This window comes from Dama dama, chromosome 13 (assembly GCF_033118175.1).
Source record: "Dama dama isolate Ldn47 chromosome 13, ASM3311817v1, whole genome shotgun sequence".
Lineage (NCBI taxonomy): Eukaryota > Metazoa > Chordata > Mammalia > Artiodactyla > Cervidae > Dama > Dama dama.
The window spans coordinates 71,934,706-72,004,313 of record NC_083693.1 but is presented as its reverse complement, the minus strand read 5'-3'; the positions used below and the strand labels follow the sequence as shown (position 1 = coordinate 72,004,313).

Sequence of the window (69,608 nt, the reverse complement as noted above, 5' to 3'; positions counted from 1 at the left end):
GCCTCAAACCTCACTGCTTCCCTGGGCAGAGCGCCCCCTTCCAGCCCCCCCACCCCACCCTGGTTCCCCCGGGAGCAACAGCCCCCTCTGAGGCCCCACGGTGCCCACTCTGACCTCCGACGGCTCCAGCAACAAAATCCATGGACAGCGCGGGTGGCGGGGAAGGCGCAGGGCTCAGGCTGCCTGAGAGGTCTGTCTGGTGCCACCACCAGGGTGGCGTCCGAAGCTCCCCGCGGGCTCCTCGCAGACCTTAAATACCCGCGGTGGGGGCAGGGGCAGGAAGCGGAGCCTGCTGACCAGTGGCCCCAGAGGCAGAGGCTGTACCAGGCCGCAGGCGGGTCAATGCCCACCTGGACTCCCTCCCACCTACTCCAAAGGACCCCTGTCCCAGTGCCCTCGGGATCCAGGTGTCGGGAAGTGTGTGAGAGGCCACGGGTGACGTCAGATTCAGAAAGCAGGATCACCGTGCCCACCACCTACAGGCCGGGGTTTCAGACCAGCCCCTTGGGAGGCTGTGACGCCCCCCGCATCTCTCCAAACCCAAGCTCAGCCCTTATCCATCCCTGGGCCTCCCTGACTCCCCTGGAGTTGCTCCTGCCTGGGTAACCGTCAATGCTCCCTCACTTATTCATTCAACAAACAATCTCTGAGTTGAGGCTGCGTTCAGGCAGCCCAGTCCCATCCCCAGGGAGCTCCAGCTAGCAGGGAGGGCGTGGGGGCGATGGGCCACCAAGAACAAAGCCTCAGGGAGGCGGGCCAGGGCCTCCTGTGAGCAGCCCAGCCACAGGCCAAGGTCTCCTCCTCGTCCTTCGTACCACCCTGGGCGCCACTCCCTTGCTGCTTCCACATCCGTCTCCATGTGCCCAGGGCTCCAGCCAGATCCAACTCTGAGTCCCCAGCACCCAGCTCGGACCCAGCTCTGACCATGGCTCGCTGAGCGAGGGGACCAGGGGCCAGGGCTCCCGACCTCGCCGCTAACCAAATCAGGGTGCTCCTAAAGGGGAAGTCACTCCAATAAGAGGCTGGTCACTGGGAACCATTGTAAAGGATGGTGACCTCTCCCTGGCCGTGCCCCCCACTTTAGTTAACCAAGCCCTCCTCCTTCACCATCTCAGGGCGTCCTTGTCACAGCCCCAGGAGGAGGCAGGGCTGATGATCCCATTTTACAGATGGAGCCACTGAGGCCCAGAAAAAGGACTCATCCAGGGCCATGCAGGCAGCAGGGCCGGATTTGGTCACCGGATACTTACCCAACCAGTCCCTCTCTGATGCCACGGGCCAGGCCCTGAGACCCATGGGCCCTGCCCTGATGACTCACCCCCCATGTGACACCGGAACGCAGCCCTTCATGGACACTGAAGTCCAGGGAGGCTGTGCACTTGCCCAGGGTCACACACAGTGCGTGTTCTGCCAACCAGGACGCTGGCAGGACTGGGAGAGGTGCTGATCCGGCAGCGCCCGGGCAGCCCCCTCCAGGCAGCCCTGGGGTCGTGTATCCACCTGCTTCCTGGCCCCTGACTGGTGGACCACAGGCTGACCTTGACCAGGTCGCGCTGACAGACGGGGAGCCCCGCCTCCTGCTCAGCTGTTTGTGGGATGGGTGGGGGACACAGGCTGGCAGCGTCCGCTGCCACGACAGAGGACAAAGGGCAAGAGGCAGGCGGTCCAAGGCCAGTCCTGAGGCCCACCTTGACCTTTAGAGAAATGTAGGCCAGCGTCCGGTTAGGAGCCAGGCCGCCCAGCCCCGAGACCTCGGGCAAGCCCTTGACTTTCCTCTACCTCCGTCTCTGCCTCCACGAGAGGAGGACGGCACCTGCGTCGCGTCGGGGACCACTTGGGGCACGCTCCGGGTGTGTCCCTGCGGGAGTGGCCGGCCAAACATGCAGGTTGCCTTAGTAGGAGCGCAGGTTCTGGAAGGAGGGAGGGGACAGGCCTGTACTGAGCAGGCCACGTCCAGCTGGGATGCTACACTGCGGAGGCCAGTCCTTCGGACGGTGAGGGAACTTGAGGCATGCGGTCTAACTGAAGAAATGGAGTGGTCAAGTTCCATGTTTCCTGCAGAGTCGGCCCCGGGCACCCGAGCCAGAGCCAGGAACCACCCTGGATGCCTTTCGCCCTGCACCCCGCATCCTGTGAGGCACCCACTCCTGAGGGCAACCCCGTGACGATCACATTCAGATCCACTCACTCCCTCTACCCATCTGCACAGCCCCCAACCGCTTGATCTCCCAACAGCCCACCCTGCCCATGCCCCCCACCCACGCCCCAAGACATGCCCCCCGCCACGCCCCCAACCATGCCCCCAACCATGCCCCCAGCCACTTGGTCTCCCAACAGCCCACCCTGCCCATGCTCCCCCAACCATCCCCCCAACCATGCTCCCCATCACGCCCCCACTCATGCCCCCAACCATGTTCCCAACCATCCCCCCAACCATGTCCCCAAACATGCCCCCCAACCACACCCCAACCATCCCCCCAACAATGCCCCCAACCATCCCCCCAACCATGTCCCCAAACATGCCCCCCAACCACACCCCAACCATGCCCCCAACCATCCCCCCAACCATCCCCCCAACCATGTCCCCAAACATGCCGCCCAACCACACCCCAACCATCCCCTCAACCATGCCCCCAACCATCCCCCCAACCATGTCCCCAAACATGCCCCCCAACCACACCCCAACCATCCCCCCAACCATGCCCCCAACCATCCCCCCAACCACACCCCAACCATCCCCCAAACCATGCCCCCACCTATGCCCTCCATGCCCCCCAACCATGCCCCCACCCATACCCTCGCCCATACCTCCCACCCACGCAAGAAACACTTTATGCCTACTGCATGCCATGTCCTAGGCACCGGGCCACTTCAATAAACACAGCAGTAAACACAGGCAAAAGTCCCTTCCCTGTGGCTCTTATGATCCAGGGGAGGAGACAGACAACCAATACAAAAAATAATCTAAATAATGAGTCTGCCAGAGAGCAGCCTGTGCCAATGAGAGTCGGAGCAGGGAGGGCTGGGATCGAGGGTGTGGGGGCCGCCCTGGAGGAGGCACTGAGACAAGCGTGTTTTCTCGGTCACTGTCGCCAAGTTTCACGCGCCCTTTGCCTCCTGAACAAACATACCCAGGCTACCCTTTGCCGCAGCAGAAACAGAAAACATGCCGCCTCACTGCGGAGGCTTCCCTATGCAGGTCTGAACATGTCCCCTGCCAGTTCCGAGCTGCTGGCAGGCAGGGCCGTGCTGGATCTGTCTCTGAGCCCACAGTGCCGGCCTGCGGTGGGCACCCTGGGGAGAGTGGATGAATAAATGCCTGAAAAAAGTGAGTCAGTGAGTGGATGGGTGGATGGATGGACAGATGGTCAGAAGGACTGACAGACGGAAGGACAGACAGATGGATGGAAACGTAGGTGGATGGGTGGGTGGGTAGATGCTGGATGACGGTTGGACAGACAGGTGGATGAACCCGGGGCAGAGTCATCTGTTCGCACCTGACCCAGGATACGGCAAGGAAGCCCCCTGATGGCAGGTGGGCAGGGGTTTGGGTTCAGGGGGGGGACTGTGGCTCAGCCCCCTCCAGGTTTGGGGGAGACAATGGCACCCCCCACACGGTTTGGGGGAGACAACGGGCGGCCGTCTCAGCCTGGATTTGGCTCCTGGCTCCACCCCTCCCAGCTGTGTGACCTTGGGTCAGTGGTGCGACCTTTCTGAGTCTTGCTTGCCTGGCAGGAGCCAGAGCCCAGGGCACCCGCTGGGACCACCCCGAAGGGTCACTGTTCCAAGCAGCAAGGTCGGCTTTAGTCTTCCTCCAACAGCAGGGCTTCACCCCGCGCGGCCCCGGGAGGCTCAAGGGAGGAATTCCGAGCCATCCTGTAGGGGGAGACAGACACGGCGCAGACACCAGGGGCCCCAGGACGAGGGGAAGGGGGCTGCAGGCCGAGGTGCCGCGGAGGAACCTGGTATCCTAAAAGGCGTGCTTACACTTTATAACAAGGGGGGAAACTTCAAGTTCCTCACAAGACATCCAGACCAAAGAGACGCAGCGGCATCGAGGCGAAGGCCCCGCCTCCCGGCAGGACGCAGGCAGACACCTCTTTTTTTACTATTTTGCGACTTGCTGCCTTTCCTTTTCAACTCGTCTGGGACGCCGTGCACCTAGGGACTCACTCCTCTGCGTGTCCACAGTGCCCGTGGGGTGGACTGGTAGGCTGAGCCAGGCTGCCTGGGCGCGGCCCTCCCCGAGGGTCTTTCTCTGCAAGGCCCCCCGGGGGCCTCAGCGTCCGTCCTTGTCTGTGAGATGGCAGCTCTGTTGCCGTCTGCCCGGAAGGCTCTGGGAGGATTAAAGGGTCAGTAGGCCCTAGGCTCCTGGAGCCAAACCTGGAGCTCTGAGTATCACCGTTATGGGATTTCCCGGGAGGCCCAGGGGTTAAGACTCCCTCCACAGGGTGGGTTCAATCCCTGCTCGGGAAACGAACATCCCACAAGCTGCATAGCGCAACGGAAATAAAGGAATAAATATCCCTGTTACGATGTAACTTGTGAGTGATGTCAAGGACAGGCAAGTGGAATACGCCTGTACAAAGCAGAAAGTGTTTCAATGGGTACGTTCTCAGAGGGGAGTTCGCTGGGTCAAACACCCCTGAACGACTTACATTTATTTTTTGGGGGGGCGGGGGGCCGGCCGGCTGGCCTGGGTCTTTGCTGTCGAGCCCAGGCTTTCTCTAGTTGCGGCCTGGTGGGGGCTATTCTCTCTGTGGTGTGAAGTCTTCCCATTGCGGTGGCTCCTCTTGTTGCAGGGCACCGGCCGTAGGTGTGGCTCACGGGCTTAGCTGCCCCGCGGCACGTGGGATCTTCCTGGGCCAGGAACCTAACTCATGCCCCCTGCATTGGCAGGCAGACTCTTAACCACTAGACCACCAGGGAAATCCACCTGACCTATTTTTACCTATTTTAACTATTTTTACCTTTGCCATTTTGGCAGAATTTGGAAGGGTAGGGATGGGGGCAGTGGGACTTCCAGGCAATGAGTCCAGAGTGGGCGCTGGGACACTGAGCCAGCTCCAGAGATGGGCATTTCCAGAAAATGGGGCTCCTTGGCAAGACTCAGATGAGTTCAGGAGATTCCAGAGTCTTCCTGGCTCACTCTGTGACACTCTAAGCCTCCGTGTCTTCATCTGTAAAACGGGACAGGAGACGAATTTGTATGCTCAGGGGCTTGGCGCCTCCACGCTCTGCCTGCATCCCACGACGCCCCGCTGGGTGCTGCAGACCACACAGCCACAGGCGGGAGCAGAGGCTCACCCACCTTCGGGTGGGGGAGCATCTCTAGGGGGTGACTGGTTTGCAGGGTGGGTGACCCCCCACCTGAGACCTCCCAGACACCCTGGCCTCCCTCTGACATCCTGAGGGCCCTGGCTCCCAGGGTCTCAAAGCATACGATAGGGCATGCCCAGCCTGTGCCTCCACTGAGGCAACGGGGCCAGCAGGAAGGGCTGCCCCCAGCTCCCCCGCTCCATGCCCCCCAGCAGCGGTGTCTTCACGTCTGAGCTCAGCACAGAGTTCCAGGACCCTGGAGCCACCCCTGTGTTACAGATGAGGACGTTGTGGGCCAGAGAGCAACAGTGACAATTAGGGGAAGACTGGAATTTCAGCCCGCTGCCACGGGGGGCACTGATTAATGTGACCCCGAGACTCAGTTTTCCTATCTGCAAACAAGGACGACAGCCACCTGAGGCAGGGCTAACGCAGGTAAGGACTTTGAAGGCTCCCTGGCTCTGGTCATCAGACGGAGCAGAAGTGACCCTGGGAGTGCCAGCCAGCAGCCTCAGGCCTGGGCCAGCGGTCAGGTGCCTGCAGCCCTGCCCTGTCCCCGCCCACTCCCTGGCCCATCTTTTCAGTTCCCAGATGCCCAAGCCGTAGCCTAAGCCCTTCCGGTCACTTTGGGCAGCCCCTCCTGTTTTCCAGGCTCCTGTGACCCCTTCAGGGATGTACAGGAGGCATCCCTGGGGCCCACTGGCTGGGAGGTTCTCTCCAGGACAAGGTAACCTGACACCACCGAGACCCAAGGCCCCGGAGGGTTGGATTGAGGAATGAGGCTCTCGTCAAGGCAGGGCCTGAGGCCTATCGGATCTGCAGATCTGGGAAGGGAAGCTACTGACAGCTGTCAATAATTCATTCCTTCATTCCAGCGCATACCTTCTCGTGCAAAGCCCACGCTGGGTGCGGGGATCCAACAATGATTCAGAGGCTTGCCCGGCCTCCCTGCAGCCCTGGCCTGGCTGGGGAGTACATTCCTTCTCTGGGACTGCCCAAGAAATTATCCCCATGTGGAGAAGCATCTGACACCAAACATTCATCATCTCACAAGTTCTGCGGGTCAGGAATTGGGACCAGCTTAGACGCGTGGCTCTGGTTCAGGGTCTCTCACACTGTGGCCACCTGAAGCCATCTGGGGGGCTGGAGGAACCCCCCCTCCAGAGTGTCACACTCACAGGGCTGTCAGCCAGAGGCCTCAGTTGCTGGCCTCACGGACCTCCCCACAGGACTGCCTGCATGTCCTCACAAGGGGCCCAATGTCCCCCGAAGTCGGGGGTCCCAGAGAGAGCAAGGGGGAGGCTGCAGGGCCTTTATGCAGCCATGGTGCTCCTGAAGGGGGAGATCCCAATCACAGGCAGGACTGGAGCACTTGCCGGGGGTCAGGGGGGTGCATCCCCAGCGTGGCTGAGACCTGCAGGCAGGCAGTGCCGGGTAAGGCTGAGAAGCAGGTTGTTGTATCTGGGGGAGGCGCCTGGAACACCCTGGCTGGAGCACGTGGACACGGCTCATTGTTGCGGGCACGGCACATCCAGCGGAAGTGGTGGCCTGGTGGGGCAGAGGCTGGGGAAGGACGGGAGGCTGGGACAAAGTGTCATGGAGGAGGAGCTGCCCGAGCCAGCTGGGAAGCAAAGACAGACACTTCCTTTTTTTCTGTTTTTATTTTTTTGCTACACTGTACAGCGTGCAGAATCTTAGTTCCCTGACCAGGGATGGAACCTGGCATACTTTAACAGGAAGTGCCTGAGCACAGGCTCATCAAGGACCACCCCCCCCACACACACACACCCCCAGGCACAACAGATGCTTAAAGGGGTGACAGAGGCCTTTCTGTGACCCTCCCTGTGGGCAGCAAGGCCCTGAAAGGGGTACATCTGGGAGGTGAGCCTGCCCCCCAACACCCGCCAGGGGCAAGGCACAGGAACCAACAGTCAGGCACCCAAGCGGGCCAAGGACAGGGTTTTGGTGGGGGCTCCAGGGGGCAGAGCCTGAAGGAACAGAGCGGGAGGCAGAGGGGAGATCATGGCGTGGGCAGAGGGGTCCATGACCCCTGCTGGGCCGCAGGTGACTTGCCCGAGGCTGGGCCGTCAGGACTGAGGAAGCCCCAGGAGGAAGGAGGAACACAGAGCTAGCAAAGGCCCATCCCACCGGAGAGGTTCTGGAAAGGGAAGCTCAGCCTTGGGTTCCAAGAACCACGGCGGGCTCCTGGGTTCCAGGAGGCCCTTCTCTCAGCCCTTTCTCTGTCCCTTCCAGCGCTCCCCAAGGCACCCGCCTGCTATCCCAACACACATTCCCTGCCTGGAGCATCACCCGGCCCACTCCCGCCCAGCTGTCAACTGCACCCACACCGCCTCATCCTGCCGCCCCAACCCCAGCCCGGGCAGGGGCACACTGCCCTCCTCTGGTCACTGCCCTGGGTGCCCGCTCACACTGCCCGACAGCCCCGGACCATCTGCTGGTCCAGCCATCCCCCCACCATGACAGAGGGTGCCCCCAGAGGGCACTGCCCCAGGCCTGGCCACCCCTTCGCTGACCCAAGGGCCTGACTCCACGAGGCCCGTGGGCAGCAGTCACACCCTGTGTCCGCGCTTGGCCGAGCCCCTGTGCCCTGACCAGTTGACCCAACCCCAGCTGGGGGCCACCCCTGTGGCCTTCTGGGTCTGGGGCATCCCTGGGTGGATCCCTTTAACTCTATTTTTACACCAGAAGCACTGGCCACGTCTATTTATATCACGCCCCTTCTTGAGTTTCTGGTCATCTCTCCATCTGGCTGGAGCCTCCCTGGCTTTGGCGTCTCGGTCCACCCCCTCCATGGCCAAGTGGGTGCAGAGAGAGCGGAGGCCATACCCGCCCTGGGGACTCAGTCCTGGGGACCATAGTGAGTGCGTCCAACTGAACAAAGATGCCAGAAACCCGCACGGTGTGGTGGCCACATTGGGGCTGACGAAACTCAACTGAGACATGAACTCCACAAAATTCACCCAACAGGAGAACGCTGAGCATCGCAGACTCAGGAGGGGCCCCCAGGACAGGGACTGGCTGTCCCCAAGGGGTCCTAGGCCCTCCCCTCTTTGAGGCACAGAGCTGACTCACTCACCGGGGAGGCTGAGTCACTCCCAGAGTGGACCGGACCTGAGGCCGGAGGGACATCCAGACGGAAGACGTTTACCTGCTGGGGAGAAAGACCCGTGGGACGGAGCCAGCCCATCAGCATCGGGTGCTGGGTCCAGGTGGTCCCCCAGGTGGTCCCCCAGCACAAGCCACCCCACCCTACCCCACCCCCACCCCACCATGTTCCCTGCTGGGTCTTCCACACAGCCAGGAGCGGTGCAAGTGGAGACTGGAAAGCAAAACTGAGCCAGAGACCCCTGAATCTGTCCTGGGAAACGGTCTCCATCCCTGAAGAGGCCGGTTCCAATGCAAGTTTTACCCTCACTTGCTCCCTGAGGCCAAGATGGGGCCTTGAAATCTGCACTTTTAGCTGTCTCCCAGGGAGACTCCAATCCCAGAGGTCTGGGGGGACCTGTGGCCACAGGGCAGGACAGTCCAGAGCCCAGGTCCCCTCACCCAAGGCTGCCTGCTCACCCCCTGCTGTGTGCCAGGCCCTGTTTAGGGTTACTTAAGGTCCCTGCCCTGATGGAGCAAACATTCTAGAGGAAGAGAGGTGTTAAACATTTAGAGGAACAGGCAGTGTCATTCTAGGAGCTGGGGCAGAGCCTGGTGGGATGGGGGGCTCCGAAGTCAAGCCCCTTTTGAGGAGCTGAGAGTTGAGTGGGGACTTAAGCCCTGGAGAGGACTATGCCAGGCTGGGAGGAGGAGCGCCCGCCTTGCGGACACAGTCAGTGCAAAGGCCCTGTGGCAGGAATGAGCTTGCAGTTGTGAGGGTGCGGCCAGGTACCTCCGACTCTGAGCCTGGGTTTTATTCCAAGTGGGGGGTGTGGGAGGCAGTTGATAGCCGCACCCTCCCCACTGGTCTGTGCCCAGGAGCTTTGGAACCGGTTTCAGTGGCTCCCATCCTAAAACTATACCTGCCCTGGCTCCAGCCTGGCCCTGCACCCTCCCGCTGAGCCCAACTCCCCACAGGGTCTCCCCAGCCAGTGCCTCAGCCCACCCCCTACCCCACTCGCCCTGAGACATCGAGCTCCAGCGTTGCTCCCCACCCAACTCCAGGGGCCAAATAGCCTCCCACCATTGAATTCAACAGATTCCAGGGTGAGAACCTTTTTTTTAAACCTGCTGCCCTTTCTAATTTTCCCACACCCAACCTGTCTTGGGTAACGAATTACAAACGCTCTGCAAACAAAATCTCTGCCACACACTCTCAGTGACCTAGCCTGACCCCTGGTGCCCCATGGCACTTTTCCCCTCCTTGCTGTCCCCCTACTGCTCTGGCCTTGGGCCCCTCCCACCTCTTCAAGGCTGGGGTCTGAGCCCCCCTGCAAGGCGGCCTCTCCTGGGAGGGCGGGAGGGTCCTGGGGCCCTGTGGAAAGTGAGAAGTTTGAAAAAGCACAGACTGTGCTGTAATCTTCTCAGGAAATGGAGTAGAACAGACATGGACCCCAGCGGCTGATGTAACGACGCAGGCCCAGTGCCTACAAACTCATTTCCTTTGCTAAGGCATCTTCTCTTTCCCTGTCAGCTGTGTGGGAGGCCCTGGAGGCCAGGGAGGTGGGTCTGCCCTGTGCCCGCTCCAGGCGCAGAGCACCACCCAAGTGAATGATTCTCAGGCAGCAGGAATCACTTTTTTTTAATGCACGATTTTTTTTTTTTTTTTTAAAGTTACTTGGCGGTGTCAGGTCCTAGTTGCGACTCTCGGGATCTTTTGAGGCACAGGGCTCTCTAGTTGCGGCGCGCCGACTTGCTTGCCCTGCGGCTTGTGGGATCTTAGTTCCCCCATCAGAGATCGGCCGGCGTCCCCGGGAGCGCAAGGTGGATTCCTAACCACTGGAACCATCAAGAAGTCCTTGCATGATTCTTTAGGGAGGGACGGCTTTCAGGGTGGTCTCGCGGTTTAGTCAGCCAGCAGTACACCCCAGTGACCCCAGCCCCTAGCAGTGCCTGCTCTCGCCCCTTCCTCACTGCCTCCCCAAACACTGTTTCCAGCAGACTCCGGGATGCACAGGCAGCTGCCCTTGGGGTGCTCCCGGTTGGAGGTCGACCCCCAGCACCCACCGTGGGCACACCTGCCCCAGAGCCCACCCCTCTACTGCTCACCACTTGCTGGACCTCTGTCCCCAAAGCCAACAAGCCTCGGCCTGAACACTGGCTCCCCCAGTCCAGCCCCTCTCCAAGTCCCCCCTGCAGGCTGCACATCTGGATCCAGGATCCATCCCACCGCCACCTGCCACCTCTGCGGCTCCCCCACCTGGATGCCTGCAGGGTCTGCCCAAACGCAGCTTCCCCCAAGAAGTTTTCTGAAGCTCAAATACTGAGCGCTTCTTGTGTACCAGGCCGCTGGGCCTGCCCAAGGACAGGAGACAGGGCTCACGCAAGCTGCCCCAACAACGACATTAACTTAAAGGCACTTGTGTTCTCTTTGTCTCCTTATCAATCGGTCCATAATAATTTTCTGACTTACTGCCCTGTTAAGGTTCTTGACTCTCCTCCAAAAACAGATACGGAGGCTGCAGGCATCTGTGCTTTGCCCCTTGAGGCCTCAGCAACCCAGGGACCCCCTGTTTCTAGAGGTGAGTCACCTGGATGTAGGTTGTCCAGTTTAATCGCCGTGACCTCAAGGCCTCCAGCCAGCTCCCACCTGGGTTTTGGGTCTGGGCTTCTCCTGGGGCCCACACGCTTTCCTGGCTCATGAGTCTTGTCAGAGGTTGGTGATATTCAAACCCAGGCCTCCAGACCCCTAGTTCAGGGCCCACCAGCCATCACAAGCACTGGACTAGGAGTCAGCAGACCTGGGTTTGGGTCTCAGATCAATGGATGTTCTCTTTAGATTCTAAGAATAAAAGGAAACCATGCAGAATCATTGGATTTAGAGTGGCCTCTGATCACGATAGTTACTTAATGCACCTGGGAGGTATCCCCTAGTAACAAGTATATATAATCTTTAAAACCTGTCCCTGAGGTATATATCCATGGTAACCTCCTTGTTGATCTCAGAAATAGTAACATACAAATAAAAACAACTGTGTGATCTGCAACCCGGAAACACCGGACTGTGTATCCTAATCTCAAGAGCGTGAAGGAAGTTGGGCGAAGGCCTTAAGTTATCATCTGACTCACGGTGAGGGAGAAAGAGCCCGGCCAAGCCGGGCAGTCCGGACTTCACGAGGTGCTGGAGAAGGGAAAGGGGTAGTCTCTGACCCGGACGCTCCCCAGGGAGGGGGTCCCTGGCCGCGGCCAATCCCGGGGATGGGGAAGAGCGGACGCGCAGCAGAGTCGGATTCTGCTCTTACTTCACCCACCCCCACCTCCCGCCGCCCAGCTACCTGCGTAGACCCGAGCCCAGCGCCCTCCCACTTGGCCTTCTCACATTCCCTCTCCACCGCCAGGCGGTCCAGGCCCCGAGGCCTTCCAGAGCCGCGGCTCCGTGACCGCCCCCTTTGGCCACACCGCGCCCGAAGTGGCCTCTCTCGCCTCGCGGCTCCAGAACGAGTCCAAGAACCTCCCCTCCGCACAGCTTTCCGCGGCTCCCGCAAGTTTGCGCACCGAGGTCGTGGCCACGCCCTTCGACCCTCGCGCGGCGAGCCAGGAGGCCGGGAGCCCCAGGCCCACCGGCCGGAGGGCGCACAGACGGGGGGCGGTGGGGCGAAGACTCCCCCGAAGGGGCGTTCCGCCGCTCGAGGAGTGTTACAGTTAGTGTCCCAGCCTGCTGGCCTTGGAGGGTCCCGGCGCTCCACCTCCGTTAACCACGGCGCGTCCCCATTATGCAAGCAAGGACCCTGAGCTTGGGCGGTGGAGTTGGGATCTGAACCCAGGCCCCAAGGATCCCAGGCCCCCGGTCCAGAGCGAGGGCACGCCACCCCCCGCCCCGCTGATCCGCGTCGCGCAGGCCGGGAAGTTCCCAGGCCGCGCCGGCCCGGGGCTCCCCGGACACACCGACCCCACCGTCCCGCCGCGGCGGCGCACGCCCTGCTTCCTCTCCGCCGGGGGCGGCGCGGGCGGGCGCACGAAGCGCATTCTTTGTCTGCAGCGCCTCCGCGCCTCCCCCGCCCGCCTGCCCGCTACGTGGCCCCGCCCCGCCCGCACCCCAGGTCCGCCCAGGTCCGCCCGGCCAATGAAACGCCGCGGCGGCGCGCGGGGCCCGGGGCGTTGTCCGCTCCTCGCCCGCCCATTGGCTGAGCTCTGCTCCCCGCCCGAGCCCCGGCCAGCCGGCCCGGGGGGCGGGACGCGCGGCCCGAGGTGAGGGACCACGGGCGGCGCACGGAAGATCGCAAAGGCCGGCGAGCCGGCTAGCGAGAGACAAACGCCCGGCAAGGAGTCGCGCGCTGAGCCGCCGCCACCGCTACCGCCAGACCCCAGCCTGCGCGGGGCTCCGTGCCAGAAGGCGGCGGCCAGGCCGAGTCCCAGCACAGCAAAGCAGGGAGGGCCCCCGACGGCGACCAGTCCGGCGAGGGGTCAACGAAGGAGGACCCGGAGGAAGGCGGCTTCACCGGGGACCCGGCAATGGCGCTCGACTTTCTGGCTGGATGCGCTGGGGGTAAGGAAGCGGGCGGGTCCTGCCCGGGCGAGCGCGGGGGCCGGGGACGCCCGGGGACGAGGCGTCCGGCCTGGGAGGCCAGCTCACCTGCGACCTCTCGACCCCGTGGCTTGCCCTATGGCTGAGATTTCCTCCCCTGTAAGATGGGTTAGCTGTGCTCCTGTTTCACGGGATTCTTGTGGGCGTGAATTGACATCAGGCCCGGAGGGCCCCTAGGGCGCTGTCCACCAAGGCAACTGTCTTTTAAGTCTTTCGCAGCACGTTCGGACGAGCAATCTGGGGCTCGGGGACATTACCGTGGTTGCCAGGGGACCGCCAGAAGGATGCCCCACCACACTCCTTGCCGAGGCCAGCGGACGGCGAGGCTCCGAGCCCATCTCCCTCACGCCATCCCCCAGCCTGCGCCGACCCGGAGCAGGGTCCCCTCCCTGGGCCCAAGAAGTTTGAAACTGCCTCCACCCCGTCTCCCGCAGCCATGTGGGTGGGCTGGGGCCGGGGGCTACCGGACGACCCCCTAGAGAGATGGCTTAAAAGGCGTGGGCCTGACCCCAGGCGCCTAGTCACGCCTTGGCGCCCGCCCCCTTCCTGCGCGGTTCTTCTGAGGAACAGACTGGCGGTGGGGGGGCGGGGGTAAAAGTGAAAGTCGCTCAGTCCTGTCCGACTCTTGGCAACCCCATGGCCTATACAGCCCATGGGATTCTCCAGACCAGAACACTGGAGTGGGTAGCCATTCCCTTCTCCAGGGGATCTTCCCAACCCAGGGATCGAACCCAGGTCTCCCACATTGCAGGCGGACTGTTTACGAGCTGAGCCACCACGGAAGCCCCTGGGAGGGGGGCAGAGTAGGCCTTGGGCTCAGGAGTGCACCCCGTGTGGGGCACCTTCCCCGAGGCCGAGCTGCCCCGCAGCGCTGAGGCCCTGTGTCCCCCCCGCGGACATTGAGTCCGCGTCCCTCTGGGCTGGCTGTGGCCTGACCATGGGCGCTGGGCACTGGCACTTCCCTCTTTGGCCTTTAGTGTCTGTTTTTCTTGTAGAGTTAATTTATTCAACAGGTATTCACTGGGAGCCAGGTTTAGCTGTCAGGGAAGTGCCAGAGGACTGGCTGAGTGTCCCCAAGCCCTGCCCAAGCTCTGACACTGGGCACTTGTCTCCTCCAGCAGGTCACCTGCCCCCCGGTGACTCTAATAACACTCTCAGCTACCTGCCAGCCAGCAGCTTCCCTGGAGGAAGAGGAGTGTGGAGAGCAGCCTTAGGCACATAAACCAGCATGATGCTAGCTTCCTGAGAGGAGGAGGCTGATGCAGAAGGGAGTGTGCTGGGAAGTGACCCAGACGGTTACCCAATCAGGCCTCCAGGCCCCAGAGCTTTCGGTCACGTGTCTTCCAAGCCCAGGTGCCAGAGGAGACAGGAGGGGCCGACTTCTATGGACCAAGTTGTCAGTTTTGCCCTGTCCATTCCCCTCTCTGCTGTTCCCACCCCCCCTCCCAGGGACCTCCCCTTGTGTCCTGCCACCAGGCCGGGGGCTCCTCCAGGGTAGGGGGTGGGCAGACCCTTCTCTACCCCACCCCCAATGGGGGCTCAGTCCCAGGGCCAAGGCCCCTTTGCAGCTTCTTGAGGAACGTGGGTTCTTCCCCCTGAGAAGCAGGATCCCTTCTGTATTCACACAGGTGTGCTGGGAGCTGTGGGGTTTGGGGCGGGAACACTCTTGGTAGAGTCAGACCCATCCCTTCAGACACACACGGTCAAGTCACCCTGGGCTCTTGCTCACCAGGGCCCTTGCCCATCCTCATCACGCCCACCTGGGAGAGACCCTGGCCAGGCCCTGGCTTGGTGAGTGGAAGGTACTCCACGGCCCCCAGACCTGTGGTCCTACCTGGGTCCAGGTGGACGCCTGGGGCTGGAGGTGCCTGTGCTTCCCCCGTGGTGTGAGCCGGAGATGGGCGAGGGTAGAAGGGACCCTCTCTCCTGGTATCACTTGACCTAGGAGAAACCTAGGCCCCGAAAAATGCAAGGAGGCCGCCAGGCTCGTCCCTTCCCCCAGCCTCAAGGCGCTAGGGGCCAGTGACCTGACTGTGTCCCAGGCTCAGCTTTCAGAGCAGAGGGGCCGTCCAGGAACCACGTCCGGGTGGCACCCCTAGCCTGAGCCCCAGAGGTTGCCTGGTTTCCTTGGGTTTGAGCTCCTCACCGGCTGGAGGTTCAGGGCAGGTGCAGGCTGTGTTTCTGCCCCCAGGGGTGGCTCTTCATTCAGCCTCCCGGGAGGGTAGATCCCTTCTGATTGGCTGCGTGTGAACCACGTGACCAACCTCGCCCTCTGGGAGGCGGGGTGGGGCCTTGATTGACAGCAGCCCTGAGGCCTGGCAGGGGGCTGGGTCAGAAGGGTCCCAGTACCCACTTCCACTCCCCCAAGAACTAGAATTTCAAATTCAGAAAATTCAAAACATGAAATGAAAACGGGGGTGGGTCTCAAATGATCAAAACAAAGTGTGTCTTGAAGACCAGAAACACAAAGGTGGAAGAGCTGAGGGACAAGACAGGCTTGGGGTGTCTTCACCCACCTGTGAGTGTTAGTGGCTCCAGAAGGAGGAAAAGGTCTGGCGGTGATGAGTATGATGAATAAATAATAGTGGAAATTTTCTCTGATCACTCTGCTGAGTGAAAGGGCTGAGGGTATTCCAGGCAGAGTTCTTTAAAGAAAAAAAGACACACCGTTGGTATCTCCTGGTAATATTCCCAAAATCTACAGATAAAAATCTCAGCAGCTTTCTGATAGAATAAATAAGTTATTGACAAAGGTGAATAGACAGGCTGCCCGTGGATTTCTCATCTGTGGCGCTAGAAACCAGAAAATTCGTGGCCGTGGCCAGAGTTAATGGCCTGGACTCAGTCTTCCCCAGAGCTGAGGACTGTCTTCCCTGATGGCATTAAAGAAACAGGTTTTGCAGATGAGCAGGAGTTCAGATGTGTTACCTCTGAGGGTCGTAATCAAGAGAGGCTCCAGTGATGAAAGTAGAGACCCCAAGATGGAATAGCCCTGAGTCTCGTGAGTTTTGAAGGTGAAGGTCAGTGGGAGATGGGCAGGGTGGGAATGTGCTTGGAGATGGCTCTTGGGGGTAAGGTGGGGCAGTAGGGGGCAGAGAAAGCCTCCTACTCTCACCCCATGGCGGGGTGGTGATAGTTCTTAACCCTGTTTCTACATGCAGGTTCCCTGATAGCTCAGTTGGTAAAGAATCCACCTGCAATGCAGGAGACCCCAGTTCGATTCCTGGGTCGGAAAGATCCACTGGAGAAGGGAAAGGCTACCCACTCCAGTGTTCTTGGGCTTCCCTTGTGGCTCAGCTGGTAAAGAATCCACCTGCAGTGTGGAAGACCTGGGTTTGATCCCTGGGTGGAAGATCCCCTGGAGAAGGGAAAGGCTACCCACTCCAGTATTCTGGCCTGGAGAATTCCATGGACTGTATAGTCCACGTGGTCACAAAGAGTTGGGCACACTGAGCGACTTTCACTTTCACATGTGGATTATGAGTGTTCTAAAGCAGAGGTAACTCTTAGCTAAACTAACAAATTAACCAGCAGAAAGGGGATAAATAGTAGTTTGCCTGAACCCACAAAAATGTGGAAAGCAAAGGGGTCTTACCCATAAAATAAGACGGAACTGTGTCAGATCTCTTGTCTAGGCAAAACCTGAACCTGCTTCAGACTGGGGTAGAAACCAAAACCCAGCTGTAGTTTGTTTATGGAACATCTAAAAGTAGTAAGACAAAGTTGAAAATTAGGAATGTCACCAAACTATACCAGATACTCGTGACCAAAAGCAAAGCAGGATTGGCAAAGCTAGTATCAAATAGAGTGGACTTTAAGGTCTGAGGGCTTCCCTTGTGGCTCAGCTGGTAAAGACTCCGCCTGCAATGCAGGAGACCGGGGTTCGATCCCTGGGTTGGGAAGATCCCCTGGAGAAGGGAAAGGCTACCCACTCCAGTATTCTGGCCTGGAGAATTCCATGGACTGTATAGTCCACAGGGTCATAAAGAGTCAACGATTGAGCGACTTGCACTTTTAAAGTCTGAAGCATTAAACCAGGTGAAAAGGACATTATATAAGGATTAAAAATACAATATGTGAAGAAACATAATAACTCCTATTTACTTGTGGACATCCACTAACGTGGTAACCAGCTCTGATGGGAAGCAGGAGAGATGAGTGGTTAAGAAGGAGGGCTCCAGGCCCAGAAGGTTTGGGTCCAGATCTTGGCTCCACCACTTACTGTGTGGTGTGGACATATATCACTTTCCTGTGCCTCAGTTTCCTCATCTGTAAAATGGGCTAATAGTCCTTTACATACATAAGAGGGAGAGTTGGTACACATACAAAGCTAAGAATGGTAACCAGCAGGTAGAAATGTGACTGTGGCTCAATGAATATTAGCCTGTTTAATTGCTCTATTATACATTGAAATATAGCAGTAAATATAGTAATAAATCACCAATGCAATGGACATGAACTCAGGCAAACTCGGGGAGATGGTGAGGGACAGGGAAGCCTGGCGTGCTGCAGTCCACGGGGTCACAAAGAGTCGGACACGACTGGACGACTGAACAACAACATAGCAATAAAAGCAGCGCTGTAAGACGTACACACGTGGAGTTCCAGGGAGGACAGCACCGGGTCAGTGGGGCAGTTAGCACACCTGTCTGAGCCTCACTCTCCTCCGTGAAGCGGAGTAACAAGACTGGTCCACAGGGATGCTTGTACCCTGCACAGCACACAGAACTCTGACAGGCGCTTGTGAGCCGTTCGGGATGGGGGGTGGGGGGCTTGTCCTTTTCTGGGAGGATGGATCTTTACAGGCCCTAGGCTGATATATAACCAAGCACGAACACAGAGTCGTGGGTGGCCACCCCGGGCACAGCGTGGCTCCCGAGCAGGGCAGGGGAGCGGTCAGCCAGCAGCTGCGATGCCTCACGTCCGGGTCAGCACTCCAGGACCAGGGGCAGCCCCGGGGAAGGCTGACTCTCAGTCCTGTACAAGTGCAGAGGGTGAGGCTCAGACGCTGAGTCCTTTGTGAGCTCAGCCAGCTGGGAAATCACAGAGGGAGAATTCAAACCTGGGTGAGGGGCTGGCCCCAAGTCCAGAACCCCTGGAGCCCCCGACCGTGCCAGGCATTTGCAGTGGTGGGAACATCTGAGAAATGGCTTTGACAACCTCCCAAGGGGCACCTTCTCTCTCTTTTTTTTAAACTTTTTGTTTTATATTGGAGCATAGCTAATTAACAGTATTGTGAGAGCATCACGTGGACAGTGAAGGGACTCAGCCATACATATCCATGCATCCATTCTCCCCCAAACCCCCTCCCATCCAGGCTGCCACAGAACATTGAGCAAAGGTCCCTGTGCCCTACAGGCGGTCCTTGTTGGTTATCCATTTTAAATACAGCAGTGTGTGCACACGTCCATCCCAAACTCCCTAACCATCCCTTCCCCTCACCCTTCCCTCTGGCAACCCCAAGTGCGTTCTCTAAGTCTGTGAGTCTGTTTTGTAAGGAAGCTTATTTGTATCATTTCCTTTTAGATTCCACATACAGGGGATGTCATATAGTATTTCTCCTTCTGTCTGACTTACTTCACTCAGTATGACACTCTCTGGGTCCATCCAGGTTGCTGCACCAAGGGGCACCTTCTTTTGTCCCCTGCAAAGGGCAGCCGGACAGAGAGAGAGTCACCAGCTTTGAGTCTGACAGGTCCTGGCTTGGCCTTGGGACGGCCACCCTCCCCTCGCCCCACCCCAAGGATCAAGGGGCTCCCGGGATGTGCAAGGCACATCCTTGCTGGACCCGTGCCCCACACGGCGGTTTCTGGGGCGTCTGGGTCACGGGCTGTCCTTTCTCTCCCCCAGGTGTGGCAGGCGTGCTGGTGGGACACCCATTTGACACGGTCAAGGTGAGTCTCTCATCGCCGTTTTATCCTCAGGCCATGGTGGAGGAGGTGCAGACATTGGAGGGAGGCTTGCAGGGTCGGGGCGGCGGGATACCCCTTTCTGGTGACCATCTCAGGAGCCCCCCAAGGTCCTCCCACAGCTCAGAAGGTAGAATCAGGCTTCTCCCTGATGCCCAGGCCAGCAGCGGCCTGTCCAGCAGGCCGGCCGAGCCTTTCCTCCTGGTCTGTTCTTCCATCTCCCAGCTGGGGCTGAACTTGGAGGTCCATCCTGATGCTTGGCCACCTGGGACAGAGGGACTGCCCAGAGCCAGGGGCATGCACCCTGTCCTCACCCAGAACGCCTCCAGACTGCTTCCAGCAGGCAAGGATTCAGAGAGAATTACAGAGAAATCACACATCAGCCTTTCCCGTGACCACGATCCCCCCAGAGTGGTGGGCCTTGGGCTGACACTGCCCGGGCATTTCTTGGGGGGCTGCAGAGAATAGCTCCGGGGAGGCGCCCCCACTCCCCCTTCTCCACGAGCCCACTCCTTGGCACGGGGTTAGGGCCCGGGTTCTCCGACGCCTCAGTGGAAACCAAGAGAGTCCACGTTCCCAGCTGAAAACTCCCAAATAAGATCTGCCCTCTGTTGTTGGGTGTTTTGTCCTTAAATTAGCCAAGTCGGGCCCCTTCCTCGCGGGCTTCCCTGGGAACCCGGCGAACTGCAAGCAGTGGGCCCTAGCCCAGACCCTGTAGCCCGCTGAACCCTGAACTTGGCTCCTCTTCCCTCAGGGGTGAGGGTGGAGCAAAGACAAGGATGTCACCTGTGTGTAGGTGGGCTTGAGAGACCCCCGTCTCCTCCTTTTTCAGGAACCCAGGTGTCCCTGGGCTGAGAACAGGTCCTGTGACTACAGTAGGGCTGCATTTCCTCCAGCACAGGCCCCGAGCACTGTGCTCTGACCTTAGAAAGGTCTGTCCCAGTGTCCAAAGTGGCCCAGTGGTTAAGACTCTGCGCTTTCACCGCTGTGGACCGGGGCCCCATCCCTGGTCGGGGAACTAAGATCCTCCAAGCCACTCCAAAAACAAATAAGACAGGTCTCTCTCTGGGCCTTGCGCAGCTAGCTCCAGGCCCCCTGACCGCCCACCTGCCGGTCACTTTACCTCCGAGCCAACTGTTCTGACCTGCACCGTGAGGGGCTGGCGAGATTTCCCAAAGCCTCCGGGCCCGGCACAGCGGTGTGGTTTGTGCTGGATTGAATTGTTAGTTCCGAAGGGCATGGATTCCTTCCACCCCAGAAGGCAAGGCCAGGCTCTCTTGCCACGCAGTGGGCCCCCGTGTCCCTCCAGGGCTGGGGGAGCCTGTCCACGTGGGGCCACGGTCATGTGCTGTGCGTGCCTCTCAAAGCTGCATCTAGCCCAGAAGTGTCTCTGATTCACTTCCTCTGCCCAGCTCTGCAGAGGCGTCTCTGAGCTGGGACTCGGCCAGGCCTTCTTCAGGCGCCTCCTTGGGGTCCCCCCTGACCCCCCAGCCAGGTCAGTCCCTCCAGGCTGGGGGCCACTTTGTTCTGGTGCCTCCAGCTCCCTCTGAGCTCCTGAGCCATGACCAGCGCCCCAGGGGTAGCCTGAGCTCAGGAACCCCTCCACCGCTGGGCTCCTGCCCTGCCCCACCTTACCTGGCACCTGGGGGTTGGTCTTTGAGGAAATCCATTTGTAACTGTTTTTGCTTTTGCCACTGCGGCCCACCAGCATCACCTCTGCGCAAATCGATCTTTAAAAAGCCAAGCCTTTTTAAAGGGGAAAAAAACCCCACCTCTAGCAAGTCCCCACTGTCACTCAAGTTCGTGACCCTTCTTGCCCACCCCCCACCCCCATGCCCTCAGACCCTGTGACCTTCTGCTGATTCCAGGTAGAGCCGCTCAGCTCTTTTGGTTTAACTTAATGCCAAAGGCTTTTTTTTTTTTTTTCTCCTGGCTCTTTTGCATTATAAAAGTTAAGCATTCTTGGGACTTCCCCAGTGGTCCAGTGGCTAAGCTTCCAATGCAAGGGGCCTGAGTTTGATCCCTGGTCAGGGAACTAGATTCCACATGCCACAACTAAGATCTGGCACAGCCAAATAAATAAATATTTTAAAAAAATAATAATAATAAGCATTCTCAGTCAAAGAAAACAGGAAAACGCTGGGGTTTTTTTAAATGTGTTTTAATTAAAACACATACATAAAAAAAAAAAAACCCACATACATACACACTTTTTATGGTTAGTTTTCTATTACAAAAGTAATGTAGGGTGTAAGAGAATGCTCACCATAACAGACACATGTAAACAAAACAAAACAAACAAAAAAACTAGTCCTTTATGTAACCTTTCCCCCAACCCTTGTTAATGATTTCTACCAGAAAACATACATGCACACAGGCCCATATATAGTCCTGGCTTTTGGCAAAAGTGGGATTTACCCCCCCAGCTCTGCAAGTGGTCATTTTCACTGAAGTGTTTCACATGGAGACCCACGCCCACGTGCTCACCGCCGAAGCACAAACCTGTGAGGAGAAATGAGGCATCCCTTCCCGCAGAAACCCCCCTCCCCTCCTAACACCCCCGCCCTCCCCTCTTCCAGGCGGCCAGCACCCTAACTTCTCATCCACGGTCCTGTTTTCATGAACTTGGACCTGGGTTTCCGAATGCATGAGGGGACACCCACATTGCAGTTCCATCCACACCATCTCGTGACTGCGACCTCGGCAGTGTGTCCCCTTGGAACACAAATTTGAGTCCAAGACGTGGTTCACCTCTGTGGCGCCCAGAACCACAGCCACTGCCCTTGGACACACCACCTTCACACGCGTTTCTGTGGACGTGTCTGGGCCCTCTCTCACCAGGGAGCAGCCGGCCCCGGGCGGGGGCGGGGGCGGGGAGGCCAGGGCCTGGCCTCGGGGGTCCCGGGCCTGGATGTGATGTTGAAATTTTGTGTTGCTTTAACTGCCTTTACTTTCTGAGCTAGGGGCTGTCTCCGTCCATAGCAAAATGTAACTTTGTTGTAGATGAGCGTAAGCCTCATCCCGGAGAGCGCTAGTAAGTACAGACCAGGTGAACCCAACGCTTCTCTTCTCTGCCCAAACCAGACCCCGGGCCTGGACCCCGCCCCACCACCCCGCACCCACCAGACTGCCCTCCTAGACTGGCAGGGGCAGGGAGGGTATGAGATGAGCTTGCACCCAAGCACAGGTCCCGGGGTGGGGGCCCTGGGGGCTGGTTGAGAAACAGTAGCCCCGTCTTGATCAGGGGTTCTTTATGCAGGGTCTCCCAGCCCTGGGGGGGGAAGCTGGGAACCTCCTGGGGTTGATGTATAAATGACTTACTTTTCCAGGGGTGGGTCCGTCAATCCTCCAATGAGATCCTACTACCCCCAAGTGTTAAAAACCTCAACTCTAGATTCTATAAGACTCAGGCCACATTTTACCCCAGACCTGGTTCCCCCAAGCCTCCCAGATGTGAGTGCCCATCCCAGCCCCGGGGGTCAGACACAAAGGGGAGATCCCCTGCAGCGTCTTGTGGGACCCGAGCTGGCCCGAGCCTGGGCGTGAAACCAAGTCCAGCCTGCCAGGATGGCACCGGGGTGTCCGTAAGTCTGACCCACGGAGGGCAGGGCACAGCTCCGTTTCACATCATCTCTGCTGACACGGCCTCCTTGGTGCCGGTGTCAGGGGCCACAGGAGGAAAAGCCAGTCCTCCAGAGACCCCCGGACGTCGAAGGGAAAGTGGGAAGCCTCCCATCACAGAAGCAACCTGAGGCAGAGCTCATGGTGTTAAGATGCCCTCAGAGTTCTTGAGTGGTTGTGCTCTTCTCCGAGCTGGCAGCCAGGGTGGGGAGGGTTGCTGGGGTGGTCAGCGGCCTCTCAGAGCAGTGGTCGCCAGCGTTGAGGTCCCCGTGTGCAGGCATGAGATTTCTTTTTTGCTTACAACACATTTTTGTCTGTAAGTGCATTCGCCAGCACCCTCAACACCACTCTGGCCACGACCAACACAGCCACTCATGTCCCTGGAGAGGACAGCCTTGACCGAGTTGCAGGATCTTTCTGAGCCTCGGTTTTCCCATCTTTGAAACAGGAGTGACCCTGACCCCACTTCAGCCAGTGATCACGACGGAGCCCCTCTCCACTGCCCGGCACAGAGAGGCGCTCACGCCATGGCCAGGGCTGTAGTGGGGATCGCGTCTGAGTCAGAGCTGAGCCCAGGGCCGAACCTAGCTTACCCACCTCCCCCAGACACAGGAAGAAAAGATGCTCCTGCTCTGACCCTGGGGGATGAGTGTTAAGGACTGAGATAAGCTCTCTGTGGACAAAGAGTGCTTTCTTTGGCTCTGGCCTGCTGGGCTCCGAGGGCCCTCGAGCCCTGGAGCTGCTGACTTGGTCCCAAGGAGGCGACCAGTGGCTCTCCGCTCACCGCTTTACTAACTCATGACCACTGCCCTCCTCAGGGGCCACCGGCAGAAACCAAGCAGAAGGCCCGAAAGGCCCAAGGCTCCTCACTGAACACCCATGGGCATTCCCAGCCCCGATGTGGAGAGCGCGTGGTGGGGTGTTAAGACTGGACACCCCTTGGGCATCGGCCAGGACTTGCTTCCGGGATGGTGGGAGGTCTCGGGAGATGCCTTAGGCCCCACTGTCAGTACCTCGTGCGGAGATAGTGAACAGGGGTCTTGGGGACCCCCACCCCTCTGCAGCTGGCTGTCTCCGTGACTGTTTGTCCACAGACAGCCCTCCCTAAAAATGGCACAGATATCCAGCCCCCTCCCTGGGATTCCAAAAGCCACAGAAAGCTCCTTGGCTCCCTGCCTCATGGGTCCAAACTCAGGCCTCCTGGAGAGAGTCTCCCCGGGGGTCCTGCGTGCTGGCCCCAGAGAGCTGGGCACTCTGACTCCACGCGGCCACTTGACTTACACTGGGTCCTCCTTCCAGGTGCGGCTTCAGGTCCAGAGTGTGGAGAAGCCCCAATACCGAGGGACCTTGCACTGCTTCCAGGCCATCATCAAGCAGGAGAGTGTGAGTGCCTGGGGCCCGTGGGGGTCAGGTGGGGCGCCAGCCTCAGCATTGCCTCTGCAGTGCTGTGGGTCTGGACCACAGGGGCTTCCCTGACAGCTCAGTTGGTAAAGAATCCATCTGCAATGCTGGAGACCCCAGTTCGATCCCTGGGTCAGGAAGATCCGCTGGAGAAGGGAAAAGCTACCCACTCCAGTATTCTTGGGCTTCCCTGGTGGCTTAGCTGGTAAAGAATCCACCTGCAATGCAGGAGACCTGGGTTCGATTCCTGGGTTGGGAAGATCCCCTGGAGAAGGGAACGGTTACCCACTCCAGTATTGCGGCCTGGAGAATTCCATGGACTGTATAGTCCGTGGGGTCAAAAAGAGTGGGCCACGCCTGAGCCCCTTTCCCTTTCCCTTTCTCTCACTGGACCACAGGCGGTGGAGCAGGACACCCTGCCTCTGCGATGCTGTGGCCCCTGGACCGCAGAGCCGGGAGAGGAGGCGGTGGGCAACTCAGGGGCACAGCCAGGCTTTGGAGACGGGAGGGCGGGCGTGCCCGGGCCTCTCAGATTGAGAACCTGGGTTCTGATCAAGTTCTGCTTGGTCCTCACGAGCAGCTGAGGTGGGTCGGGGCAGCCACCACCGGCATGGAGGGTCCCGGGAGGAAGGTGGTGAGCAGCTCTATAGACTCCAAGCCGGAGCGCACCTGACGCCTCTCCGTGCGCCCCGCAGGTGCTGGGCCTGTACCGAGGCCTGGGGTCGCCACTCCTGGGGCTGACCTTCATCAACGCGCTGGTGTTCGGCGTGCAGGGCAACACCCTGCGGGCGCTGGGCCGGGACTCACCGCTGAACCAGTTCCTGGCGGGCGCGGCGGCAGGGGCCATCCAGTGCGTCATCTGCTGCCCCATGGAGCTGGCCAAGACGCGGCTGCAGCTGCAGGAGGCAGGCCCGGCGCGCACCTACCGCGGGCCCCTGGACTGCCTGGCACAGATCTACCGGCAGGAGGGCCTGCGCGGCGTCAACCGGGGCATGGCATCCACGCTGCTGCGCGAGACGCCCAGCTTCGGCGTCTACTTCCTCACCTACGACGTACTGACGCGCGCACTGGGCTGCGAGCCGGGCGACCGCCTACTGGTGCCCAAGCTGCTGCTGGCGGGCGGCACGTCGGGCATCGCATCCTGGCTCTCCACGTACCCCGTGGACGTGGTCAAGTCGCGGCTGCAGGCCGACGGGCTGCAGGGCGCGCCACGCTACCGGGGCATCGTCGACTGCGTGCAACAGAGCTACCACGCCGAGGGCTGGCGCGTCTTCACGCGGGGGCTGGCATCCACGCTGCTGCGCGCTTTCCCGGTCAACGCCGCCACCTTCGCCACCGTCACCGTGGTGCTTAGCTACGCGCGCGGCGAGGAGGCCCGGCTCGAGGGCGACGCCGGCTCCGCCGCCCTGGCCCAGCCCTCCAGCCTGTGATGCCCCCTGCCCCTCCTTCCCGGGGGCCGCTTTTCCAAAACGCAGCCCAGACTCTTCCAAAACTGTAAATGGGTCCCCCGCCGACCGCCCTGCCCCAGACGCCCGAGACTCCATGGACTAAGGGCTCCGTCAGACCTGGGTTGAATTCCACTCCTCAGCTGGGTGGGCCTTGGCTGCAGTACTTGACCTCCTTTGGCTTTTCTCGGCTGTGAAATGGGGAGCCTGTTCCCCGTGTTGTACTGTCAGGAAGCTCAGAGATGCTGCCTGTGGAGCACCCAGCCTGGCACTGTTACTGGCTTCTGGAATCTTCCAGAAACCCAGCCAACACTCCAACCCTTCCCTGGTATCCTGGCACACCTCCAGGGGGGTTTCTGAAGACCCACCAATGGGCTTGCCAGTGACTCATTAATTCTCAAATCCTCCACCTGCAGAGCTCCAGGAACACTTCTAGACCACCTATCCAGTCTGTGTTAGGAATGGAGGGGCAGCTCAGGCGCCTTCTGGGGTCCCAGAACCCAACCCCCTGCCAGCACACCCCAGCTTCTCCAAGCTGCAAGGCTGGGAATACCCCTACTCCCGCCACTCCCACTGGAGGGTAACCTGGGGACCACTAAGAAGCCATGGAACCTTCTGGAAGTTCCACGTTAGCTCAGGAGCTGGGGTGGGGGAGCAGGCGCAGGTCAGTGGAAGGGGAGATCACCACAGTTAAAAAGAGCCATGGCAAGGGGGAGTCTTACCACTCTCTGAGCCTCAGGATGCCCATCTGTAAAATTGGGACATGACTCAGCTGATGTCTGTGGCCCAGGCCCACTGCCGACGGCCGGGCTTCCCCGAGGTTTGCAGAGGGGTCAGCAGGGAGAACCCTGTGGGACCCCTGAGCCCTGGGAAATGGTGTCTTTCCCAGGCAGTCAGTCTCAATGCTTTGCGTTCCCGTGAGTCCCAGGCGGGGCCTGTGAGTGGGCACGGGTCTGACCAGTTTGGGCCCCTCGAGGTCAAAGGGCATGTGCGCCCACGCAGCCAGGGCTGTCACTAGAAGCCGGCCGGTGGTGTGAGCTCCGGCAGCCTGGGCACGGCTGGCACCTCATGGCCGGGAGACCAGACAGGGAGGCGAATGCTTTTGCACAAGTTGGAGGTGACTGTGGCCTCCACGGTGACTGGAGGTGACTGGCCCTACTCCCGGGAGGCGGGCTGAGCTCAAGGAAGCCAGAATGACCCTCCCCCCAGCCCCTCCCCACCCCCCCCCACCCCCACGTGGCATCATTGTTGTACAGAAACCTCCGAGGGAATAAAGTGCTCTTTGTTTTTTAAGAGTGAGGTTTCATTTGTGTATCACAGAGGAAGGGGGTTCACCCCCACCCCCTCACAGGAGTCGGAGGGGCCGGCCTGGTGGTTGGCCTGACCCAGGCCAGCGACAGGGCACCTCCAGACCCTCAGTTTCCCCATCTACAAAATGGGGCTAATGGAGGCGTGAGGGGTGGACTGAAGTTCACCAACATGCTGGGTGCAGCCTCAGCCAGGTAGTGAGCGCGTCTCCGTCTGTTGTGACCCAGGGAGGGGAGGCCCGGTCCCGGCCCAGCGGGAGGGTGGGCAGGGCAGGCGCGTGGGCAGGGTAGGCACCTGGGCAGGGCAGGCGCTGTGTGCCGTGAGCTCCCTGGAAGGACGGAGGTGGGAGGGCTCGGGGGACCCTAGCTGAGGCCAGAATCCGGAGGAGGGAGTTCTGCGGGGAGGATGGACTTGTCCTGAGCTTGACCTAGACCAACCTAAGGATCCCTGAGGGCTTCCTGAAGGAGGCCTTCCGTGCCAGAGGGGTGTCTTCCTGTCCGCCCACCCCCACTTCTGCTCAGCCTCCCGGAATCAATCCGGGCCAACCTGGGTCTCCACAGCTCCGAGCCTGGAGACTCCTTTCAACCGCTGAGCCAGAAACCTCTGCCCCCCGGCAGAGGAGAGAAGAGAGCTGGAGAGAGAGGCCCAGCTTCCCCCCAGGAGCGCTCTGGGATCCTGCCCCCTACAGCCCGCCGAATCCCCCATACCAGCCTGTGACGTCAGGCTTGTCTGCAGTTTCCAAGGAAAGGAGGGCGGGAAGGAGCTGGCTGGTGACCCCAGGCCGGGTGTCCTCAGATAGGTTAACCCAGGAGGGTCCCCCATTCCCCGGTCCTAGGCAGCGGCTCCGTCCTCAGTGAGGTCCCCCTGCCTCACATTTCTATTTCCTCTGAAAGAAACCAGGCAGATGCTAAAGCCCAGGGTCCCCGCTCCCAGCCTTGCTGCTGATGGTCAGACACCAAGAGAGGAGGGGTTAGGAGAGGTGTCGGGTTTACATGGGTCTTTTGACATTTTGTTTTCTCCCTGATCTGAATTTTATTTATTTCTTTATTAACATGGTAAAAAGTAAAAAATGCAAGTGGAACCCAGGCTGTGCAATGAGAAGGAAGACCTGACTCCTGCCTCTTCCTGGCCATGTGCCCCTCCTGGGGCATCTCGGGCAAGTCCCAGCACGTGGGAACATCCTCTCTCCCTGGGCAAAGCCGGGCCCAGGTCCTGACCGTTCCATTCTTTGCTGTCTTCAGTTGGCAGTTATCTTGGAGACTGGAGATTGTAGCAGTTTCCAGGGCTGCCGTAACAATGGCCCACAGACCGTGTGGCTAAAACCACAGAGATTTCTTCTCTTAGCTTCTGGAGGCCAGAAGTGTGAAATTCAGGCGTCAGCAGTGTTGGTTGCTTCTGGAGGGCCCAAGCAGGAATCTCTCCTGGCCTCTTCCAGCACCTGGTGGCCGGCAGTCCTTGGCTTATAGGCACGTTGCTGCAGTCTCTGCCTCCATCCTCAAGTCATCTTTTCACCTGTGGGTCTGTTGTCTTTTTTGTTACTTTTTTACCCACACCAGTTGACTTGCAGCATCTTAGTTCCCTGACAGGGACTGAACCCGGGCCCCCCAGCAGTGAAAGCCTGGAATCTTAGCCACTGGACTTCCAGGGTCCCTGTCCTCTTTTCAGGAGGACACCAGGTGTTGGCTTAAGGGCCCGCCTACTCCAGGATAACCTAACTAATAACACCTGCAAAGACCATTGTCAAATGTCACATTCACAGGCACCAGTCAGCCCTTGGCACACACAGCCCCTTTAATGCTCCCAACAGCTCTTGAAAGTCAGCACTGGCGCCCTCATTTTGCAATAGAGGACACCATTTGGGGGGCCTGTCTAGGGTCACGAGACCAGGGGCTGCTGGGGCCGGAGCCTCAAGGCCCTACAGGTCCACAGCCCTCACCGCACCCCCTGCCCCTGTCCGGGCCGGCCTCCACTCACCAGCGGAAGCTTCACAGGAGCCAGGAACAGCCGGGGCTGTGCCCTGGCCTCTGATGGCAGACTCCCCGGTTCCGTGACTGGAGTGGAGTTCAAGCCACAGAGGCGCCCAGGACAGGGCCAGCTCCACTCAGTCAGCTTGGGCCTCAAGTTCTGTCCTGCAGGGGCGCCCAGGCCTTGACCTCCTGACACCCAGCAGTGTCCCCGGTCACAGCGTCCACCCTGAAGGCCGCTGGGAACGGAGCCTATGCAGACCCTCGCCCAGCCCCTGGAACTACCCTCTCCCCACCCCACCGCCCCCACACACATGTACACACCCAGAACTTCCAGGTTGGGTTTTTCCAGATGAGTCAGGGGTGAAGGAAGGCAAGGAGGCAGGATCGAGTGAAGCCCAGACATGGGGCTGAGAGGCCAGTGGTGATGGGTGATCTGCTGGGAGCCTGCAGGCTGAGGAAGAGTGACCATCACAGAGCAGGACTCCTGGAGGCAGCCTGGAGGAGGCAGGTGTCCGTGAAGACAAAGTTTGGGGGCAGCCACGGGCAGGGGCAGGGTCATCAGAAGGAAGCAGCCAAGGCACAGGCAGGCCAGATGACAACGGACGGACGATCCCCGGGCAGACGCTGAGGTCCCCGGGGCTGGTGGGAGCAGAGGACCCAGCACTCGAGTCAGGTGACTGCCGCAGAGTGGGGCTCAGAAAGGGATGAGCAGCCCACCCCCTGGCCTTGGGGTTTCTCTGCCCTCCTCACTGAAGCCTCCACCTCTCCCACCCTCCCGGTACTGGGTCCTGACCTCATCCAGGGTGATAAGGCTTCCTGGGGCCACTGCTCCCCCTGCCGCATTCTCCATGGGCAGGTGTCCCCCCTCCCCGATCTGGGGGCAGCCCCAGGCCTTGATCAGATCGCCCCTCCGGCATGCCTATGCTCCCCTCCAACCCAGGCCACCCTACAAGGGGCGTCGTCCTGGGGGACAGTCCAGCAGTCCCAGCCCCGCCCCCAGCTCAGCCCCAACTCCGCCATTTGGCCCCCGGTTGGCAAGTCTCTCTTCCTCCTAAATTCTGTCTCTTCCTCCTAAACTCTCCGAGGTTGACTTCCGGCCCCCAGCCACCCCTCCTCCTGGCAGAGAGGTCCCCCACTTTCCACTGAGGAAAACGAGGCTTCCAGGGCCAAGGTCATGTGCCTTTCGGTTAGGCAGAATGCCTATGGTCTGTGCAAGCAGGCTGCCCTCCCCCCGCACCGGGCTGGGGTCCTCCTGCAGGCCGGGGGCTCGGCCACAGGTGGGACCACTGGAGGATGGGTGAGCACCCACACCCCTCACCTGGGGCCTCGTGGGGCCCGCAGGCTGGCCCCGGAGGGTCCGCGCCTGTGCTGACGCTGAGGGGCCCTAACTTGCCCCACCGTGTTCGGGCTCCGGAAACCACCCTGCGTCTCCACGGGGGCGGTTGGCTTTCGGGGGTCTCAGCACCCCGACACCATGCATCCACGCGCACTTGGCCCCGCCCTGCCCGCTGGAGTGACGAGAGCACAGTGCCCCCCACCCGTCACCGCCCTGGCACGCTCCTGAGACACAGAACTGAGCGAAGCCTGCATGGGGCATGGGCCCAGAGCCGAACTCTGCCAGGGCAGAGCCAGGAGGTGATGGCAGAGCGGTAGGTGATGGAAGCGGCGGGGTGGACCAGGTGGCACACCCTTCCTTGGGGGCCTGCTCTGAGGCTGCGCTCCCTCCTGGCCGCTTTCTCTCTTCTTTCACAGCACGTCCCAGATCTCTCTTCTCTCTCCTGCCTTCTCCTCTACCAGATGTAACCCAAGTCCTGTTTGTGCCCTTCCGTCAGCACCTGACACATCACTGGTGCTGAGTGAGTAAGTAACCCTGACAATTCGACAGGAAGCTTTGGAAATGAAAAACTCCAAGAGGGAGGGGAGGAGAGGGTGGAAAAGTAGGTCGAGGCTGGGGCTTAGGATTTTATCGGATCTTGTAGGAACAGGGAGTCACAGTAGCTTCTGGTGCAGTGGCAACCCCCACGCTGGAGATTGGCATAGTTGCCAGTGGAAGGCCAGAGAGGAGCAGCCGGGGCCAGACCTAGGAGCTGAAGCCGCTGGCAGTGAGAGCCAGACCCAAGACTAGGAGATGCTTTAAGAGCCAGAGAGGCTGACGAGCTGGGAGCCAGGTGGGCACTGCAGACAGGGACCAGGGATTCTTTGCAAGGGGGGTGGAGATGAACTGTGGCAAGCAGAGTGCTGTGGAAGTCAGGTAGCCTGAGTCACTGACATTGCCAATGACCCTCATCCATGGCACGAGTGATCTACGGAATTCCTCCAAAGGCAGTCTAGAGGAATTAACTGAAAAGGTGTTCACAGTGCCGGGTGTGGTCCTGGGCCCAGCTCTGTGTTATTACAGCCGGGTGGAGGTATGGGCCCGAGCAAGGAAGGACGTCTATTATCTGGGGGGACCACAGGAAGCAACTCCAAAGCCCCAGCAACCCAGGTCCTTCCCACCTCAAACCTGAAGATGCACACACTCTCACTATGGCTGTTCCTCGATACAGCTGGACTACAGACCTTCCCTCCGCAGTTCTGGGCCTCATGTGGGCCTCGACTTGCCCCCTCCAAAGAGGAGGCAAAGTCATGTGAATTAAGGAGTAATAATAAACCCCGATCTGCAGTCCAGCAGTCACCAGGACCCTAGCTGGATGAGGGGAGAGCTGAGTATTTTGTTCCCCTGACCCCAAATCCTATCTAGCTCTCAGTATGTTTACCAAGCTTTAGAGTCTATCCCAGTTAGGAATAAGTTTTTTTTTTTTTTGGCAGGGAGTTTCCATAATTACCAGAGGGTCATGGGTCTAACTGCATGAGAATTTCATTTGGTTGTACTTTCTAAAAAGTGGGTGAGGGGGCTTCCCTGGGGTTCCAGTGGTTAAGACGAGAGCTTACGGCCACTTGTACTGTGTAATGTAACTCAGTGACAGGCGGCTTAGAGATCCAGGAACAAACAAGAACCACAGGCATTAAAAAGCTTAACAACATTATGCGTTTATTATATTTTATAGAGCCATGTTACACATGCTTGGTGCTTCGAAGTGAGTTATCATTAAATGTTTTTCTGGATGCAAAGCCATCTGATGCTTGATGCGGATGCCTTAAATACTATAATATTTCTGCATCTATGACCTATGAGCTAAGGAAAAACCAAGGACAATTCCAGAAATGGCAAACAACATTTAAGAAAAAGATGTACATGAGACACAATGCCAAGTCCTTGAGCCAGGGCCCACAGAAGTTACCAGAAAGTGAATAAAAACAGAATTGTTTTATGAAGATAGTTTGACCCATCACCATCTGTAGATAACAGAGCCTCATACCAGTTATGGATGTTGTAGAAAAAAGCTGTTTGGTACCGATGCCCTTTCCACCTCCATACTGTATGCAGACAGCGAGCAAGCCCCCAGGTAGAGTAGCAAACAGAATATAGCACAGCAACCGGCCCCTTCCTGTGACATCCCAATGCTGCTTCTTATGGTGTCTGAAGGTCTTTAGTGAATGAAAAGCAATTAATCTGATCAAATGACATTTTGCGGAAAATCAATCATCTTGCTTTAGATGGATGTGACGCCACCATGCTCACCTCCCCTGCAGACTCCCCGAATGCGGGCTAGGGACATGAGGGCCGGGATGACCAGTCTGGGGAGTTTGATTTGCCTCCTGACCTAACGCCCATGTTCTACTTCAACATTCCCTTCCGGTTTTCATAAGAAGGGGGGCGGATGAAGAGTGTCCACGGTGTGCTGCCCGCCCCTCCCATCAGCTCTCCGTCCACCCCCAGCTCCAGCAAACATCCTCTCCTGACAAGGCACTCCGGGGACCACTCTGGCCTCGGCCTTCCGCGGGACACGCCCACTCGTGAAGGGCCCGCCCCCTCCTGCCTGCTGCCTAGGCTCTTAAGGGTCCCGCACTGACTGGGCCTTCAGGCAACCCAGGAACCCAAGCACAGTCTGCATGGTCCAGGCAGTTAACAATCAAGGCGCATCAAGGTCGGGAAGCTGGGGTGCAGACCTAGCCAGCCATGCAGTCAAATGCTTCTGCGCAGGCGCGAAGGTTCCCGAGGGCACGCTCTGGAAAGCGGAAGAGCAAGCCGTGGAGTGCACGACTACGGCCGCCAGGAAGCACAGCTCGGGGGTTGAGCCTCCTCCGTGACCTCCTGGGGTCAAAGGAGCGCACCCCCGCGGTCGTGAGCTCTGACAGGTGCTTCACCAGCACCGAGGCCAAGGGGAGCCAGGCCAAAGGGCTCTGCGGTCCGACAGGCGCCGGGGAGGCTAGGCGAAGGCCGCCCAGTGGACAGAGGCCTTGCGGGCAGCGCACAGCCCACCGGCGAACCGTTTCGGTTCTCACCACTGCTCTGACCTCTGGGGTCCTGCTTCTGCTGGTGGTCAGATGTCAAGAAGATGGACCTGAGGACTAATAGTGTGGCCTTGCTCAGCACGCTGACCCCAAAATCAGAGGCATCAAGGTACAGGAAGCGATCCACGTTCTCTGCCTGTAGCTGTCCTGGGGTGGATTACCAGGTTTCCAACTCAAAATCGGAGCGGGCCAGGTCTTCCTGTGTCGCAGACACACATCCCGAGGTGAACGTCCAGTAGGTAGGTCTGGCTAAGTGCGGGTGGCAGTAAACCTACTGACAGCGCTTCAACAGCCTCGGTCTCTGGAGGCCGCTTGCTGAATGAAGGACTCTCATCTATTACAGAGAAACCAACTAGAACTCGGCAACATCCGCAGGCCTCCAGCGGAGTATCCCAATGGTTTTCATTTTACTCAAATTTAACAAAATAATTGACATTTAAAAGAATGTACATGAAAACCAAATTGAAAAAAAAAATTTTTGTCAAATCCACAGGCCTTGAATCTAGGTACAGCACACAAACATCGTAAGAAACCACCAGTGAGCTCAAGGTCACCTTGGAAAATAGATGTCACTCTGGGGTGACAGTTCTTTATACAAATACTATGCTTCCCCCTAAACCCCCACCACCAAAAAAGGGGGGAAAATAATATAAGAAATCCAAAAATAGAAAACAACATCTTGTTAAATGTAAACTTACCCTCTGAAGTTTTTATATTACATATGCTAGAAACATGCATTTATTTCAGCTCAGATGTAAGAAAATATGTATCAGTATTACTTATAAATCAGATTAATCAAGACAATTGACTGTTAGAACACCATTTCAAATTTTAGTAAATTACATCTTTAGCAAAATTATAAATTCTAACCACAAGCAGAATGGGTGTTAAGTTATACCCAATGAGAACTACCTCTATAAGCGGTCACTCACTCGTGTCCTACACTACTGTTGTAAATTGAGAGTGCTATGTCAAGGAGGAACTTGGGCGTTAAACTTTCTTCCAACGCCCAATGAAATTGCTTTCAGAAATTAACTGCAGCTTGAGAGAAAAACACATGAACACACGGAGAAGAGTTAAGGGGAGCAATGGCTATTCCACTCAGAGACAGAAAGGGACGGGAGAGATGACGGAAGGCATCCCCAAGGGGTCAAGGCACAGAGGAAGAAGAACCTCCCTCCAACTCAGGGGCATGGCATGGCTCTTGGGGCCGCTGGGAGATTTCCCCACGGCCTGATTCTTGTCTCGCCGTGGGCCCTTGGGCAGGAGTCCTGAGGATGACGCCAGGACCAGGCTCCAGTGTGGCACAGCGCTGGGTGAGGGCGTGACCCCTAACAGCCCCTTGGGGGGCTGCTGACCCGATGGTGGGGAGGGACGCACGGGCACTGACTCCGGGCAGCGGTGGAGGCCTCTGCCCCAGATCTAGGCAAAGCAGTACAGGTTCGCGCTGGGGCACTCAGCTTTGCAGGGGACATCCACCGCAGGCTTACCTCTCTCCTGACTGCCAGATACAGCAAAGCCTGGCTTATCCAGAGAACAGCTGGGGTCTTCTGATTAACTCAGTTCCATCAAACTACTCAATGGGTAACAGATTCTGAACAAAAAAAAAAAAAGCGTCTCAAGTTAAATTTTTCATTTATGATTCAGAAGGCACTTCAAAATTCCGGAGGGCCACAGGGTCCCTGTCATTAGATCACCAATCCTCCTGGACAGGACCGATGGAGAAGCTGAGAGAGACAGGGCTGTGTTCTGGACCTGATGGTGTCCTGGACGTCTTGTACCTGAATCACTGGTATTAGCTAGTCTGTCAATTACTCTGCAGAATCAAGCATCTGTACAGCACAAAGACATACAGTATGTTTGCATTTTGAATAAATGGGATTTTGCTGTATCATGGCAGTTTATAAAATAGTCTCACGAGTCTGATATTTGACTCTAAGTAAAATCCAAAAATTATAATCATACATTTAAGAGGTCACAACATGAGAGGTCAAGTACTCATTGAGTACAGTTTTCTTAATAACCGAATCACCTTGCCAATCTGCACTATCCATTTAGAAACACGGAAGGAAGGAAGCTACTGGCGTTCAACTGCTACAATGTGCTAACACTGGCAGAGTCCACTAGATGGAGGAACCAAGGCTCTCCAACCAAATAGCCAATAAACTTAGCGTTTCCTATTATACCAGCCAGGACCTGCAGGAGCCGCTGAAGGCGGCCTGGGCAGCGGAAATGCCTTGTCTCCCCTCTGGCTCGCGCCCCCTGCCAGGTGACACCTTACCTTGAGACAACACACACAGGCCGGGGCACAATTGCTTCAGTCACGCGTTTGCTGGGGGAGCCAAAATCAAAATCCTGTTACCAGCGGGCCCGGTGCGGGGTACTCTGAGGTAGTTCCTTAACTCGGGGTGCCTGTTACCTACTCTCAAAATTCAGTACATGTGGGAAGTATTAAAATATCCATGCATCGCTTTAATCACAAGTCACTGTAATTGAGTGCAAAATAAAGGAAACTTGAGTTGCTTTATTTAGCTTCCAATTTCTGGGAGGCTCAAGAACTGTAATTATTCTGGACAACAAAAGGAAATAAGACTGTGCTTACAGATCTTTTTCTGCCATATTCTTTCTGTAGGATTGCTATTTTATTGTTGCCCTTTCTGTTACATGGGATGTACACATCAGGTGTTAAAAGGTACAATACATTCTACGACTGAGCACCACTTTCTGTAACTGAACAGGCAAAGAAATTACACTGAACATCAGCATCTGGCAGTATTTTTCGGAAAAAAAAAAAAGTGACTAAAATGGGTTTAAATTGATTAACACTATTAAATCACATCTAATATTTGATACTACATGATTCAATACAGCTATACGATACAATTATACAAAATGTGTTAACATCAAAGAATACAACCAAAATTAAGATAGCAAACAAAACCTATATAACTTTTTTTTTGTACAGGAAAAATACTTTTGAAGTATGCATGTAACTGCCCATTCTTTTAAAGAAAATCTACTGCAAGCAAAGTTATCAACCTCCAGAAAAATCACACATAGCATTACTAAGCATATCCCCAAAAAGTGTACAATATGCACACTTGGAAAATACAAAATTAAAAAAATTGTAAGCAACAGGTGAGCTTCATATTTATAAGAATGTGAAAAGAAGTCCCATTTTTAGCACTGTTGTATAAAGAATTGTCTTTTGATGTGAAGTTCATGAATCGTCCTCCTGTTGGGACCACACTTTACAAAAACACCGTGTTTTTGAAACGAGATTACAGAGCAAGATAGAGCATCTTAGCAATGTCATCTTATTAAAGTTTTTTTTTTTTAATTTTTACTACTTTATCAAAACATGTCCCTTGGGTATGTAGGATTCATTTTTAAAATTCTTTTCTAGAAACAATATACAAAGGAGAGGCGTGTTTATTCCCATCACACTCCTGGAAGATGCTTCCCGAGGCTGAGGAGGGTCTTCTGTCTTCTCACTGGTTGTTTTTGGCCTTAGCGTGTGTTAAGATGTGCGATTTCAGGTTGGTTGACTGAGCGAACTTCTTATTGCAGCCGTCGAAGGGGCACACGTAGGGCCTGTCCCCGGTGTGGATGCGCACGTGTGTGCGCAGATTGAAGTCCAGTGAGAAGCGCTTCCCGCAGCCTTCGAACGTGCACTGTCGAGGAGAAGCCAGAGATCGCCCGCTCAGACTCGTGGGGCCAGCAAGGGGGCAGCTCAAGGCTGCGGGGGGGGGGAAGCCTGCTGCCTCTACCTCACTCCCTGCCGCCCTACCCCGGGGGTGGGGAGCTTTCTAGACACATTCTAGAAGTAGGGCAGGGAGCTCTAAGGCTGCTGGGACAGCTCCTAGGACGACCCGTGGAGAGCCCTCAGGAATTGTTTAATACAACATAAGAGAAACATTCAGCAATATAGCAAGAAATCTTCCTAAATCTTACATGAGGGTCCTAACACTTCTGTAAATATTTCAAATCATAAGAGACAAATGGTTAGGAAGGCTTCTGATATCAAGTATTAAAACAAAAAGAACATGCTAGATTTAGTGGCATTGCTAATTCATTCACTTGTTCATGGGCTTCTAAAAACAAGGCAGAATACTACTTTAGAAGCTACTCTCCTATATGAAAATTTTAGAAGCTCCCTGTCAATATTCTACAAAAAATATATTAATCACACCAAGCAAACTGCTTGAATCCCAACACACAGGAAGTGCTGTTTCAGGCTCGCTCTTGAGCAATCCTGTGCTTCTCCAGACATGAAGTCCACCCCCAGAAGCACTTGCTATATCCTGTCTCTGGTACCACACAGATACGAGCGATGGAGCTGAGAGCCAGGGCGGCCCCTGACCGAGTCCCGGGGACCCCACCGCGGGACCCTGCAGTGGCCTCTCTGGGCAGCCGCCTTGCTTACACCTGCGGGGAGAGCGGAGGGGAGACGGAACTGGCTCTACCTGAAAGGGCTTCTCTCCAGTATGAACCAGTTGGTGTCGTTTTAGTTTGGAGCTCTCCACGAAAGCTTTGCCACACTCTGCACAGACGTGGACTCTGGGGCCGTGGGTGTGCAGATGCTTTCTCATGGCAGAGTTATCCCTGAACATCTTTGTGCAGCCCTTTGAACAGAGAGAGAAGCTTAGTGGTCCACACTGCGAACTTACACACGATGCTTCCGCCTGACAGCCTCCACGCACACAGGACAACAAGCCCCCGCCCTCCCCGCTGAAATGTCGCTTCACATCACAGAAGAAACAACTAAATTATTTAAGACAAAAACCAAACAACCCCAGCTCAGAAAGGCCTTATGTAATGCAAACTTCTGTATTACAGTGAGGAAACTGAGGCTTAGAGATGTCTTTAAGTAGACTTGCCCAAGGTCACGCTACTAGCAGGAGCCTTGCTGGGAGCAACAGCCGACCCGGCTCCGTGCCCCACGGCCACCTCTCGCGGCCGCACCCCAGATGGAGAGCAGCAGCCTTGAGAGAGGGAGCCGAGGGGCCGGCGGCCCACCGCCACCTGGGGCCCGCACTCTGCGCTGCAACAGCGGGCTGTCACTCCCCACCGCCTGCTGCCCGCGCCTCTCTCTCTGCCTCTTTCCCCTTCTTGACAGAGAAAGAAGCCAGAGGGTCTCCCAGGAATGCCACTGTAGAAGAGATGTGCTTTGTGAGACATCGGGAAGGGCAGCAGGGAAACGGACAGCAGAGAGGGCAGGGGGTGTGCAGGCTGGGAAGGCGGCCCAACACCGCTGCTTCTGCAGCTGTTGCCCAACAATGGAGCGAGTGGGGAAATGATCAGACAGCAGGACGGAAGGACAGCATGAGTCAACACCGGACAGCTTCACAGGCAAGGGGGGTGTGGGCGGGAGCCAGCTTCCACCGTGATCCCTAGGCTGAGTTTCCACTCAGAAAACAGAATTTTAAGAAAACTCTAACTGGGAAAGAAATACAGAGAAGGTAGAGAGATGTTGAGCACTTAAGACAAAACTGTTTTCAAATGCGTATTGCTATTTGGCCTCAACAGAAATGCCTTTCTTTACGTTTCAAAATTTCCACAGTAACAACATTTTTTTAAAAAGACAAAATAAATTTGTGGGAGCACAGTCATCAGAGGTGAGATGGTGAAACTAAATCTATCCTTCTTCAATTGTTGTTTTTTAAAAAATTTATTCCATTCAAAACCTCTCACCGTTTTTCTGTACCACCTACACGATACTTTTATTTTGTCAGTGTTACCTCTCATTAAGTTTAAAACAAACCCAATCTGTATCTCAAAGTACTTTTTAAGCTATCTTTAGAAACTAATAATAACAACTACATTTGAAAACAATTAAGTACCCCCTAGCAACAAACAGCTAAAGGTAAATTTAAGAAAACTGTGGCAGAAATGATGAGATCGTAATAGGCTTACTCTAGCACTATCCAAAATCAAATTTCCATAAGGAGCCCACAGTCCTATAAAGGTCCATGGGTGAGACACAACCCAATGCCTTCAGATTAGACTTAACAACTCAAAAAGAAGAAAAAAGAAGAAATAAAATCCTAACAGAATATATTCAGTATATAGTGACAATAAAAACACTGTTGCCCTACAGTAATCCCATTTAAGAGTATTTAAATTTAAGTGGCCTTTAAGGAACAACAAAACTTTCATCACAAAATATGATCTCTTGAATTTAGAACCCAGATTCTAATTCCTCACTGAGTCTCAATTATGAAGATGGAAATAAAAGTGCGATTTCTTAAAAGCTCTCTACAACTTCATTCACAGAAATGAACACTTTCCCCTAGCATTACTTACTTTATGAGGGCAAGCTATTGTTCTTGGAGCATCATCTTCTTTAATTTTTCTTGGCTTCATTCTTACCAAAGGGGGGAAAAAAGAGAGAGAGAGAAAGATTTGTAGGAATGGGTAGATTCATCTGGCATAAATCATATAGTCCCTAAAATGCTTTCCCTGTAAGTACAAAAACTAAGATTACAACACGCTGCCGTGAAGGGGAAGGGACGAGAAGACGCACGTTCACAGAGGACCTGTGACTGAAGCACTCTTCCGCCTACAGGCAAGGATGCTTAAGCACAGGCACAAGTGAAGTGCTGCCTACGGGCTCAACGTTAGTAAGCTGGTGCATCTTTAGGGTGGCACTGTGATCCGTGTGATTTAAGTATCTGCTCCTCCTTCCCAACTCTTTAAGTAAGATATGAGGGGGGTCCTAAAGGGGGGTGTCCATCTTATGATGGCAGAGATTATCTTTAATAGACCATTTTTAAAGGGCTACAGAGAAGTCCTTCTAAACAAAGTATTACCTATCTATCTATATAGACCTTTTATCATGCTATTAGTTGTGGTGGTGGTGGTAGGAGGGAGATACAGTTTTAAGCACTTGGGCAGTCAGGGAGAGCCTTTTGTGGAGTGACTACCCAGAGCTTACTTGGTAACTTACCTACCTGCTATTTTCACTGAACCAACCTTTGGTCTTTTGTCAAAATTTTCTCTCCAAAACTCCCTACAGATCTGTGTGTGGTAGAGGGCTGAGAAAATAAGAGCTTCTAGAAAAACTATGAGGATGAACATTTAGTGAACTAAGCTGATGTCCCCTAGAGTAAGCTAGCTGACCATCACTCTTCCACGATGAAAGACCGTGAGGCACTGAGCGGTCATCTTTCAGTTAGCCAAAGCCCTGACAACACCACCCTTCTTCACTCTTTATCTGAGCTCAGATACTCCTTCCTCTGTCACATCTGAACTCCAGAAATCATCTCACGAAACTTGCCACGCCCTGGATGAGCAGAGGTGAAACAATTTTATCTGCTAGCTATAACTTATCTCTAAGGAGTGTGTTCAAGATCATACACATTTCCTACTTGGAATTCTAAGAGAATACTTTCAGTCTGGTACCCTCCTCAGGCCAACCCTGCAGTTACTTGTTCTTTCTTGTACTTGGAAGATTACCGCATCAGTCAGCAAACATTTTCTAAGTGCCCGCTGTTTACAGGGCTCTGAACTAGCCTTTGTTATCTTAAATACTATTAAGTCCTTGAGTCTGGATCTGAGTTCACAAAACTAGGTAGGGCAAAACTGGTGCCACTGCGCCACCTGGAGGTTATAATAACAAAGTGTCCATTAAGAACCAAGCTTCAACCTTCCCAACTAAGGTGTTTCCTCTTTGAAGATTCCACTCAAATGCTGTCCTGGCTGTGAAGATAAATACATGATTGTCTTTGTCCAAATTCATAGAATGGTAGTAACCTAAGAGAGGGTGAATTTTACTGTATGCAAATTATCTAAAAAATAAAACACTCTTGACTTTGTGGGTACGAACTTGGGGACAATGGTAGTGAAATGCCTATGTCAATAGGATCGCAGGTGTCGCCCAGTTACCTCAGCGGGCGCTAGACCCCACAGATTTTTTTAATTCCTAGGAATTTTTATTCTGGAAATTTTCAAATATACCTAACAGTAGAGAACAGTTCTACATGCCATTCACCCAACTCTTGGTTTTTTGGAATGTTATTAAGTTGCATTTTTGAAAAAATGTCATTTTCAAAATGTATGCTAGTATTTAGCAATATAATTAAGTTTTGAATGAGACTGTTAAATGTATCCGGGCAAATACCCTTGGACTCAAGGAGGAAGTGAAGGTATTTAATTGCAGCCACTCTTAAGCTTGTTGGCAAGTCACTCTTCGTCACTACAGAGTGGCAAATGAGGCAGTATATTCTGGTACCTTTTACATTGTATTAGAATGCAAACACTGAAAAGGTCATTTTCCAAACAAGTATGCTTAGAGTGAAAGTGTTCTGTTTTTGTGAGTATAGACTAAAATTTCTGTGGCAACAAGTGGTACAAAAACCTACAAAATAAATCCTAAAAAAGATGAATTTTCTTACAAGACTACAATTATATACTTCTACTTAGAGTATCTTCTTGATCGACCCAAACGAGCCAGAAGTAACGAGACTTGAGCTTCTCCTCGGCTGACTTGGACCTGGAGACATGACAACGGCAGAGGCGTCATGAATGAGACAGAATGGGATGTGTGACTGGTGCCGCACGACCTTGAGCAAATCACTTAACTTCTCAGCCTCAGTTTCTTATTCTGTAAAAAGGCGAAAAGCTACCTAATCAGAGCTATGAAGGTTAAAAAGAGATGCTATGTTAAGCTCTTGAGAAACAATGGCTAGTATTACTGCCAGCCTGTGCTAAATGGGCTTAGCCAAAAATGAGTTTATTCCTTAAAAAAAAAAAAAAAAAAAATCACAGTTGTATTCAACCCAGAAGGTACCGGGGCCTCCAAACCACCATCATCAACTAAAGAACTGTGAGACTGAGAAATCATAGCAAAGGTAAAGCAGAAAAGCCCCCTCCATGCATTAGAAATTTATGGACAAGCCAGGGAGCCAACAAGTTTCCTGTTCAATTAAAACTCTAGTTTTAGTAGTTTTCTCTATGACATCTATGATGTCACTGCTGACTTCACAGGATCTCATCCTGTGTACACTGTAAAGGTTGGACACCAGGACCACAAACTGTAGGAATTTCCTGGACAATTTTCAATTTACCTAACGGGTATTAGGTAAACCAAAAGTTCCAACTTAGTTAAACGTGCAAATATCCTAGAAGCTAAGATGAAAGATTTCTGAAGAAGTGATTCTTCAGACTGGAACCATCTGTGCTGACAGGACAGTGGGCCCTATGTAACAAGAGCTACCATTCGCAAGCACAATTCACCTCCCTTTGTGTCAACTAAGACAAATGAACCAGTTTTTCAAACCAATTCTCTCTTGGACAATGTACATTCATTCATGAGATATTAAAGAGTTTCAGGGCACTTTCAGCTCCACCATCACATCTTTGTATTAATCCAGTGAAAAATCCTCGGTCGGGGGGCGGGGGGGAGGTAGTAAATCACAACAAAAACCCCCACCAACTCAGATCTGACCACTGGTTATTCTGATCTTCCTGGACAGAAGGTTTCCTAAGGGCTAAGATTAGTTAATGAAAAATGCACAAATTTAACCAGGAAACAATTCTCCAGGTCCCAACCACTATCCCATTTTTGAACTATTTACTAAAAGGACATATCAAGAAAGAAGAAAATCACCATAGTCCCACCTCCCCAGTACCGTGACTTTCAAATAACTATTTGCTATACTTGTCCACATACACTAAGTGATTACTAAGCAGTCTAGGCTCAGTGCAACTGGAACCTGAGCGTTCTCTGTTCATTTCAAGTTCAGTCCAGAACCCCATCACCCCAGTATATGGAGAAGAGGGGAAAGCAGCTGACATGCCTCCTGAAGCCAAGAACTGACTCACAGGGTGGAGGTGGAGGGAAAGAAGAGGCCCGCAGAACAAGCTCTGTGCATTCTTACAAACCAAGGAGATGAGAGCTGGCCCCCAGCCAGCTTGAAACGTGGTGCTTCTCTGCCCCAGTCACCGACTCTGGGGCCTCTTCCCAACACGTGAGCCTGGACAGGAGCAGGGCACCCCAGGCTCAACCCTCTCTCACCACCACCACCCCAGCAGCCATTTAGTTTTACATCATCTTTTCAAAAGCCCTGAGATAGTATGGAAAATGGAGGTGAGGATGAGCCTGACTGCACAGTACCCCAATCCTATGCCTTTACTTTGTATATGTTGTCAAGAGGAGCAAGATTTCATTCTATTCCATACACAAAATGAAATATTTAACTGGTTGATTATAAAAGAAAAGAAACACACACCACATTCAGATAATTACGTAAGTAATGCTTACTAAAGAATTTAACTGTGTAAGGATCACACTTCCTGCGCTCTAAGGCCAATACAGCAGCTTCAGTACCAAAGAGCGAATTTTCTTAGTCAAGTCAAATGAGTCTTCTCTCTAAATAATGTCAAAATAATGTTCCATTTTTAGGCCATGGTTTTCTTAACCCTGCCACCCTTGTCAGGACGTTTCTGATTATCTTTTCTTCTTTAGAAAACTCTTTCTCACACCACCATCTTCTATCCTCTTGATCATTCTAACTACTGCTGAATGAAATGGGACTTTTCTTAAAGAAATTCTTACAACCCACTGACTTCCTATTCTAAACTGAACAAGTTTTCCAGTCTGCTGCATAGCTGTCTTCTTGATTTTCTTTAGGAAGTCTTCCCTCTGATACTCATCCTCATTTTACCGGAGCACACCCTTAAGTAACCTCTTCAGAAAGGGTACATGTAACATAAAGCGAATCCTTTAGGCATCTGAAATTGTCATTGTTTTGCCCTTGTGTTGGACAGATAGCTTTGCTGGATCAAGAATCCTATGTTGTAATAATTTTCCTCAGAAATTTCAGAACACTGCTCCTCTGTCTTCTAATTATCTATTGCTGTTGAAGAAAATTCTCATTCGGGTTTAATTATCATTCTTTTGTAGGTGACCTATCTTTTCTCCCTGGAAGCCTTCAGGTTCATCCTCAGTGATTCAAAATGTCCCAAATAGATGGATACCTGGTGTCCCTGGGTCCCTGTCCCTGTGGGTGGCCTCTTGCTCAGGAGTAAGGTCCAAGGCGGCCTGACGCAGGGCGGAAAGGCCTCATGGTGCCTCCTGAACTCAGAGATGAAACATCCTCGAGTTTCTTTCAGAGGACTGGGGACAAGTTTTAAGATCGGCTGCCCCAGTTCTCCAGCAACAGGAACACGCAAAGGGTCCTCAACACCTAATTATTTCTACTGCTCGCTGCCCAAAAGGCCCCACACCTCTCTGAAAACCTCGCCTCAGCCCTCTGCTCCCGCACCAAAACCGCTTCACAATGTATAATCTAGAGAAACATTCACTCTTCCGTCCCGTGGCCCCTCTGGATCCCCACTGGCTCTCGCAGGGCTGTGCTCTGCTCCCTAGCACTGAACCAAACCCTGCTGCCGAACCGCAAAGCCCTCTCCCACCTCCCCATCACCTGAGGAGCAAAGCTTTCTAGTGTGCGTTAAAAGAAATTAATGCACACCAAAATGTGCATTTTCATGCCTCTTTTGCCCTCTCCCCAAGACCATCAAGCTACTTTCTCAACCTTCCATCATCTCCTGCCACCTCAGCACATTTCTTCACAGGTACAGTCTGACCTCTGGCTCAGGCCTTCGCGAGCTCTTGTTCAACTGGCTTCTCCTACTTCCTGGCTGTACCTGCACCCATCCAGTCTGGATACAGCTGAAAAGTAATTCTCTCCAATTAAATCTTTGATCACAGAGCCCCCTTTCTCTGCTGCTTAAAAACCTTCACCAGATGTCTGCTACATACAAAGAAGCACATGTCTTGGCCCCGTGTTCAGCCTCTAATGATCTGGTTTACATTTACCTAAACGCAATCACTTCTCTGTTGCTGTCATCCAGTCGCTCGGTCGTCCCGGACTCTTTGCTTCCCCATGGACAGTAGCATGTCCCTGTAAGCATCCTAATTCACAGCCCAACTTGGCTTTTTTTGTTTTCTGAACAGGTACTGGATACTGAATGTGTACTGTGTGCAGCCTATCCCAGCATGGAGGCTCCACAGACACCCGTCCACCTGTCAGAACTCTCACGTTCCTCAAGGCCCAAACCAAGCGTTCCCCTCCCCAGGGCTCTCCTTGACTCTGTTCCACCTCTCTATCCCTGGGACAGCAGCCCATGCCCTCAATACATCTGAGTACCATAAGAAAGTTACAACAAACTTTCAGAACTCTGTGACAATGTTAAACACAGGTATGATATTTGGCTCAATCTGTCCAAAAACTCTTGGCCTCACTGCTGAGTATGTGTCCTACAGAGTCCATTTTTAGTTGTACTTTGGGGTGGGGTGGGGTGGGGCACAGCAGGGCACTTAGTTATCTAATTCACACACCTATATTTAAAATATGAACAGCAATAAGAGCTGGAACACAATAAGAGCAGTTAACAAGAGGATAGGGCTTTACTTTTTTAAAGCCGTGATAAATCAGAAATAATTTTTATATTCCCTACCACTACAGTTTCACTGGAAAGGAGAAAAGGTTACAGACTCTTATCAAAGCACAATAGGATTCTTATACCCACATGACATGTGGAGAAACTGAGGTTCCAATGGCTGGAGGCCACCCACCTTGTCTCTGGCAGCAGGGAGAGACCAGGACACCCCAGGGCCTCCAGCTTTTCTCTACTCTGCTCTCCAGAAGAGGAGGGGGAAGAAGTGTCCACTCTGTTAGAACAGGCGTGCACAGACTTCTTTCTCACCCGGCAATCCTGTCCTTGCCTCAATCTCCTGGGCTGTTCCAGGCTCCATCCAACCTCAAGTACATAAAAGGAGACCACCTGCTCCAGATCTTATCAGTTTATTTCATTTAAAATTATACATCTCTGTGGGTTTTCTCCTGTCCTTGTAAAAACTGCCAAGCAGCACTAGAAAATAATGTGAAAGGGGACCAAGGTTTCTCTAAGGACCTGGCTGGTTTCAGTCAAAACAAACAGAACAGTCATTGGTTTCAGACCTGCCTTCTTGCTTCTCACCTTGCACAGTGGAGCACAGGGTCCTAGACCTGAATATGCGATCCCCTCCTATCATGCCAGCTAAGATCAACAAAACACCAGGAGCCTAACTGATGACACGCTGAAATCGGAGCTGAAGAAGTCCTTCCTAGTGGTCAGTTGCACAAACCTAGTACAGACCCAGGGCTCCAGCAGCTTCAGACCAGGACAATACATGCAAATTTAAAATGAAGACAAAGAAGCCAGGAAGTAGTGTAAAGACATCCATTTCCAAACAAAATATTAAAAACGTGCAACTGTGTTTATTCACAAGCAACATCAATTACAGAATTTAAAAGTAGGTATTTGCTTCCTTTCAAATCTAAAACAGTGCCACTTAAAAAAGCACAGTTACCACTGAAAATAAAAGCAAACTGCTTTTGTTTTCAGAAGCTTCCCAAGAGCAAGAATACAAACCACTATTGTTATTTAGGCACCAAAAATCACAGCTGGCAACACTCAAGCACTTTCTCTAACTAGAAGAAAGGGAAAGTTCTTGAAACTTACCTAGCAAATTCTGCTAGTTGTTTGGGATCTGAGAGGTCAATGCCAGGTATCCCTCCAGGAGGAAGTTTCTTTCCTGTCATATATTCTGAATAATCGGGAGGTGAGTTCTCTCCAATGATCTGTTCTTCAACCACCGTCTCATGGTCAATATCTTTTTTTTCATCTGAAAAACATAAGATGGATCGTGTTAGCTGAGTAAAGAAGTTATGTGAGCAAACACATTTAAAAAACTATAAAAAGTGCTTTCATCAGCAGCTTCTTAAATGAGGTGATTTATAGCCACTATCTCTTAACCACTTAAGCCAGTCTTTCCCCTCTCCATCTCTTAAAATCCTGTTTCGGCCTGAAGGTCACCAAAAGTCTCAAGGCCAAAGTCAACAACTCTCCCCTGTGTTCCTTCTGAGCCTAGTGGCAAGAGCTGGCCATTATTATTGAAGTCCTCAGCACCCACTTCTCTCCGCTCTATGCCTACGTCTTTAGCTGGCTTACTTTCAGCTTCCCTGCTGCTCCTCCCACCCCTTTCTCAGAGTTCTGCTTTCCGTCCAACACACACACTTCCTGTTAACCACCAACTCCGCATGGCTGACTCAAACTCGATTTTCTAGCCTTCATCTCTTAGCAAGCCTCTTGCCTACCTCTCCAGCTCCTCATTCTTCACTCCAGCTATATTGGCCTTTAGTTCCTCAAATGCACCTTGGACCATCCACCCTAACCTCATGGCCTTTGCCCTTGCAATTTTTATTGACTACAATGTGCAATCAGAGCTGTGTGATTTTTGTTACCCACTTCTACTAGATTGTAAACTCTATGAGGACAGGGATATTTGTCAGTTTTGACCCCCATGTAGCCTTCACAGCCTTGCTCACAGCCTGCATATAGGTTTGCATGTGTGCTAAGTCGCTTCAGTCGTGTCTGACTCTCTGTGACCCCACGGACTGTAGCCCGCCAGGCTCCTCTGTCCGTGGGATTCTCCAGGCAAGAATACTGGAGTGGTTGCTATTCCCTTCTCCAGAGGATCTTCCCAACCCAGCGATCAAACCCAGGTCTCCCACACTGCAGGCAGATTCTTTGCTGTCTGATTCACTGGGGAATGTTGGTTTTCAAATATGTGTTCAAAGAATGTAGCACAACTCCACTCATACCTCTTACCACCACATCTAAAAACAGGTTTAAAAAAAAAGAAGGAAGACTGACTCCCACAATCAATCTCCTATATTCCAAACACCAAGTCTTATTTATCATTCTAGGTCCTATGCTGTCTGACCTCACTTTACCACATCTAGTCTTTTACTTCTCCTTGGCTCAAATTCTCTCAGGGCTGGTTGATTCCATCACTCCAGCCTCAACATTCTTACTTTGAACTCCTGGATTATTTACGAATAGTAACACTGACAAACTCTAAACCATGCTGTTTTGAACTTTTGTTGGCCTTGTCTCTCAAATTAGAGTGAAGCACCTGGAGGGCAAAATCCCAGCCTCCTACCACTGCGGTGACTAAAGCAGACAACAGAACGTGCCGAAACTCTCAATGCCAACTGAAAACCTGTGCTTCTCTACCCAACTGTTTCACCATGAAAAACCCAGAAGACAGCAGTTTTAAACTTTAAATGCTTTCCCCCCATTCTTTACACGAGGGTACGTTATACATCATCTGGTAGTATCAAGGACAGGAAGCGTAGTTACCAACACCAGTTACAGAGCTGGGACCCCACACCAACCAGACTCCTTCATTTCTTTTCTCAGGCTGTGGTCATGCCTATACCCTCTGATCCCTCCAACTGAGGCACAGTGACTAGGACATCCACCTTCTACTGGTACCAGAATGATGGGGTGTAGAGAGGCTGCTCCCACCCCCCCCCACCGCCACTGAAGCCACTTTTCTTCTCATGAAGAAACACTCGTTTGTATCTTTCTCATACAAGAAAGATGGCAAGGTTGAGAACCACTGCTGCTCTGAGATACTACACCTGATCTTAGCCAAAAGGCCGAGAAGCGATTCACTGCAGCTCTGAGAAAGCCACTGATAAGAATTATGGAAGAGTGCCGAGGCAGGACGACAGCTGGATGCTTGGCATAACAGAATCACAAGTTCAAGCACTCCTTGTATTAGTTCAAAACATATGAACTGTCCTGGCACTGTTCTCGGCAGCAGAAACAAAATCAGGTCTCTGCCCTCATGGGACTTATGTTCTGGCGAGGAAGTTGTCTCTGTAACAAAAATAGTCTAGGGACTTCTCTGGCGGTTCAGTGGTTGAGAATCTATCTGGCAACGCAGGGGCATGAGTTCAGCTCCTGGTCGGAGAGCTAAGATCCCACAGGCCCTGGGGCAGCTAAGCCCTCACTACAACTGCGGAAGTCCATGCACCGTAACTAGAGAGAGGCCATGCATTACAACTAAAGACCCAATGCAGCCATAAACAAACCAACAAAGAAATGTTTAAGGAACACTCCAGACTGGGTGGCTTAAAAAGAAATGTGTTCCTTACATTCCTTGAGATCAAAGTGCCAGCTATTCAGTCCCGTCTTTGCCGTTCGCCACCAGATGTCTCCTTGTTGTATCTTCACATATACATCAGGTCTCCTTCTATTACATAATTTCTGCCTCTTCTTGTAAGAGCACTAACCCATTCATGAAGGCTTCACCCCCAAACCTAGTAACTTTCTCAAGGCCTCAACTCCTAATAACACTGTATCAGGGATTTGGGCTTCAATACATGAATTCTGGGGTGACAATAAAGTCCAATGAGGAAATGTTTTATACTTCTTGAAGATCAGTTATTGGTTCCAACAGTCAACATAGGGTACCCAGAGAACAGTCAGATAATTAAGAATTAGAATACAAAATATGCAGAAAATAAACCTGAAGTAGAGGCTGACAAGATATTTTTTTGGGGGGGGGGCTGACAAGATTTTTATGTCTATTTTGGTAAAACAGACATTACTTATCATTTTGAATCACCTGTAACTTCACAACTGAGCAGCATCAAGTATACTCATAATGTTGTATAACTACTGAGCTTGAACTTTAGCCACTCAGTCATGTCTGACTCTTTGTGACCCCATGGACTGCAGCCCACCAGGCTCCTCTGTCCATGGAATTCTCCAGGTAAGAATACTGGAGTGGGTTGCACTGTATCTCTGGGTTATCTTCCCAACCCAAGGATCAAACCCGGGTCTCCTGCATTGCAGGCAGTTTCTTTACCATCTGAGCCAACACAAAGTCCATGTATAACTATTACCACTGTCTATTTCCAAAACTTCATCATCCCCAACAGACACTTGCTACTCATTAAACAACAACCCCTCTTCCCCTCATTCAGTGGTAACCTCTAGTCTACTTTCTGATTTCATGAATTTGCCTACTCCAGATAACTTTTCTAAGTGGAATCATATATTCTTTGTCTGTCTGTACCTGGTTTGCCTCACTAAGCATGTTTTCAAGGTCCATTGTGTTGTAGCAAATATCAAAATTTCATTCCTTTTCCCAGGTGAGTAATACTCCTATATGACACAAGGTAACATTTTGTCTAGCCATTCATCTACTGATTGACACTTGTGTTGTTTCCATTTTTTGGCTACTGTGAACAATGCTGCTATGAATGATGTTGTGCACATACGCCATCTAATTTTAGAAATACAGTTTTATTGTAAACACAGCTATGCTCATTTGTGAATATACTGTCTATGGCTGCTTTCCTGGCTACATGAACACATGGAGTTGCTCAGTTGCATCTGGACCTACAAAACCTAAAATACTACTTATCTTCTACCCCTTTACGGAAAAAGTCTGCTGATCTCTGGTCTCTATGATGGGATTTCACTCAGAGAAAATGGGATTAAACTATAGTGGAATTTTTCTCTTTGAAACAAGGAATGATTTGAGATTACCCAATGATGGGATTTACTACCAAAAGGACATTTATCGATAGGTCTTTAAAAACTCCACAAAAACAAACTAACTTCTGTTGGCCTAAGTTCTAAATAATTGCTATGGTTACTGTACGATTTCATAAAATATATTTAAAAATTTGTATGTCTTACTTATTCCCTAACAAACAGTGTCTTTCATAGAAGTTAATTTAGAGAACTCCTTGAAGGCCAATGCACAGAAACCATAAAAAAGACAACTGTTAACGATTTAACGACTTTTAGGAACATCAACTATTTACACAGGAAGAAAACGACATTTCGAAGAAGACTGCTAGAGAAAGGACAGCAGACGCTAGATCGGCCGCGGGAGAAGTCAAAGGCCGGTGCGCCTCACTCACAGCAAGGGCGACACACCGCGTCATGTCAGTGTTTGCTGCGATTTGGCCATTTTATCAGATTTTTGAAAGAAAGTCTTCAGAAGCTTTTGCCAAAAGGAAATTTATGATGCTCTAAAAAGAGAGAAGCTACATTTACAGACCACATGTACGTAAGCTTCCCTCTTCAAAAAGTGTAAGTAAAGGGGAACGAAAAAGAACAACAAAAAAACCCCAAATACAAGTATTAACTCAGTCTTTTTTTGGGTACCATTTTATTTAAATACGTTTTACTGTTTTGTATTCAAACAATTTCACTGTTTGCAGTGGCCATTATTATACTCCTTCCATTTCATAATTACTGCTGAAATAGATTCACTGTATAGAGGAGGAAGAAGATGTTAACTGATCAGCTCTGATTACCAAACATGTTACATGTGTTACTGAGTTCTAGTGAATGGCAACAGGGGAATTATCAAACACATACCTAAGCAAAGCCTGTTCATGAAGTAAAGTATCTAAATCTGCTTTAAAAATTGCATATATTTATTCTTCTCTGGGGGTTTCCCTGGTGGCTCAGACGGTAAAGCGTATGTCTGCAATGCAGGAGATCTGGGTTCAATCTCTGGGTCGGGAAGATCCCCTGGAGAAGGAAATGGCAGCCCACTCCAGTATTCTTGCCTGGAAAATCCCATGGACAGCAGAGCCTGGTAGGCTACCTTCCACGGTTCGCAAAGAGTCGACACAGACTGAGCGAGACCTCCTCCAGTATTCTCTGGAGTCTTCCTTGAGGGCAGCACTCAGTTAATTATCTCACTGTTTCAGGAGACAGGATTAATCCACACTAGAAGTGTCATCAAAATCAGTTTCTATACACCTGAATCTAATACAACACTGTAAATTAAAATGAAAACCAAGTCTCAGTATTCTTGTTTGGAAAGAAGCTGAGAAAACAAGTCACAGATTCAAAGAAGTAAGGTGGTAGGGGGAAATGTTGTATTGGGAACTTCCAGACAAAACTGTGCGTTAGATGACTCTTGCACTAATACTCCAGCCAGAGGCAAATAACCTACAACAGCAAGACCAAAGCTAAATGGCCTAAGATGGAAGGTGTGCAAAAGCAAACTCTAGCCAATACCAGCCATGAATGGGGCGGCACACTTTGAGTTATTTCAGCAGAAACATCTATTCTTTCACATGTTAAAGGCACTCTTCAGTTTCTAAGTTACCAAAGCGATAGCCACTCCCAGCCTAATTTGAGAGACAGAGACTCAAAACATTTAGTCAAAAAGAAATGACTAAGGAACTAAACTATGCCACAGGCCCAGAAAACAGAATCAGAGGTGGAGCTTCACGTGCCCCCCCATGCTTCAACCAAGCCGGTTTGCTTGCGATGTTATTCAGTGTCTGATAACACAACTTTCCTCTCCTATCTTGCCCACCTCTCATCCCCGATCTGGGCTTTCCAAAGCCCAAGTCAACATCTCTTTCCTCCAAGAGGCCTCTCATTCTTATCACTGACATGTGTTTGGCTTCCTTAATTCATTAAAAGATAGACCACCTATCTTATGTTGTTGTTCAGTCGCCAAGTCATGTGACTCTTCGCGACCCCACGGACTGCAGCACTCCAGGCTTCTGCTAAAACAAGGCAACACATTAAAGGCAACCAGTATGTCTGGAAAAGAGGTGTGCACCGTTATTCCAAAAAACAAACCTTTATTCCCCTTTGCCCTCCCCCTTATGGGCCTAAGGGGAAGAGTAGGTCTTATGCTTAATAGTTCTTAAAGAATGTTGAATAAGCAAGTAAAGAATCACCTTCAACTACACTGCTTAAATTTAAGTCTTCTGGCCGTGCAAAGACACTGTGAGAACTCTGACACTGTACTAGTTGGAACCGGTGCGCTGCTATCACTCACGGCTCTCTTCACACAGAAAACAGTTTATTTTAGAACTCAGTCTTAACTAAGAAAAGCTGGATTCCCCTAGAAGTCTATCCTGTCTTAGGATCAGCTGTCAGCAGTATGGTTTCCTTTTTTATCTTGATTGCCAGGAAGCTCATTAAGGTGGACACTAACATTTCCTTTTTTCTGTGATCCTGATTTTCTGTCCTTATCCATTTCATATTTATTCACCTATTTTTCTACTTATTTGCGGGTCAGCTGAGCTAGATTTTGTTTTTCCACACCTTCCATCTTAGGCCATTAACTTTGCTTGACCGTTCCAGGTAACTTTTGGCCATTATTTACTCATCACTGCCACCAACCCAAACTTCACCAAAATGCATGTGTGTGTCATGCTAAGGCACTTCAGTCATGTCTGACTCTTTATACCCTATCAACTGTAGCCTGCCAGGCACCTCCAACCATGAGAATTCTCCAGGCAAGAATACTGGAGTGGGTTGCCATGCCCTCTTCCAGAGGATCTTCCCGACCCAGGGATCGAACCTACATCTCTTAAGTCTCCTGCACTGGCAGGCGTGTTCTTTACTATCACCACCACCTGGGAAGCTCCAAAATGAAGCGTAGCTAAACAACTAAGATTCACTGCTAAGCAACAAGCAAAGATCAGACACAGGCTGTTTTCCACATTTCTCCACTAACAGAGGCCTTAAGTAGGGACACTATCATTTACTGAGTACCTATTTCATGTCAGTAATTGTCACATTAATTCAAACAAAGCCTTTATATTAAGCTCTTGTTTTTGGTCAAATAAATCAAGCCTCAGAAATGCAAAGTGGTAAAAAAGAAAAAAAAAAAGAAAGAAATGCCAAGTGGTGGGACTTCCCTGGCGGTCCAGTGGTTAAGACTCTGGCCCTTCCACTACGGGGGGGTGGGGGGGGGTGGGGGGCGCACAGGTTCAATTCCTGGTGGGGGAACAAAGACCCCACATGCAGCAGCACTGCATGGCCAAAAAAAAAAAAGAAATGCAAAGGAATATATTCAAAGAAGCACAGTAAGTGATAGATCCAGGATGTCAACCTAGAATTGATTAACATCCATGCTTTTTCTGACTCTTTGCAACCCCATGCACTGTAGCCCGCCAGGTTTCTCCATCCATGGGATTTTCCAGGCAAGAACACTGGAGTGGGTGGGTTGCCATTTCCTTCTCCAGTGACTTTAATAAATGTTTCTTTACTCTCTCCTCACCCTTAACTACTCCTTTGCTCAAAGCAGTAATGAGATGAGAGTGGCACTGTGGACTCCAGGCCAGGATTCGGCCTGATAGCACAACTTGCAAGCACTCATTCACTCAGTTCTTTACTGAGACTCCTCTATGTGCCCTGGACCATCTGCAGGGTTTCAGCCCAAGACTTACCACTCTAGAGAAAGTAGAGAGACAAGCAGCAAGTTAAAAGATAAATGCAAGGCAATTTCAAAACAGGGTTAGGAGATAAGAGTGATGGGGTAAGGATGCTAATCGGAAAGGATGAAAGGGCAGGCCTCTTAGAGCTGAGATTATGAACATCGGGGATCAGAGCACTGGACACAGAGGTGCTGCTTCCAGAGAACAAGTGCAAAACAACAAGTGCAAGAAACTAAAGCGCCGAGAAGTGGGGAGCAGGGGCCAGACCATGCGTGGCCTGGCAGGTTATGAGAAGTCTGGAGTTTACTGAATGCAGTAGTGTGTCTCTGGGATGTGTGTGTAGATACAAAATGTTAAGTTTACCAATCTAAAAATCATTTCTAAATTTACAATTCAGAGGCATTAAGTGTATCCACACCTGTTGTGTTTATAGAATTTTTAGGCAAGGGAGTGAATTCATATAATTTAAATCTTAGAAATCAAATTCAGAAAGGAATAATGTGTGACCCAATCAGATCCCCAGAAGCGAAATCCATAGGTCTGTATTTGGTCCTTGTCAAGAGTCTATAAAAACATATTCAGTCGAAGAATCACATGTAATAATAAAAAAATACAAGTAAGATACCGAAAAAATGCAAAATTCAAAACCAACTGTCAATTCAGAGTTGTGGCAGCAGCGTCTCTCCTTCAATGTTTTGGTGATGCTTAGAAGCAAGTAGCAAGGGGAGAGAAGAGGGCTGAGCGGAGAACTGCAGCCCTGTGGAGTGTGACGCCGTGAGACACTAGAAATCCTACCTGGAGCTTGTGGCTCTCCCGGAAGGAGACAGGCCCGCCACAGGACAGCCTTCACAAGACACTGCCTCTCCTTCCCTGCCCCTCAGCCTTACACTCAAAGGGAATGACTTACACAACACAGGAGTCCATCACAGCCACTTACATTAGCTCAATGTGTGATCCTATCTCAACTGCAGTGTAACACTGAAGTAACTGAAGAGTTGACAAGAATTCTGCTCTAGAGAGTTCCTAATATCTCACCGGGTCATGTTAACACTGGGTCGTTTTGCTTTAAGAAAGTAAGTATATTGCTTCCTTTTCTCACAAAGGAATTCATAAAGTAGCATTTCTTTGCTGTAAAGGAAATGAAAAATGCCTTCAGGGGTCCTCCTACCTCAACAGGGCGTTTTACAAAGACCCCAAGGGCAGAAGCGGAGACACGCCAAGGTCAGATCTCTGGCCACTGCCCTCTAAAGGGAAATTTGATGCTCCTACTAACAAGATTCTAAAAAACCACTGGGCTTGCTGTTATTGATAATTAATCACTAGGTTACACATAACAGGACCTACCAACACAAGACCCTTAAGACTAAGAAACAGCTCCTCTCCCCACCTGTAAAAGTTCACCATAAACAGGAAGGCACAAGTTTACACAATATAGTCAACTAGCTTCCAAGACCTCCCTGCATCTTCCCAACAGTCTACAAACAGTAAAGAAATACATGTTTTCTTCAACATCCAAGTGGTGTTTCGGATGCCAAATTTTGAAAATATTGAGTACAGTGAGTGCTTAATACTGTAGAATACAACTCACTGGTAAATGTTCAGATTTAAAAATTATAAAGTTTTCACTTTTACGTTCTTCCTATGGAAGTAGTAGTTTATAAACTGGTCACCAAATGTACATCTTGGGAAATGTTCAAGATAATTGCCTTTGCTAATAACCTGCTATGAGCCCTGTTTCCCAGACTTAAACTGATCTTCCTAAAGACGACTTCAAAACAAATAGAAAGCCTTTTTGTAAATATTCACCCAGGAGTATAGCATATTTTTAAAAAATTAACCTTTATTCTCTCCCAAAAGCCTGAAATGTTAGTTTTAGGTAGGTCAGGAGTCCTGACCTTTTCTGATACGGACTTTTCTCTTCCTACTGGAGCAGACAGCTGTTGACTAGGGGTGGGAGGGAGGTTAATAACCAGGAGACAAGAGTCTGACAGCACAGAGGCTTGTAAGCAAGCCAGGCTTCCAGAGCCACCAGGTCAGGAAGCGGGATCTATGACTTAGGCTGTCCTATGTAGGTCATGGGGGTGACACGATTACTTTGGAGGGTTCTTTGGGCTTGGCTCCATGGGAGTTTACATTTACAGCATCTTTCCATAGTGATAAACAGCATGTTAAAAAAGGAAAAATAGTCAATTGTCAGGACTAGTAATTTTTGGCAAACTTGAACTTTCTGAACATATAAAAGTGAGAAAAAATGTAATACTTTTTTTTACTGTCTTTCAATTTGCTGCTTTTAATATCAATGGTTTCTGGTCTTAGATGTTTTACTCAAACTAGCACAAAGCACCTCTATATTCTAACAGAAGATAATTAAAATACTGACAGCCTTGAATGAAGGTCACATATTCTAACTACCTGAAACCTCAAGATTCAAAAGCCTTTTTGGTTTCTCTCAAAACTATATGTTTTAAATACACAGCTTTTACTACTAGCTTTCCTACTCAACCCAGTGATTCTGTTACGTGGTTTAGTTTTTAATAAATCCTACAAAACAGGATGTCCTCCTAAACTATCGTGATGAACAACTTGGGGGGGGGGGGGGAATACATAATACTGGGCCTTAAATTTAGCAATAATGAAATGTTCATTAATTATATGCTAGGAAAGATGCAAGAACAAACAGGGGCCTTAAGCAAAGGATTCTTTTCTAGTGAAGTCGCTCAGTCGTGTCCGACTCTTTGTAACCCCATGGACTGTAGCCTACCACACTCCTCTGTCCATGGATTTTCCAGGCAAGAGTGCTGACTGGAGTGGGTTGCCATTTCCTTCTCTTCAAAACACAGTTAAACTGTGATTAAATGTTAAAACATGTTCAGTCTTAACTAGACCTTAATTTTCTCATCTGCAAAAATAAGCAGCTTCTGTGGCATAGTATTCAGCTGTAAAAAGTAATGAAGTACATTCTACAACTTGGAAGAACCTTGAAAACAGACTAAGCCAGACACAAAAGGCAATATATAGTGTATGATTTCATGTATATGAAATGTCCAGAATGGCAAATCCAGGGAAAAAGCAGATTAATGGCTGGGTGGGGTGGGTGGGGGAGAGGGAAATAATAGCCAGTTTTTCTGGGGTGATAAAAAATGTTCTAGAATTAGACAGTGGCAATGATTTCACAAGCTGGTGAACAAAGTAAAAGGCCACTAAACCATACACATGAGATGTCAATTAATTAAAAAAGAAAAAAAAAAAAAAAAGAAGAAGAAAAAAAGCAGATCTCTAGGGACCCTACTCTACTATAGGAATACTAGACTCCCCTCTGCCATCCCATTCAAAAGATGCCAACCACGGAGCTCAGCTGCCCTGTGGAAACTGAATGAAGACACACAAGCAGAAGCAGCCCACACAACCCAGGGCTTTGTTTCTCACTACTTTTCTTTAGCCAAGAGGTGCTACCGACTAACTAGAGCCCTGACAATACCCTATGTGTATTGTTATTGTTTAAAGAACTTCAGGTTAACTAAACTTGAGCTTAGACAAAGGGGCTGTTTAAAACTTCTCTTGCCTAGGATCAGATGTAATCAAGTACATGAAAGCAGTGTGTGTAATGCCTACCAGTCACACACACCTAAGTTAAGCCTAACAATTAACCTGCTTTGATTTCTTCATCTGTTATCAATTACCTTATTTCATTTCTGAAGATGAAACTAAACGCCAAATTTGAACTTGGGACATGTAGAGTTAATCACAAACTATTTCACTTCTCTTCAGTAATAATTCCAAACCACAAGGACAAGGAAGGGGAATAGTTTACCATATAACATGTCAGAGAAAACAAGCAATTCTATATTACTGTCATCAAATGTTTATAACCACCTTTATGCAGAGTACTGCAACATGCCAAACAACTAACTCTTTAAAGGAGACTTTAAAATATCCCTAAAACTGTACAAGCCTGGAGCAATCACTTGCAGGGGAGGTAATGACTTTTAAGCTAACTTGATACATACCACTTCAAGTCAAGTCTACATTATCAAGCGTTCTGGGTATGGAGAAGTGGGTTAGCAATTTGCTAAGATCAAATGCAGAATACGTAAAATATCCTGGTTTGCTAAATTACTTAAAGCCAACATGACCATACTGTGAGAAAAAGTAAATATAGCTTCATGTGGTTAATGTATCTTTACCTAAATACCTAATGATATCCTGAACTCAGCAAGGGGTGGTTTAAAACATTACTAAATCGTGTCCAACTCTTTGCAGCCCCATGAACTGTAGCCTGCCAGGCTCTTATGTCCTTGGGGTTTCCCCCAAGAATACTGGAGTGGATTGCCATTTCCTTCTCCAGGGGATCTTCCCCACCCAGGGATCGAGCCTGGGTCTCCTGCATTGCGAGTGCGGATTCTTTACCAGCTGAGCCACCGGGGGAAGCTCTGAATTCAGCAAATTCATCAGTAACCAGCACAGCGTCCCATAACCCATTACTATTAATAATGGGAAAGCATGGCTTCTAGTTCCTACATGACCACTGTGCAATCATTCTGCACTACCAGAATGTATACAGAAGGGATCTTTGGATAGCCTCTTAAATACTAAGATATGTCTCATTTAAATATACAGCTCCTGCGAAACTCAAACTACTGAGAGTTCCACAAGGCCCTCAGAAACCCAAACAGCAGGGCTGTGAGCAAGTGCTGCTACACGTTGAGGGCACCTCCGCTCCACCGCCAGTCCCGAGTCACAGACCCACAGAAACCTGCAGCTTTCCACAGCAGATACGACCAGACCTGCTTCAATCCAGTCTTTTGCCCGATTCATTCTCGTGAATTTTAACAACCCTAAACACGCCCTAACCCTAAACCCTAAACAGATTTCAAGGCTTCATCCAATTCTGAGAATCTATATTAAACAGAGTGGGAGCAAGTGTGGTGAAAAGGATTCTACCCCTTTAATTACCCAAGTACCAGATTAACTCGTTATGGCAGGATTACTCTCAACCTATTTACTACTACAACCAAAATTAACAAGATAGCCTGTGGACAGATAATAAGATAAGGACAAGAAAACACTAGTTACAAAGTAAAATCAAAACAGATTTACATATGCAGATAATTCTTTTCTGCCCTAGATATTTTTCCTGGCCCTCGTTCAGAGACCAGTGTTAAAAGAGTAGAAAAGACCCTTTTCTAGAACCCCTTCTTTTCACTGGAAGTTTTCTATCAACAAACGTGGAAATACTCGATTTTATCAATTTAATGGCAGACATGCAGATACAGAGCCAAGTAACTTAAGAAAACAAAACTCCCTCGAGTGCGAAGGATTCAGTCCTCTGCAAGAACCCGCGATCCCTCACTAGGCGCCGCGCGGGGAGCACAGGCGAAGGCCCCGCTGCAGCGCGCTGACAGAGGTCCCGCCGACACCGAGCCCGCACACGCGAGCCCGACGTGCCGCCCAAGTCCCGCCCCGCGAGGCGAGCCGAGGGAGCGCCGCGCGGCCGGGAGGGCGAGCGCACGGCCGCGGAAGGCGCCTCCCGGGAGCTGCGGCGGCTCCGGGGCAGGGGCGGGGGGCGGAGTCGGGCCCGCGACGCCCCCCAGAGGAAGGCCAGGGAAACGCGGCGAAGGCGGCCCGGGCCGGGCGCGAGGGCCAGGCCGCGCCGCCCCGCCAACGCCCTCCCGCCGCCCCCGGGGCGCCTCGCGGGCGGGTGGGTGCCGCGGACAACGGGCCCCGAGCCGGCCGTTGGCCGAGCGCGCCCCGCCCCGCGCGCCCTGCCCCGCCCCACCCCGCGCCGCGCCGCGCCGCGCCGAGCGGCCGCCCCGCCCGGGGAAACTACGCCATTGCGGCCTAGCGGGCGGCGCCGCGCCTCCGCCGCCATCTTCGCCGCGCCGCCGCCCGCCGCCCCCGCCATCTTTTGGGGCCGCCATACTGGCCCCGCGAAGAAGATGGCGGCGCCCATCACACACATAAAACATGGCTTCCCTTCAAAACAAAAACATCCCCGGGGCCGGCACGCGCCGGCGCTCACCTGAGGACCACATGGTGACCGAGAATTCGCCCTCCAGGGTCTTGATCTGCACCTGCTTCTGCTCCCACTTCTTGTTGCCCGCGTCCGCGCCGCCCGCCGCCCCGGCCCCACCGCCGAGGTAGCCCTTCTTGCCGCTCTTCTTGCCGCCGCCCTTCTTGACGCGGCCGCCGCCCGACGACGACGAGCCGCCGCCGCCGCCGCCGCTCTTGCCGGCCGCCGCCACGGTGACCAGCGTCTGCTCGATGTAGTCGTCGTCGCCGCCGGCCGGCGCGGGCACCGGGATGAGGATCTGGTCCTCGAAGCCGTCCTCGGCGCGCAGCCCGTCCGAGTCGTCGCCGCCCACCACCTCCTCGCGCGTCTGCACCAGGATCACCTCCTGGTGGTGGTGCACCTGGGTCGGGTCGTCGGTGACGAGCGGCTGCAGCGCGATCATAGGCGGGTGGTGGTGGTGGTGGTGGTGATGGTGGTGGTGGCCCGCGTGCCCGTGGCCGCCCCCGCCGCCGTGGTCGCCGCCGCCGCCGTCCTCGTCGTCGTCGTCGTCCTCCTCCTCCTCGCCCACCACCGTGGTCTCGATGGTCTCCACGGGGATGGTCTCCACTTCGATCTCGTGCAGCTCCACGATCTCGGCCGGCATCTCCGAGCCGTCCGTGGCGATGTAGAGGGTGTCGCCCGAGGCCATGACTGAGGGCTCGGCGGCCACGGCCGCGGCGGCCTCAGCTCCGGGGCTGCGAGGAGGCGGCCGGCCGTGGGGAAGGAAGGCTGAGGGAGGAAGGCGGCGGGCGGGCGGGGGGGAGAGGGGGCGGGCGGCGGGGGGAAGGGGCGGGCGCGGCGGCGGCGGCGGCGGGCTTCCCCGCCTCCTCGCCTCGGTGCGCCCCGCGCTCGCTCGGCCGCTGCTCGCCCCGGCGCCCCGCCGCGCCGCGCCTCGGCCTCCCGCTCTGGCCGCGCCTCCTCCCGCCCTCCGGGGCCGGCGCTCTCCGCTTCCCCCTTTTCCTCCTGCGCCTCCGCCTCCTTCCACACAAATACCAACTCCTCACCCCGAGCCCAGATCTCGCCGCCGCCGCCGCCGCCACACTCCGCTCAGCCTTGGCCTCGCGAGACTTCCGTGCTGCCTCGGCCCGCCCCGCCGCCTCGTCCCTACTCGCCTGCTTGCCTGCTCGCTCCTCCTCCTGGGCCAATCGAGCGGCCCGTGCGCCGCGGCGGCCCCGCCCACTCAGCCCGAGTTCCTCCCGGATTGGGGGCCGCCGGGACGGCTCCCCCCTCCCCTCCCCCCACGCGCGCGCGCTGGCCGGCCGCTGCGCGTGACGTCAGCGCGCCGCCGCCGCCGCCGCCTTCGCCGCTAGTCGCGCGGCTCCCGCCCTCAGCGGTGCAACAGCAGCGAAGCCCGCCGCCCCGGGGGGCCCCGGGCCTCCCTCTGGAGCAGGGCGTCGACGCTGCAGCCGCCGCCGCCGCCTCGGGAGCCGGTGAGCCGTCCGCGCGCCTCCCCCGGCGACGCGGGGGAGGGGGCCTGCGGGGCAGAGCCGGCCGAGCCGAGCGCGGCGTCCCGGCCGGCGGGCCGCGCGGGGGGAGCTGGAGGCGCGCGCACGGGGCGGCCCCGGCGGCCCCCAATAAAGTCTGGCTTGACGAGAAGCGCATGTGCCTCGTTTTTCGCGTCAGGCGGCGTTTGCTCTTGGCACCCGGCTCCGGGCGGGCGACGGCGGCCGAATGTGGGGGGAGCAGGGCCAGGCGAACAAAGGCGGGCGACGAAGGGGAACGGCGGCCGCGGGCCCGCATCTCACCGCGAGCTCCGTAGCCGCGCGCCCCGCCGGGTCCCAGGCGGCTCGGGCGGGCGGAAGCGGCGCGACGCGTCCCCGGGCCCGCCGTTGGGAAGATGTCCGTTATCCTTTCGTGACCCGCGGAAACCTGCGACTTAGCCGTTGGGTGCCTGCTTCCCCGTAGATCTTAGAACTGGCTGCAGGGTCCCGGTAGCTTGGCTTGTTGTGGCTTCCGAGCATTTCCTTCTCAGCTTCCCTTTCTTCGCTCTCCAGCCAGTCGTCGTTTCCCCTCGACCACCGTCTTCACCTCTTTGTCACCGGTGTAGACGCTCCTCCTCACGGTTTTGCATTTGTCTCGTTGTTGAAAATGCCACAAATTTTCCCGCCCAGTCCTCCTTTATACCTGCAGCAGACGTCCCCCTCCTCTTTTTTTTTTTTTTTCCTTCTGGCGCGAATTCTAGGCAAGTTAAACCTTCCTAAATAGTTATCTCTGTTGCAGCGATGTGGTCTTGCCCTTCGTTGTTTTGGTCGACCTGACTTTGGGTTTGAAGGAATAGAAATAAAAACTAGTTTTTAAGAAAGAAAATCACGAGAAACTAAGAGAGTGTGTCTTTTTTGTACTCCTTTTGCTGTGTGAATTTCTCAAATGTGTATTCACTTCTACCCTGTCTTTCGAAGCAGTATTCTCGAGGTTGAACACCATGGTTATACTGAACTGTAATACATCAACCTTAGATCCAACTTGTTAAAACAAGCAGGTGTGTCTTTTAATAACCTTTAGAAGAAAGTTTGTGTATTCTGATTAAAAAGTGATTTTGTCAGTCTCATTTAGTCCCCACTTACTTTGAAATGACATGGACTAGAAAATGTTAGTGTAAGGGAGTGAAAAATTAGATCATTCTGTGTTTGCATCTGAGTTTTAAATCCTGAGTTATTCCCATTAGAGTGTTGCACCCACAGTTTGAGAAAGTCACGTCTGCTGAAATAAGTCATTTATGGCTTCATAGCATATACATTCTGCATAAATGGTTCATAAGTGAAAAACCAGTTGTGGGAGAATTTGTATGTGGCTTAATTAATTTCACTTTCCCCACTCTCTAGTAATTGATGGGAGGGTGTCTTTGCAAGTAGTTGATACTTCCCCATAGATACCAGAAATGGGGGAAGTACCCAGTTAGGTCACTTAGCTTCTGAGTCATGGGTTGGCAGAGTTCATAGTCAAGTGGAGGAGGCTGGGTTTAACTGTCAGGAATGGTGGTAGTTGGGAGACAACACCAAGGTGGCCCAGCTGTTGAATAACTTTTAAAAATTGCCCTAGAGTAGGTGACCTGTTGGATTAAGCCTTGAGTTTTCCTTGATGGGAGAGACTCTTGGTTTCTACTCTTTAGCTATAGAATAGGCATGCAGAGACACGGCGCTGTATTTGCTCTCGCCTGCTTCCATTGGCTACTGAAGGTGAAAATCCATTTTAAAGGACAGGTTAAAGTGCAGTTCCAGAGCCACGGGCCTCTAAAGGTAGGGCTAATTTTATTGCTTTTATTTTGTTCTGTTTGGTCAGAGTAAACTTAACCAGTAAACCTTCTCTCTGAACTTCCGTGTGCTTAATTACTGTCTTGTCCAACTCTGCGACCCTATGAACTGGAGACCACCAGGCCCCTTCTGTCCATGGGGATTCTCCCGGCAAGAATCCTGGAGTGGGTTGCCATGCCCTTTTCCAGGGAATCTTCCTGACCCAGGGATCGAACCCAGGTGCATTGTAGGTGAATTGTTTACCGTGTGAGCCAGAATCCTGTTCTTTTGGCAGCAAGAAAACTAGCTAATGCCACTTAATTAAACTGGGTATTTTACAGCCATGTTTGCCTGCTTTTATTCCAGTCGTGAGGACAGAGACCGTGGCTGAGTCCGTCGACAGCTTAATGCCTTGTGCATGTGGAATGATTGTTTGCTTTTTGGTTCATCAAAAAACAAGGCACCGTGACAGAGAGGACTTGGGTGTGAAAATGCTCTACTATTTTACATGTCTTAAGAACTCCAGAGAAACTTCCAGTCCACCATGGAAATGAATGTCTGCAACTACATAAGAAGGTAGAAGACTGGAAGACTCACGAGAGACGTGTGAAGTGAGTCCGAGCTCCCTAGTAGCTAAGGAGATGGGGTGACAGACTACCTCCCGGGAGTGTGTCCTTTGGTGTGACGGCACCGGATAGAAAGTGTGGACTGTTACACACAGCCCTTTAGATGTCACCGCCCCTCCCTTCCCGCAGCCTCCATTAGGTTTCCAACTGGGCCGTAAGACCACGGGGTTAGGGAGGGATACGTGTGGAGAGGGTAAAAGGTGGGAGTAGGTGGAAGAATAAAGGATGTGAATTGAAAGACACCAATATCTTTTTCTCCTTTTTTCAGAGTATCTTCTCATTTATTATAAGGAGCCTAACAAATCTAATTCTACCTTATTTCTATTTCTAAAAGATCAGAAACAGTTCAGGCAGTGAACTCATGCTAAGTAACTTCCCTTACCACAAACTAGTTTGGCTGCCCCATGAAGTTGCTTTTTGGTTATTTCTAATGTTAGTTCTTTTAGAGTTGGTGTTCTGCATCGGTAACAGTATTGTTGTTAAGTTGTCCTACTCTTTGCGACCCCATAAACTGCAGCACTCCAAACTCCCCTGTCCTTTATCTCCCGGAATTTACTCAAACTCATGTCCATCGAGTCGGTGATGCCATCCAACCATCTCATCCTCTTGTCGTTCCCTTCTCCTCCTGCCTTCAGTCTTTCCCAGCATCAGGGTCTTTTCCAGTGAGTCGGCACTTCACATCAGGTGACCAGAGTATCGGAGCTTCAGCTTCAGCATCAGCCCTTCCAGTGAATGTCCAGGTTACAGTGTGGAGAACACGCTCCGAGCACTAGCCCAGTCCCTGTTGCCACTAAGGGAACTAACTGAGAGAGAAGCTGTTGGAGGTCACATTGCAAGGTGTGGTGATAGGGCTGCAGCTAACGCTAGCGGCGTTTGCCTTTTGTCAGGCTGCGGAGCCTTTGTAGCTTTGGGGGTCGAACCCTGTTTCAGAGCCAAACTAAGCTGCCAATAAAATATTTAGAAGAAAATCAGGATGAAAGTTCTATTTAAGCATCTGGTTAGGCCTAGCTTGTGTGTTTTGGGGTTTTATTTTTTTGGAGGAGAACGAAAGAGTGGCTTTATTACTTTGCCACACAAAGGGGGAACGCAGTAGGCCAGTACCTCAAGAACTGTGCCCCGCTTCCTGCTGGGTAGGGAGAAGTTATATAATCGGGCAGAGGTATGGGACAGTAACAGTCTTTATTCCTTCTTCCGCGGAGTTTCAAAATGGTGGATTGCTGACAAGATTAGGGTGTGTGCAGGGTCTTAGATGGTACTTAATCTTCATGAGCTTCTCTGGTCCCTTGCCTGCTTTGGGTCACCCCTCATTTGAATCAGTACAAATTAAATAAAAACTGTCGGTGTGTATGGGCTTCCCTGGTGGCTCAGTGGTAAAGAATCCGCCTGCCAGTGCAAGAGACAGAGGTTTGATTCCTAGGTCGAGAAGATCCCCCCGGAGAAGGAAATGGCAACCCACTCCAGCATTCATGCTGGGAAATCCCGTGGACAGAGGAGCCTGGTGGACTACAGTCCATGGGGCTGCAAACAGTCAGACGTGACTTAGCGACTACAGCAACACAATAGGTACATACATGTTTTTCTTAATCATCAAACCTATAGTGTGTTCTTGATTGTGGAATCTTTGAAACTGGGCCTGTTCAAGGTACCCTCCTCCCTACCCCAAAATCAATGCATGTATTAGATTTGGAGCTTGAACTGTGGTGATAGATCCTAATTTCACACACCTATAAAGCTGACATCATTGATGCAACATTTTATGTTCTTGAGTCTTATAAGTTCTTAGATTTTTTCTGAGGCTAAGTGGTTTAGTCCAGGAAATGAATCTGGTTATTGCCTGTGAATCTAAGGGAGGTTGAGATCTCTAGTGATAAACTGGCCTCGTTTTTTCTCTACTTTGCACACTGTTTGTCCCTCCAAAGTATAAGTTAAATCGTCTGTGCTGCAGTTGCTATGCCATCTGCCCATCCAAATGAATGCGGCACGTGCGCTTGAACGGAAGGAAAGTTCTGTCTGAGTCTGCGGTAGCTCTGATAGGCACACTTGTTGCACGGCACACTTACTGCAGGGTCGAAATACAAAAAGCCAGCCCCCTCCTGCATCTGTGTGAGAGGCCCGTCTGCGCTGGAACCGGACGAGCTCGGTGAGAGTGGGCTGAGCCGCCGCGTCTGAGCAGGACTTCTCCCTTCGCTAAAAGGCAGTGACGTAGCAGATGAAATGAGCCCAGCTGCTCATCCCCGTTTGTCAAGCGCTCTTGCTCTGTGAAGCCAGAGGATAAGATGTGCCCAGAGGGGAGGCAGGCCGTGACTAGAGAGCTCAAGATACGGGTCTCACTTCCCCTTGGCTGTCCTGGCAACAAGTGGAGAGTCTGGGGACAAGAGGACCCTAGCCCAGGCTGGTCAGATAATGGCCTTCCTGAGGAGAGGATATTTCACCTGGGTCTTGAGAATTAACTACCCAGTGCCCAGGACAGCATTTGGCTGCAAACTAGCCTTTAAAAAAAAAAAAATTTCTAAGTGAAAGGAAGTAGATAAAATAAATTGGATGATAAATTTGTAAATATTTGTGATAAAGGCATAACGAGCTCTCAGGGGGCTTCCCAGGTGGCACTAGTGGTAAAGAACCTGCCTGCCAGTGCAGGAGACATAGACGCGGATTCGATCCCTGGGTCTGGAAGATCCCTTGGAGGAGGTCATGGCAACTCACTCCAGTGTAATCTTGCCTGGAGAATCCCGTGGACAGAGAAGCCTGGTGGGCTATAGTGCATAGGGTTGAAAAGAGTCAGACACAAGTGAAGTGACTTAGCTTGCACTCACAGCGCTCAGTGTAAAAGAGCTATAATTTTGCCTTGGAAATTCATCAAATTAACAAATGAATCCCCTGAAACTGCTATTGAGATGTCTGAGGTTTTTCTCAGTACTTCGCTACTGACATCATGTCCTACTTTTTTTTTCTTGTTATCATTTTTCATGAGCCATTCCTTGTTCAGAGTTCCCACTTGAATTTAATAGTGCAAATGGGTTTGGATTTCCAGGCCTTGAAAGGTACACCAGTTACAAAGGTACTTAGGCAGGCAGAACTGAGGAGTGGCAAGAGTCATCCTAAGGGGTAAGGGCCTGACCGTGCCCTTTGTCATGCAGGAGACTTCGGAGAGGCCTTGTAGCCTTTTAACTCTTCATTTCCTTGGCTGTTAATCAGGCCTAGCAATGCTAGTCTTCAGACAAACAGGAATCAGCTGTGGTGATAGGTAAACTGCATGATGTGTTGACGCTCCCCAGGACTGTTACACGTCCTTCCTACCCACTCATCTGTCCGCTTGTGGGCTGGTTTTGGTTCTTATTCAGTCACTCAGTCATGTCCGACGCTTTGCGACCCCGAGGGCTGCAGCACGCCAGGCCCCCCTGTCCTTCACTATCTCCCAGAGCTTGCTTAAACTCATGTCCACTGAGTCTGTGATGCCATCCAGCCATCTTATCCTCTGTCATCTCCTTATCCCACCGTGACCTCACACTCACCAAGTCCTCCTCAGTTGAGCCTTCCCAGCCAAAGCACCTCTGTGTCACAAGAGGAAAAGTGACGACGGTAAGACACGAGCAGCTGGGCTCCAACGTAGACTTCGAAAGGAGCGCCTGTGTTGGAAAACTGAGTCTGGTTGACAGAAAACACAAAAGGAGTTGTTTTATCCTACCTTTTTTTTTTTTTAGTTCTACCACTTTATTGCTACCAACCCATCTCCCTCCACCCTCATGCACACATGCTCAGTCATGTAATCCCATGGACTTCAGCCCGCCAGGCTCCTCTGTCCACGGACTTTTCCAGGCAAGAATACTGGAGTGGGTTGCCATTTCCTTCTCCATGTTTTATCCTACTTTTAACGGACAGCAACCCACTCCGGAGAGACTCAAAACTTAAGCACTGATAATGGCAGATGTCTTTAAGAAAAGTCTGGCTAGCAAATGAATTCTTAATGTGTGCAGGTAAGCACGGGGTCTGGCCTAAGGGTGAGCCCTAAAACCAGCCCCAGTGTCAACCCTGAATATTCACTGGAAGGACTGATGCTGAAAGTGAAGCTCCAGTACTTTGGCCTCCTGATGCAAAGAGCCGATTCACTGGAAAAGACCCTGATGCTGGGAAAGATTGAAGGCGGGAGGAGAAGGGGATGACAGAGCATGAGATGGTTGGATGGTATTACCGACTCAGTGGACATGAGTTCGAGCAAGCTGTGGTAGGGTCAGCAGCTGCCACTCGGAAATGGCAGTCCCGGGAGGCCTCCTGCCTCTACATCCCAGGACAGAATTCCCAGCAAACTTCCTTAGTGCTCACAGACAGCTTTAAGGGGCGCCGTGCAGAGGAAGGACTAGCATATTCTACACCGGTCCTTCCTCTTACTCCCCGTGGAGTGGACTGGGTGTGTCCTTGCACTGTTTTGAGTAAACAGAGGCGCCTGCCCTGGTGGCAAGAATGCAATTGAGGACTGCCTGCCTCTTTCCTTAGTGACTGACCAAGTCCTACCCGAGGCAGCCCTGGCCCTGAGACTGAAGCCATCACCCCATGATGTCCGTCTCTGTCGTCATCTCACCCTGCCCCGTGCTCTTGAAGACCCGGCACTTAAACTCCTCTCTCTCTCTCTCTCTCTCTCTCTCTCACCCAGGCCACTCCACACCTGCATCGTCTCAGTCACGGAAGCCCCTTTCTGTCTTGGCCTCCGAAACCCCAGTCACCTTCCCTCCCACCTCTTCAGCCGCCACATCCTGGTCCACGTCGTCCCTGGGAGCAGGGCCACCCTTGGCATCTCAAACTCCCAGCATCCTCTTATCTCCGACTCTCGCCCCCTCTTCCCTGTTACCCCTTCGTTTCAGCCTCAGACCTTCTGTTTCCTAATCCCTCTTTTCCATCCCAGCCCAGAACCCCACGAGCAGTTACCAGCATCCTCTGGTTCCCTTGGCTTCCCTGGCGGCTCAGACGGTCAAGCGTCTGCCTGCAATGTGGGAGACCCGGGTTCGATCCCTGGGTCAGGAAGATCCCCTGGAGAAGGAAATGGCAACCCACTACAGTACTCTTGCCTGGAGAATTCCATGGACTGAGGAGCCTGGCGGGCTACAGTCCACGGGGTCACAAAGAGTCGGACACGACTGAGCAATTTTCACTCTCACTTTTTCTTTCAGGTTCCCTTGCTGCTTACGGCCCATAAAACATCGCCGTTGGGTCCACTCACTTCCAACCCTGTACTTCCGAGACGCTGGGATCTTCCGGGGGAAACGCCACTCATGGGCGTAGACTTCTGCCGTGACTTATGGTCCCCAGCGTCACCTGGGCCTCTCACATCACTTGACACTTCTTTTCCCTGGTCCTCTCTCCGGCCCCCGTGACACCAGTTTGCTCAGCAGATTCTCGAAATGGCTTTTCTCAAAGCTCATAAGAAATCTGCCTGAGTCCTCCTCTCCATTACCTCGCCTCCCCGCAGCGGCCCAGCGCCAGCGGCCCCTGCTTCAGGGCAGCTGGAGGGATCCAAGTTCATTCGCTCGGATGCCCGGGGTCCCCCCGTGGCCGCTCCTGGCTGAGCCCGCATCCCGTGTCCACCTGCGCTCCCCTTCC

The 69,608-nt window shown here is 52.7% G+C and overlaps 3 protein-coding genes, 1 long non-coding RNA gene and 1 pseudogene across 5 annotated transcripts in view; 2 read left to right on the top strand and 3 right to left on the bottom strand.

Moving 5' to 3' along the window:
* SLC25A47 (solute carrier family 25 member 47) overlaps nt 1-142 on the bottom strand; it is a 6,335-nt gene extending 6,193 nt beyond the window's left edge. The window contains exon 1 of the mRNA XM_061159721.1: nt 115-142. Within this exon, the coding sequence (XP_061015704.1) occupies nt 115-142 (28 nt within the window). The remainder of the gene's footprint in view (nt 1-114) is intronic.
* A 12,632-nt stretch (nt 143-12,774) lies between these two features.
* Nucleotides 12,775-26,644, top strand: SLC25A29 (solute carrier family 25 member 29). 2 transcript variants are annotated; one of them, XM_061159419.1, is made up of 4 exons: nt 12,775-12,970; nt 18,860-18,903; nt 23,839-23,922; nt 24,636-26,644. In XM_061159419.1, the coding sequence occupies exons 1-4, from the start codon at nt 12,937-12,939 to the stop codon at nt 25,368-25,370; spliced, it is 897 nt and encodes a 298-aa protein (XP_061015402.1). In that variant the 5' UTR covers nt 12,775-12,936; the 3' UTR covers nt 25,371-26,644. The 2 variants fall into 2 exon arrangements, with proteins under 2 accessions (XP_061015402.1, XP_061015401.1); XM_061159418.1 differs by lacking the exons at nt 12,775-12,970; nt 18,860-18,903 and having other exon boundaries at nt 21,991-23,922.
* Nucleotides 26,645-35,559: 8,915 nt separating this feature from the next.
* Nucleotides 35,560-60,908, bottom strand: YY1 (YY1 transcription factor). The gene is made up of 5 exons (XM_061159416.1): nt 60,131-60,908; nt 46,565-46,727; nt 39,362-39,422; nt 37,522-37,680; nt 35,560-36,729 (listed from the first exon to the last, which is right to left on the bottom strand). Exons 1-5 carry the CDS (start codon nt 60,807-60,809, stop codon nt 36,547-36,549), a joined length of 1,245 nt encoding a protein of 414 aa, XP_061015399.1. The 5' UTR covers nt 60,810-60,908; the 3' UTR covers nt 35,560-36,546.
* On the bottom strand, nt 48,385-48,561 carry LOC133068697 (U2 spliceosomal RNA; annotated as a pseudogene).
* Nucleotides 60,909-61,456: 548 nt separating the features above from the next.
* Nucleotides 61,457-64,264, top strand: LOC133068238 (uncharacterized). The gene is made up of 2 exons (XR_009695478.1): nt 61,457-61,590; nt 63,757-64,264. It is a non-coding gene; the product is annotated as an uncharacterized LOC133068238 (long non-coding RNA).
* Nucleotides 64,265-69,608: the final 5,344 nt, after the last annotated feature.

Excerpts from the sequence above, each read along its gene's own strand:
- YY1 (XM_061159416.1), bottom strand. The coding sequence starts at position 60,809 with ATGGCCTCGGGCGACACCCTCTACATCGCCACGGACGGCTCGGAGATG. Across the intron at positions 39,423-46,564 it reads CAACTAGCAGAATTTGCTAG|AATGAAGCCAAGAAAAATTA; the intron begins GTAAGTTTCAAG and ends CCCTTTGGTAAG. Across the intron at positions 37,681-39,361 it reads CAATAGCTTGCCCTCATAAA|GGCTGCACAAAGATGTTCAG; the intron begins GTAAGTAATGCT and ends CTCTGTTCAAAG.
- SLC25A29 (XM_061159418.1), top strand. The coding sequence starts at position 23,650 with ATGGCACAGATATCCAGCCCCCTCCCTGGGATTCCAAAAGCCACAGAA. Across the intron at positions 23,923-24,635 it reads CCATCATCAAGCAGGAGAGT|GTGCTGGGCCTGTACCGAGG; the intron begins GTGAGTGCCTGG and ends TGCGCCCCGCAG.